Source organism: Lissotriton vulgaris, chromosome 8 (genome assembly GCF_964263255.1).
Source record: "Lissotriton vulgaris chromosome 8, aLisVul1.2, whole genome shotgun sequence".
NCBI lineage: Eukaryota > Metazoa > Chordata > Amphibia > Caudata > Salamandridae > Lissotriton > Lissotriton vulgaris.
Genome location: NC_141696.1, coordinates 881,741,996 through 881,814,084, shown reverse-complemented (window position 1 = coordinate 881,814,084; position 72,089 = coordinate 881,741,996).

Sequence of the window (72,089 nt, the reverse complement as noted above, 5' to 3'; positions counted from 1 at the left end):
TGCCACTCCACGCCATTACCCCTGCAGTGTGGGGTGCCACAGGGCCCCTCCCTTAGCCCCACACTTTTTAATGTGTACATGTCCCCTTTAGCTAAGATAGTGGCCCCCTACGGAATTGAATTGGTTAGCTACGCTGACGACACTCAGCTCGTGGTCTCCCTCAATCAGGCAGAATTATCCCACACGAGTCTGAGTGACTGTCTGGAGGAGGTATCAAAGTGGATGGGCTTGTCCCAGCTAAAACTCAATAACCAAAAGACCGAATTGATGTTATTAGGCAGGAATGCATCATTCAACTCCCCCACGCTATGGCCATCTTCTATGGGCGCTAGCCCAACTCCCAAAAGCGTGATTAAGAGTCTGGGTTTTTGGCTAGAGAACAATCTTACTCTCAAAGTACAAGCCAGAAAAACTGCGGCCACCTGCTTCTGCTTGCTCAAATCCATCCGTAAAATCCTCCCTCAACTGCCCGACAGAGCCAAAAAAATCCTGGTCCAAGCCATGATCTTGTCGAGGCTGGTCTACGGAACGCGCTCTACCTGGGAGCCCCAGTCTCTGTAGTCCAGAAACTACAGGTGGTACAAAACTCCGCCGCTAGATTGCTGACGAGCACTAACTCCTCAGCCAAACCATCGTTGAAATCACTCCACTGGTTACCCATACAGGAACAGGTACATTTCAAGGCCCTCTGTATAGCCCATAAAAATCTTCAGGGTAAAGGTCCCGCCAATTTTGCCAATCTGATTAAACCACACAGAACTCCCAGAAATCTCCGTTCCAACGAGCTTAACCTGGCACAAGTCAGCAAAATCAATAAGGCTCGTACGGGTGGTCGCCTCTTTTCCTACAACACCTCAAGGTTGTGGAACTCCATGCCCCTCCCGCTTCGACAGGAGCTCAACCATCTTTCCTTCCGTAAGAAATTAAAAACTTGGCTCTTCCCTACAAAATAATGATACCTGACCTTGTCCTTCTTTAACCTCTTCTTTCGTAGCTGCAAGCGCTGGGATGCCTCCGGGTAGCCATGCGCTATACAAAAATCCTTTCAATTCAATTTCAATTCAATTTCATGTAAATCCATTCAGCCGTTTTTGTGCTGCATCAAATACAATAGTCTATGGAAAATGCATTGGTGGAAAAACTTATTTTGGGACCCTCTTTTATCTTTCCCTCCACCTTCTTAACGATTCACCAGATGGAAACTTATTAGGGAGCTAACATACGAGGAATTCCTATCTTCAGGAATACTACAGAGTGACAATCAGATTTAACGTGATTTCTTTCTTTTTATCTATTGTATTTGTTATGTATTTTTTGATTGGTTTACATAATCATTGGGACATAAATGTGTTTTTTTAGTTGTTCATGAAGTAACTCTGAAATTTTACACATGCAGTCTAGTTTATTTTGGGCTTTCATGCTACTTTTGGTAGGATTGTGCCACACATGAAGCCCAAAGTGAATAAAAGCCAATCATTGTTGATATAAAATGTAGATTCTTTTTTTTCCTAATGACAAACAATTATTTCCTCCAAATAGTAGCTTGTGTGGCACACTGCTAGGGCAATTTTTCATTTTGTTGCAAAAAGGGTGTATAAAAAAGATGTTTTTGGTTTGGCTTGTTGGGACAGTTTTATTCCATGGGCCAGAGAGCATGCAAGGAAAATGTATGTATTATCATGTATTCTATTTCTTATGTATTTGTCTATAGGTTTTTATTAGCATGCAACTGTAAATGGGGTTTTCAGTTGTTTATGTAGTAAATCTGAAACTTTACAGATGCAGTCTAGTATATTTTTGGGCCATCCTTTCTACTTATGATAGGATTGTGCTACATTTGAAGGCCAAAGTGAATAGAGGCAACAATTCGCCACGTGGCCAACAACGTGGCCCTCAACAGAACGCGAGCAATTGGGACGGAGGTCGTGGACAACCCCAGAAACAAGTACACTTCCAAACGGAACAGCATGGCAAGAGGGTAACCCACAACAAAACATACCGGTGGTAAATACAACAGAGGCCCTTAGTCCGGTTGTTAACCTATCTCAACACAATCTGTTTAACGCTGAACTCAAAGTATTGGTTATCTTACGTTCCAACCAACAAACCGGATAATTTTACTGTTCGAACCGAACTCTTCAAATTCTTCCTGAAAATCCGGCTCAGATATTTTTTTCGTAATTCAGGACCTCAACCAAATCCAACAGGTCTGAGAATACCTTCTACTTTTGTCCCACATGCCAACACAATGTCTCACAAAATCTTAGCTTATGAGGCTGTGGTCTGGAGAGATCTGCAACAACTTTTATGTGACAAATCATACACCAGGTACAACATAAGTAAAACGGAAAAGGCGGCACTGCAATCACTTGCCCGGAACAATCAAGTTGTGATTAAGCCTGCGGACAAAGGCGGTGCCATTGTTGTCCAAGATGTATTTACCTATGAATTGGAAATTATTCGCCAATTGAATGACGGTGTTAGTTACCAACAACTGCGATCTGATCGTTCCAAAGCCATTGCCCTTGAAATTCTAGAGTTGAAACAAGCTGGCCTTGACCAGGGTTTCCGATCTGAGAACGAGTTCCATTTCCTCAATCAAAAACATCCTCGACTGGCCACTATTTACACCATACCCAAAATTCACAAAAGCATGGTAGACCCACCGGGACGTCCTATAGTTTCAGGGTGTGGCTCCATTCTCGAGCCTCTTGGCAAATACATTGACTTTTTCCTTAAACCCCAGGCTGAGTCAACTCAATCCTACCTACGTGATACTATGCACACAATAAACATCATTGAGAATTCATCCTTTGACCCTCAACACCAAATATTAGCTACATGCGATGTGGTATCACTATACACTTGCATCCCGCAGCAAGAAGCCCTGGCGGTGATAACACGATGCCTGCAACGACAACCCGCTCCAGTACAAGTTCCATCAGAGTTCATTGTGGCCTTGTTGAAAATAGCCATGACCAAAAACTTTTTTCTATTCAAAAACAAATTCTATCTTCAGACATCTGGAGTAGCTATGGGGGCTCCCTTTGCTCCTGATGTGGCGATCCTCTATATGGCGGCCTTTGAGGAAGATACTGTCCTAAATGAAGCGAATCCATTCAGGGACCAGCTCGGTCTCTGGATGAGATACATTGATGATATTCTTGTAATTTGGAATGGTGACATGGAGGGATTGTCCTCTTTCTTCACATGGCTTAATCATCAATCTGCATATCTTAAGTTCACGATCCACTCAGACAATCAGACCATACATTTTCTGGACATTACCATTTATGAGCAATCAGGAAAATTACTCACTACACTACCGCAAACCGGCTGAAAGAAACTTGTTGTTACAATACAACAGCCACCATCCACGAGCTCTCCGCGACAATCTGCCTTTTGGGCAATTACTACGAATCCGGAGGAATTGCTCCAATAAAGACCATTACTTTACAGAATCTGAGGATCTTGCCAATCGACTACAACAACGAGGATATCCTAGACGCCTGGTCAAGAAATCAAGAAAACGTGCCTGGTTCTATCCACGAGAGGAATTACTCTCGCCCAAGGATAAGGCAGACCAACAAGAAAATAGAATTGTCTGCGTAACTACATTTACCACCAAAAGTAACAAGATCAAACGCATTATCAATCAACATTGGCAATTAATATCGGATGATGTCAACCAGTTTGAGACACCATTACACGCTTTTAAGAAAGCTAAGAGCGTCAAAAACTATGTGGTACGGTCACTCCTACCAACTCCTGATGACCCCACTATTACCTCGCTATTGGATCTGCCCCCTGTGGTTGGCCATTTCAAATGCGGCCACTGTAAGGCTTGTGACACTGCAATCCAAACAAAGGAATTTCAACTTCGCAAACATAAAATCCGGCTAAAGACACACAGCAATTGTAATACGTCTAACATAATATGCCCTTGTCAAATGATCTACATTGGCCAAACACAACAAAAAGCCAACGCAATAATTCTCCAGCACATGAGCAGGATCAGATGTGAGGTCCAGGGGGCACCTCTAGTAGACCATTTCAAGTTGGCTGCACACCCCCCAGAGAGTCTTCGTTGGGTGGTGATAGAAAAAGCAGTCTTGGGACCCCTGGTGGTAACATCACAAGTATCCTGAATACACGCAAATTGAAGTGGATGTTCTTCTTTGATTCTATTGTGACAGGCCTTAACGAGCAAGACAGCTCTTTTTCTCAACTAGCAACCTTGCCCTGAGTCCCCTTCAATATGAACATACAGCATACACTGTTTCTGAATTGGCCTATACCCTCTTGTGAGAGGTACGCCATAATACCAATTTTACATCTACAATTAAGTGATAATGTCCGTACGACCATCAACTGAATTGGCTTATACCCTCTTGTTAGAGGTACGCCATAAATACAGTCTAATATTTATGTATGTGTTTACATTCATCATCATATAATATAATCATCGTAATTACTGACAATGTTCATTATGGCCTTACCATCATGTGATAGGTACGCCATATTCATGTTCTAACCACCCCCAAAGGTAATTGGTCTTGCTGATTGACACGATAACAAATGGTTTCATTATCCGTTGCTTAACACTATTTGATATCAATTTTTACTATCGATGCAATCAGTATAACTATGAGAATTAGCATTGATTACGTACTCTAGATGCCAAGTTAATTTTTATAGTTGACACACCAACCATAATCTTAACAATTTGTTAATGTCACGTTTTAACAAATAGATACAAATGATATTATCTACATTGATAATAACCGAGAGCTTCGGTATTCAAGGAATAGCGCGGGGTCTGTCTTCCATGTCTACATCTCAGTCCCGAATCACGTGGTGCGGTTACCATAGTAATAGGATAACCAGGAAGCTTAGTTCGCCATAGCGAACACGAGCAGCGTTCTTTGCTGGATACAATCGGCTGGTGGTGAGTGTACCTTTGCTACCCACCCAACCTTTGGCTGCTCGCGTCACCGGGCGGTACTAATGATCCCCTTTCATATTATCCTTCAGATACCACGGAGTGATTCATTATACCCGCGGACCTGATTTCCGATAAACCTCCACTTTGGGTAAGCCTTCTGACACAGTTAACATTGTCCTGAAAGACTTGCCTATTCGCTATAATATATGAGGGTGACTGGCTCTCTGTGTTCGTTCACAGATACTACTAAACGACCATCTCTGAATAACACTGTTGAACTCGTGCCATTACTATCTATCATTTGGGTAAGCCCGTTCTAAATCTTTGGTTTTCAATCTGTCGCTACATTTAATGAGACCCATTTACATGTATGACCTGCTCTACGTGTTCTTTTACAGACACCGTGGAGTGATCCCTTGTGCTAAGTACAATCTCAGACCTTGTGCAAATCTACCTGCCAACTAAGGTAAACTGTGCAAAATGTCAGCGACGCATGTTGTTTTAATTCCCCTTTGGTTGATACTGAAAGGATCATTATCCTGTTTTAGATTCTGCCATAATCACCGCCCCCGGGCCGGCTTATAGCTCCAACTGCTCAATATAACTACTCTAGTGCACGTGGATTATTTATTTATTCATTTTTTCTGGTACTAGGACGCCTTTGGTAATTGAACAACACACTGGTTGGTTCGCCTTCCCCGGGACCCTTAGTCCCTACCAATCTCAGAGATTTCTCTTTCCTCATATGAATTACCATATGGAGACGCTAGTCCTGTCAAGTATTTGAAACACGAGCAATAACCTTAACGGTATACTCTCGTCTGTAGTTTTGTGTGCTCCAATTGTGCCTGACTAAACAATAAGAGGCATATCCCATGATCAATTCATACTAATCTCATTTATTTTATATACATCAATCAGGTTGCCTGCCCCGCACCTTGTCCTGATGAAGACCCCACAGCAAGGGCACCACTAATCCCTGCAAACTTTCGAGGGTCAAAACGTCGACAATAACCTGTTTGGTTGTCAACTTCACGCCAATATTTTTCCATTTACTGTATTCTGCTGAGTATGATATGTTTTTATTTACGCATCGAACCAACGGTCTTATGTCTTGTATATAGGAATTAAATCATCAATGCAGTTTTGTTAATTGGCTGATTTTACTGTCACTAATTCCCTTCCATCACACCATCCTCACCAGATCACTTCCTCCTCCCACCCTGGGGCACTGTACAACCGATTATGATATTGAATAATTAATGAGTATATTCAATACACCTAGTCCCATTGTGAATAAAACAATGTGGATGCATTCATTGTCTGTGTAAATATTTTTTGAACTGCTTATATTATATCACTCTCACGCTGGGACCCCTCCCTCTCAGTACTTATTTAACCCAGGTCCCAGTGACTATGTTTGGGTAAACCCCCCTATATATACACCAATGTGAATAAAAGGCAATCATTCTTATTGTTATGAAAATTGAGATTATTACGTTTTTTTTCTAGTGGCCAGTTATCATATTCTCCAAATAGCATTTAGTGATGCTCACTGCTAAGGCAATTTTTAATTTTGTTTCACCGGGTGCATATAAAAGAGGTTTTTTGTTTGGCTTGTTGAGCCTGTTTTGATTTTTTGTGGGAGAGATCATGCAAATAAAACGTATGCAGATTAAGATGTATTCTAGTTTTTATGTATTGCTTTATATAACTGAAACTGCATTTACCACAATGCCAGGGGCGAACCTTGCTGGGAGGTGAAGCGGTGTGCTCCCATCCTTGTTCCTGTTTAATAGCACTCCCGTGAGTCATTGAGCTGACGAGCTCGTGGATGAAGCACCCGCATGCCTGTGAGAGGTACCTGACCTGAGAAAGATGTTGGCAGCCTACTCAGCAAACCCCAAATTTGAAAGACTGTCATCTCTACTGATGACGGTTAAAGAACCAGAAACAAGTGTCTAGAGATCAGCACTATCTGCGCCAACTGTGGCGAAACACTCGAACACTCTTGAAGCAAGCAAGTAACTGAAACTGCATTTACCACAATGCCAGGGGCGAACCTTGCTGGGAGGTGAAGTGGTGTGCTCCCACCCCTTTTCCTACACACATTATGGGTTTGGTGGCAGTGCTTAGATCCAGGTTGAGTGCAGTTTGTGTTGTTTAGGGGTTTTCGTCATTTTACTGGCTGAGCATTTGTGAAGATGGCTGCCAGCGACATGGTTGGATTGTATGCAGCCCAATGAATTTCTCATGTGATTTAGATAAATTGAGCACCACGAGCAACGCAGATGGAAATAACTATATATTTATATCAGCATTTCACAGGATTATGACTGTGTGAGAAGCGGCAAAAGTAATATTTGCTATATTTACCCATTGGGGTAGAATTGACAGAGAGCTTAAATTGTCTAATTATATTCTGCGTATCATGTGACCGATTACACTCACCTTATGGATTCGTTCATCGTGGCCTAACCAAGTGCCACATTGCAGTTGCCTACGGGGTTGGTAACTTCAGTAGTGACTATAGGGTCCCGTTATGCATCTCACTACAGAGGACTTTATTTGTGAAACTATCTTGACTTTGAACCCCAATTCCCAGTGGACATACATTTGAGTGCACAAATGGGTTTTGCTCTATTTATTTATTTATTTATTTGAGAAATTTATAGAGCGCACAGCGGCCCCAACGGGGCGTCCCGGCGCTGAAACAATGAAAAACAAAGGGAGGTCATAGGGGCAGATATCCAAATTTATGAGGAGAACAGATGTGTTTTCAGGGATTTACGGAAAACTAATTCAGTCTGACAGGTGCGTAAGGCTAATGGAAGTTTGTTCCAGCACTGAGAGGTACAGACCTCAAAGGTTTTGCCACCGGCCCGAGATCGTTTAAATCGGGGGGTTTCCAGGAAATGGAGGGTATTGGACCGTAGAGTCCTGGAGTTGGCATAAGGTCGAAGAATGTTTTTGAGGTGTGCCGATCCCTTGCCTTTTGAAGCTCGAAAGGCCAGAGTCATGGCCTTGAATACACATCTTTTTGCTATGGGCAGCCAATGTAACTTACGGAGATGAGGAGTAATATGGTGTCTGGCCGGGATTCTCTCAACCAGCCGTGCGGCGGCGTTTTGGACCGTCTGGAGCTTGTGGCAGAGGCCCGCTGTGATACCAAGGTAGAGAGCATTAGCATAATCAAGATGGGATATGATCAGGGCCTGGATCACAGTCTTACGGCAGTCTGCCGGCAGATAGTTGATGAGGCGTTTTATGATTCTAATCTTGGCGAAACAGGAGGTTGCTACTGTTTGCGCCTGATTTTTGAAGCTAAGTTGAGTGTCCCAGCGGACTCCGAGATTTCTCACCGAGTCTTTGGGGATGGGAGCTAGGCTTAAGTCTTCTGGCCACCATATACTGGAATCCAAGGGGGATGATGTGTTGAAAAAAAGGATCTCTGTTTTTCCGGCGTTGAGCCGGAGGGAATTGGTATCCATCCAGCTCGAGATGTCCCTGAGACAGGATTTCAAAGGATCAAAAGCAGAGGCAGAGTGAGAATCGAAAGTGAAAAGAAGCTGGATGTCATCAGCGTAGGAGGTAGATTTGATCCCCGTCTGTGCAATCAGCTTGGCCAGAGGGGTGAAATACACGTTAAAAAGGAGCGGGCTCAGGGAAGAGCCCTGTGGGACTCCCCGTTTGAGTGGTCTGGCCAGAGAAGAAAAAGGGGGTGTGAAAACCTGCTGTGTGCGGTCCGAAAGGTAGGATGAAAACCATTTCAGGACAGCTCCACCCAGCCCAAGGTCCTCCAGTCTTTCCAGCAGGATTTTGTGAGAGACAGTGTCGAATGCTGCCGATAAATCCAGCAGCACCAACACCGCCCTCGATCCTTGGTCAAGCGTCCACCTCACCGAGTCGGCCATTTCGATAAGGGCCGACTCGGTGCTGTGGCCCGACCTAAAGCCGTGCTGGGAGTCGTGGAGAAGACCATGGGTTTCAATGTATTTCGACAGCTGTGAATGTGCCAGTCTTTCCAAGATCTTAGCTGGGGCAGGCAGGAGAGAAATAGGCCTGTAATTACTGGGATTGTCTGGATCTAGGTTAGGTTTCTTTAGGATGGGAACTAAGGAGGCATGTTTCCATTTGGCAGGGAAACAGCCCGTTCTGAATGAATCATTCCAGATGAGATTGAGGTAGGGGTTGAGAAGGGGTGCATGTTTTTTATAGAGCTTGGCAGGCCAGGGGTCTTTGGGTGAGCCTGATTTGCATTTGGTTAGTTCGGCCAGAGAGTCTACTTCTGATATGGTGTCAAATTCGAATAGGGTAGGTAGCTGGGGCGGGGGGGGGTAGAAAGTTTCTTTTTTTGCCCTGCGGTTTTGGGGAGGGGGAAAGAGGAGTAGATGTCCTCAATCTTATCCTCAAAGAATTTAGAGAGTTTGTCGCAAAGCGACTGGGAGGCAGGCTGAGTACGAGTCAGCGCAATGGGGTTTGTGAAGGATCTCACTATGTTGAAAATTTCCCTAGGGCCATTACTGGCAAGTTGGATTCGGGATGCCAGAAAATCACGTTTGTGTCTTTCAATCATTCTCCGATATTCTTTAAGGGCTGATTTGTAGGTAATTTTGCTGTCAAGGGAGAAGTTGAGTCTCCAAAGGCGTTCGAGGGATTTACAAGAGGCCTTTTTCTGCCGCAGCTCATCAGAGTACCATGGTGCGGAGGGTGTCGCCCTGTAGGTTTTTATGGGTTTGCTGGGAGCTAAGGCATCCAAGGCCTGAGTAATCCATGAGTCCAGATCATCGATCAATATGTCCGGATCGGACGACAGACAAGGAGGAAAGTTTTTGAGGTGTCCCAGGAGTGATTCAGGAGTGATGCAACTCCAGTTTCTACCTGATGATTTAGGGGTGATGGCAGGTCTAGCGTGGCAGGTGATGTCAATCTCGAAAGGGATGAGGAAGTGATCCGACCATATAACCGGGATGGGAGATGTGACTCGGATAGATGGTAGATTGGAACAGATCAGATCCAAAGTATGACCGGCTTTATGGGTAGGTAGGGTAACTGTTTGGACAAGCTTACAAGCGGCTAGCGTCGAAATGAAATTACTGCTGTGGGGGCAGGAATCGTTATCGACGTGGAGATAAAAGTCTCCTAGAGCGGTGAAATTGGCGTATCGTGTGCTAAGCTGAGTAAGATAGTCCGCCAGAGCCAGTAAGTGAGAGACATTGGAATGCGGGGGGCGGTAAATAAGAATTCCAGAACAAGAAGAGGATGGGGAGATTTGGACGTTGAAGGGGAGACCTTCAATGCTGTCAATTTGGTCAAATGGGGGAAGGGAGACCGCCCATTTGGATTTATGAATTAATGCAACACCACCCCCGGATTTACCGTTGGGTCTGTTTGCACAGATGATGTTATAGCCCTCCGGAAGTGCGAGGGTAATGGCGGGATTCGTGGTGTCATTTAGCCATGTTTCGGTCAAAAAAAGCAGATCTCTATGAACTGGAGTCAATTTCTGTATGTCCATCATTTATGTTTTTCTTAATTTCTACCATTTGTGTTGAGCACCGGCCAAAATCCTATTGATAATTTGTATATAATATGGGTTTTTATTATCTTGAATTGTTATGTGATTGTCCGTATATGAATGCTAAACATATTTGATACTTCTTTAGCATTTGCTGTATGTTCACACAAGCTTTTGTATTTATTTTGAATGTAGATGGGGCTTGTCACCTTGATAAAGATTTTTTAGTCGAAACACAGAACTGACATCCCTCTGCTCAATAAGAGAACTGGTATTTAATGCCATCCTGGAGTGCCCGTTTCTTTTATCCCCAGTGTCCAAAGTGTTATGGCCATTACCAGCTGGGAATCTCGATTTCTACAGAGCACCCGTACTTCAGGTGGACACACCATGATTCGCGGATGACTTTAAGTTATATATATATATATATATATATATATATATATATATATATATATATATTCAACAATAGGATATCCACACTCGTAAGAAAGGAAATCATCCGGCACTCGAAGAAGGGTATTATTATTTCAGGCTTCTTTTTTCAGAGTTACATCAACGCGTTTCATCATATATACATATATATACACATAATTTCTGTTTCTCTGAAGTAAAATGTGATTGAATGCACTACAATTCCCATAATGCCTCATTAAGGGCTAATATGGGTAATGTATAAAAAGTGGAACTGTGGGAAAAACCTCCAATTGTGAGCAAGGCCTTTGGCCGAAACGCCACGGTTTGGTGTACAGAAGAGATTCCTTTGTCAAAATAAATAATTATATTTTCTTTTGAACCCTGAGTGCAGCGCATTCTTGTTTGAAAATTGACTCAGGCCATGGACCCGGCCTTGCGCTTGCACCCGTTGTTGTGCGCTCTTGCTGCGGGTCCAATTGGTGAAAAAGGATTATAGTTGGAGGCGCTTAGTTTAACTTACCATCAAGCTCCGAACAGAAAGCAAGAAACACTCCACGCATCGGGTTGAACGTGGAGCTAGAGAACGCCACCAGGACTGAAATCGTTTGTCCGGAGATGAGTGGAGTGGCAGTAACGAGCACAAGGGAGAGTTGCTTCTAAAGCGGCTGGCGCTGACAGCGTTCAAAAAAGCGGTGAGAGTTTATTATTTATTTATTTAAAACACTTGTCGAGCGTCTAAATAAACATGCAAATAAAATGCTACTACATTCCAATTGGGGCCCGAGAAAAAACCAATACGCAAAGTTTGGGCCAAATAGATAAGACACAAGAGCAGTCCCTGAAACAATGGTTCCTAGAACTAGAAAGCCAGCACAAGAGGAAAATAAGCAAAAGCTGGTGAAGTAATAGTGCTTCAAAAATATCTGGATAATGATAAAGTGCCAAGAGGTCTTAGGATCTTCATGATGCCCACCCATCCGGAAACATGTCCTGAAATGTTGGAGGAGTGGGAGGCTAAATATATGATATGCTCAAAAAATATGATGAGGATCCTAATAAAATACGCAAATTTGGACTTGGATGAGATGCATGAAATGATCAGAGAAATGGAGGATAAAATCTTGCATGGAAATAAAGATGATGTGGCCAAATACATGGAAGACATGGAAATAAGACTTGAAAAATATGAGGATGAAATTCAACAGAGAAAGCACAGGAAATATGCGAGGAATGAAATTGATTATCAGGAGGGAAGAATCCTCACAATCGCTAAAAGGTTTGACATGCTGAAATTAAATATTGGTAAAAAAACAAAACTGACGACAGTGGAATCAACCAGTGAATCGGATGTCAGTGAGGTTCAGGTTCTAATCCCCCAAGGTGATTTCTTCTTTTTTAGAAGAGATGTAGCTAATGCATCTAGATCAAACAATAGCCAGAGGATGAGGGAGAGAAAGAGGCAGAGGGTGTGGAAGGGCCGATTCAAAATCTTCAGGAGCACAAGAAAAACCCAACGCTCCCGGGGAAAGAAAACCATATTCCCTACGTAACTTGAAGTCTCGCAAATAGAAGATACAAATCTCAACGTCAATTTGTCAAACCATATACTGACGGAAGAAGAATAAAAACTTCTAAATGAAGGCTTGACATTTTGTCCAGATAAACATTTTGATTATACCAACACAAACATTGATTTGTACAAATATGTACGCAAATTAAAATTAACGAAGTCACATATACATTCTTCTCAATTACTGCAGTCTATAGCAACAGCTCCTTCTGAGGAAGTCACCCCAAATGCATTGTCAATTGAGCAAATTCCAGATTTGATTAATTTATTTGATCTCATGTACAGTCCAGAAGAGAATACATCAACGGAGACTCAAGTACTCAGTGAATTGGGTATTGAAACAACGAGAAGGACCCCAAGTGGATTGAGAAATAAATCAGAATATTGCCCCCAATTGTCTCCAGGCAATAAAATAGATATTTTTTCTGATGCAGTCATGCAAGATCTAGCAAGTTTACAGAGAATTTGTAACAAAGGGAAAAAAGAAAACGTATCCATGAAAGAACGTGAGGCTCTGAAAGAAATAATGAACAATGATAAAATCATCATTAAGCCCACCAATAAAGGCGGCAACATAGTGATTTGAAATCAGCTTGATTATGTGAAGGAAGCTCTAAGGCAGGTGACGGACACTACAAAGTATACTAGGTTACAGGACAACCTAATAAACAAAATGATATTAGAACTGGAAAAGAGTCTTGTGAATGGAGGGAAGAGGGGTTGATTACTGATATAGAATTCCAATACATATGGAAGGAATATCCACAAATACCAACTTTATACTTCCTTCCAAAAATGCACAAAACATTGGTTGACCCTCCAGGTTGTCCAATTTTGTCTGCCTGTGACTCTTTATATGAGAATGTGTCCATTTATACCTCTGTGTGCTTCCTTGCGTTGTGGAAAGTCATTGTGGTTTTGAAGGTGGTGAGTTGGTGGCTGACCTTGTTGCTTCAGAGATTGACGAGTCGGTGGGGGCCCCTGAGTGGATCGACTTCATCAGAGTGGTGGTTGTTGGTGTGCTGAGTTGTTCCCAAGAGGTGTTGGCATGGTTGGCACCTTTTGAGGAGGGGTTGCTGAGGATGTCACAGGGTGGGGGTTTGAAGTTTGAGTAGATGTTTGCAATCTTGTGGAAGTGGTCAGCGAGGGAGTAGCAGAGTTCCGGGTAGAGTGGGATTACATTTTCTGTTGCTGAGGGGAAGGAGTATTCTTTGACAATGACGAATAGTTCCCTGGTTTGGTTGGTGCTAGTTTCGATGCGTTGTGCCAGGGCTTTCTTTTTTGCAGCTTTGAGTTGGCAGTGGTTGTTGTTGAGGGTGGCTTTTTATGTGGTTTAAAAAATGTTGTTCTTGCTGACCCACCATCTTTTTTCTTATTGTTTGTATTCATGTTTTGCTGCGTTGAGTTACGGTGTATACCAGCTGGCTCGTTTGGTGTGTCTTGTGTGGTTTGCACGGGGAGACTTGGTTGGCAGCATTGATGATCCAGACATTGAAGTTCTCTGTTTGGTCCAGGTTTGCCGTAATGTTGCGCTGGGTGGTGCTGAGAGTGTCAGTCCATTGTTTCTGGGTTACTGTAGTCCAGCTGCAGTAGGGGACGCTGTATTGGATGGGATGGTGTGCGGTGGTCCAGCGATGTGCGTGGTGTATGATGGCGTGGTCGTCAAGGTGAGTTCTGATGTGTGGTTGTTTCTGATTCTGTCACTGGAAGTGAAGATGGGATCCGGCCTGTGTCCTGCTCAGTACGTGTGGTCAGTGACAACCTGTGGTGCTGTTGTGGTCTAGTCTTTCCAGGCGGTCAATGTTGTCTGTCGGATCATCTGCGTGAAAGTTGAGATCCCCCAAGACAATGTAGTGTTTGAATTAGATGGTTAAGGGATGATGAGTTTGGCAATGGTGTGGATGATGCTGGTTTGTAGTACCGGTGGTCAGTATGCATGGGTGCCTCGGATGGTGGTTCTGGTGCCTGCTACGTGTGAGAATTTCATGTGTTCCATGTTGGGCATATGGTCATTGTTGGTGATGGAGCAGGATCACATTTTCTGTTGCTGAGGGACAGTGGTGAATAGTTACCTTGTTTGGTTGGTGCTGGATTTGATGTGTTGTGCCAGGACTTCTTTTTTTGCGGCTTTGAGTTGGTAATGGTAGTTGCTGAGGGGAGCTCTATATGTGGTTCAGCCAATGTCATTCTTGCTGATCCACCATCTTCTTTCTTATTGTTTGCATTTATGTTTTGCTGTGTTGAGTTCTGGTGTGTACCAGCTGGCTCATTTGGTGGGACTTCGATTTGGACGGGGCAACTTGGTTGGCAGCATTGGTGATCCAGGCATTAAAATTCTCTACTGTTTGGTCAAGTTTTGCTGTAATTTTGGGCTGGATGGTACTGAGAATGTCAGTTCATTGTTGCTGGGTAACTGTGGTCAAGCTGCATTGGGGGGCGCTGTCTCGGAAAGGGGTGGTGTGTTGTGGTCCAGTGAGGGCAGGTGTACGATGACACGGTCTTCCAGTCGAGTTTGATGTGTGGGTGTTTCTGATTCTGTCACTGGAAGTGAAGATGGGGACCAAGTTGTGTCCTGCTCTGTGCCTGGGGTCAGTGATGACCTATTTATGGCTGTGGTTGTCTAGTCTTTCCAGGACGTCAGTGGTATCTGTGTCAGTGGGGTTGTCTACATGTAAGTTGAAATCCCCAAGGAGAAGGAAGTGTTTGTATTAAATGACGAAGGGGGTGATGACTTTGGCGATGGTGTGGCTGATGCTGGTTTGTGGTCCTGGTGGTCAGGATGCAACGTTGCTTCTTACGGTGGTTCTGGCACCTGCTTATTGCGAGCATTTCATGTGTTCCATGATGGACATGTGGTCATTGTTGGTAATGGAGCTGGTGATGGATTCCTCGAGTACGATTGCGATGTCTCTTCTATGTTTGTTGGTGCAGTCTCAGTGTTTCATTTTGTACCTGGAGGGGGATGCTGAGCCACTTTTAGGTGATGAAAGTGCCTTCTGGGGCGAGGGTGGAGAAGGTGTCCCATACCTTGGTGGCATGTTTGCAGAGTGATTTGGCGTCGATCAGGAGGCAGGTGAGTAGGACCAGGGGAGGGGTTGTCATCTTTAGTGGGTGTGGTGTGGTTTGCCTGGGTGCTGATTGTGCAGAAGCGGCAGTGGATGCACGTGAACTGTGCTGTGTGCTGAGACGATGCAGCCGTTGTTGCATGAAGGGTCTAGGGCGTAAAGCTCTCCTGTGGAGTACCTGTAAGATATCAGAGAACCAGGGTTTGTGGCACTGGGTGCAGACGGGCTTGCCTTTGGTGCACTTCGGCACCAGCAGCGTATCTGCACTGTGGCCTCCATTAAGTTGCCCTGGGAGGTCAGATGCACTCAACTCACTCAGGGCGATGCAGGGGCTTGAACCGGGGCTGTGCAGGGTAGGCTGGGACGCCACCTCCAGGCTAAATCAGGATCAGGGGTAGAGGGCTGCTCTGTTACTTATCCAACATTGTTTCAGACAGATAAGGAGCCCACAACATTGTTCCCTTTTCATGAATTCTTTGGTTTCCCCATTGAACTTCTCACTTCCAAAACCCGCAAAGACAATGCACCCTATCACCTTCCTTCCTCACCACTTGCTGCACCTGAGAAAACTTCATGTGGCCTTTTATAGCTGTTTCACACCTACACAAATACACATACAAACACACACAGGTGTAGGCCTGCGTAGATGTTATATAGCTACAATGCGATGAGATTAAATAGCCTCAATTGTCTTTCCTTGCAGCCTGTGTTGATTTACAACAGACCCCCCCACATGTTTCTCGAAGAGTCTGGATGGACCCATTATGACACGCAGAAAGGATAGTTTGCTTCTACTCTTGCAAAGCTAGGTAGGTGCATATTTAAGATGGAATTGACAACATTGCTACCATTTTTCATCTCACCCCTATTCATGCTCCTTCCTGATGTATCAAGCACTGTGTATAGATCTGTCACCTCTGTCTCCATAAATTGTAAAACATGACTACTACTGACTCTGCAGTTTTGTGTGATTTATAGTTTATTTATGTTAGTCATCTTTTCCTCTTGAGGAGTTTTATATTTACCCAAGTACTTTTCACTAGAAAGGCTGGTCTTATATTTACTATGGCAAAGCCAGGTAGGTACATAAAAGTAATTGCAACGCTGTATTCTCTGGTTCACCTTTAGTTATTGTCCTGCTGCTGAAAATCCACTCCCCTTCTTAGTGTGTCATATTTTTCTATGGTCTTGTCAGCCTTGTAAGTGTAATCGTATCAGATTCCACCAATTTCAAATTATATAATGCAGATGCCCACTATTGTGCCCACAATCTTGGCTGACATTTTGTTCATTGTTCTCACTTATAGGTTGTTACAGCACATTTGGAGCTACGATCTGACCACCATGCTTCATTATTCAGTAAGGGATGCTTTTCAGTTCCAGTAGAAAATCCATGTGTTCTGCAAGTGGTAATCAGTGTAAATCAACATTTCCAGCATGACAAGAGTGTGTCCTCATACCAACCCCAAGAAGGTGATGATGGCTGCACCGATTTCTCCCCTCCATTGCCTCTACGACTTGCACACTCTGCATGTTTCTCTTCGTTTGGACCTCTTCAGAATCCTGACTCCACATCTGTTTTGACCAATGCATAAAACCCTGTTGTTTCCAAATGTAATACTGAAACAAAAGATACATCAACATACCACTCCCATCATTTGACTACTTCATCTGGCAGTTCTCATGTGACCCTGCCTGATTCCCAAGAACAAGTTTTGCCATCTGCAGGACCACCTGGGATTGTGGTCACTCTTCAGTTGCAAAAATCTCACCACCATACCCTGCTATTGAGCTTGTAAACTCACCATAAATGCACATGTGGTGGTCCATTGACAGAGCTGTACCATGGGAAGAAGGCATCTTCCATCAACAGGAATCAGTGTGGCAAGACCAAGTCTTAAAGAGGTTCTGTGTGCATTTAACCTATAGCATAGAAGAACAAGGTGACTTTGGTCATGATGAAACTATCACAGTAACACATGGAAGATATCATGGTAGCCTGCAACCACTGATAATGCATTCTGCTGTAACTATTGAAACATATACTGCTTGCAAACAAATCCACCACTGCAAGTTTTAGTCCATGAAACATCTGTATCATCATGCCCTGTTGCAGGAACGGATTCCTTGCAAGTCCTGTTGGGTTGAGGGCGGGTGAACAATTGGATAATGGGACAAGCAGCCTGTTAGATTTAACTGGTTGAGAAAAGGGCCAGAATACAGGAGGACACTATACAGGTTGTTCATTGGGCAGAGCAGTAGGCTTGCCCTGAACACCAGAAGCAATCTTGAATAGTATTGTCCAGCTTTGCTTTGGACTTAAACATTCACCTTTCTGCTGTTGCCATAAGACGGAAGTAGATGAGAAGGTGCCACAGGCAAATGAGAGCCACAGACACTTCCATGGCTTGGTACCTTGGTCAGTTGTGATCCAGCATTCAGGAACTGACAAATGTTATCATCTGGACCAAATTCAATACCTACTTCCTTTCATGGTGGGGGAGTTTAACCAAAACTTACCAATTGGTTCATCATTGTTTATCCTTTTTTCTGGCGATGAAATATTTAAACGTTAATCAGGGTTTGGCAAAATATTATCAGAATCTCTAAAATATCACCATTGAAAAATCTCTTTGTACAAAGAAATCAATAACACTACTAATGACGAACTCATTTGGGAGTTAAAATGCTTTATATAAATAAATGTGAATAGCTCATCAAGTACAATACAGCTCAAATCATAGATTATCACACAGGAGGTTCATTAGCAAATAAACACAGATTGTACATCTCAAATATCAGTGCAACAAGTGAGTGAATAGGCGTAGAGACAAAAGGATAAAGAGATTTGCAAATGTATTTATGCTAATTCAGAAAATCATACTAAGTAATCTTACAAGGTCTATAAATCTAAAAGCTACCCTCTGGCGGTGGGAGTAAACTGGCCACTTCAAGAAGAGTTGAGGAGCAAAGTCAAAGAGTCAGAATCAGCAGAACACGCCAGCCCATAGAATTTAGGAAACAGCAACACAGCTCTCTCCTCTCGCAAAGGAAGAAAACCATACTCTCTAAATTCCTCCACCTTACTACTGCTAACTATACCCTGAATTTGCTAAAGGTCCAACTCTTATTGTGTCATGTCACATGAATTTGTACATTGTGAATGGTCCAAATAAAAGGGGGTGTTCAATTACACCACTCTCGATGTGCCTAACTTCATAATGCCCCTTTGTTCTAACTTTGCACACTGTAATCACTTCCAACATTGGAAACTCTAGTATCTGGCTTCCGTGTTTTGTTCATATCTCCATCTCACTCATGTATCATTTTGAAATTCAAATGTCCTCATGCTCCGCTCAGCAAGGAAGCTCCATTTCTTTTTATCTCTTCCTCACTGCGCAACCTTGGCCATCATCAGGAGCTTGCGAATGACAGATCTCATTTTCTTTCCCCCTTCTACATTTCTAATATGGCATGTTAATTCTAAAAGACTCTCAAGCCTTTTCTGCAGGGCAGTAAGTACACTTCATTTTTTTTTAACAAACTTTATTGAAAGATTGCACAGATTCCGCAGAGCTCTGCACACCAGAGGTATCTGCAGGACAAATGTACCACATCAAATGAAATGCAAGCAACTTTTCCTTTTCATTGATAAACAAGCGTAAACAAAGCAATACTAAGCACCCCCCCTATCCTCCCCTCCAACTCCCCCCTCCCGGATCACACCCACCGAGTCGCACCAAGTCCGTCACGCGTCTCCTTCACATCAAACATCAAAATGGTTACATGCATGTCACCTCTACCATGGCCCCTTCATGCCACTCCTGGAAGATCTTCCCGGTCCACCGGCGGCTCAAGCCACAGGCCCCTAAAGTGGGCCCAACGGTTCCAAATTTTATAGTGTTTTCTTGGGCATCCCCAGGCTACAAAAATCGGCTGCTCCATCCCCTTACAGAAGTCCAGCTCTCTCTTCCACCCCACCACTGAAGGAGCTCGCGGATCCTTCCACGCTCTAGCCACGTCTCTTTTGGCCAGAGTGAGGCCCAGCAGCAGTAGGTGTCTCTTGTAGACATTCCCGCTCACCCCATCCATCATGTGCAATAAGCCCAGCTGCGGTGTACGGGGGAGCTCCCACCCCAGAACCTCAGACAAGCAATACAGCACCTCCTTCCAGAACCGATCTAGTGAGCCGCATCCCCAGACTGTGTGTATAAACGTCCTCACTTCCTGGCCACATTTGAGACAGTCCGCAGATGCAACTAGCCCCCCCGCCATAACCGCTCCCTAGTGAAATACACTCTGTGTAAATACTTGAATTGGATGCTCCGTAGGCGCATCGCTATGGCGGCACCCCTGGGGGCTGCAAGTGCCTCCCTCCAATCCTCCTCCTCCCATTCTCCCACATCCCTTTCCCAGGTCTCCCAGAGCTGCTGCAATGTAGGGGCAGAATGTGTGACTAGTGACTGGTATATGCGAGATATCTTTTTCGTCTCCAGGTCTCCCATAAACACCTTTGCTTCCAGAGGACTAAACTCGGGGAGGGACTCCAAGCCCTCGAGGCTCGGGGTGAGGGCATGGCGGAACTGAAGATACTTAAGAAACTGAGACCGAGGCATACTAAATTCCCTACTTAGATCCTGAAAGGACTTAATCATTGTACCAGATAACACATCTCCCAGTGTTGAGATTCCGATGTTGTCCCATCCCCGGAATCCCTGCAGTTTCGCGAACCCAGGGCGCCGCCCGTTGTTTCCCAGGGGAGTTTTTACCTGTCAGGGTGTTTCACTATCCTGTGCTACACAGAGCCTGCCTCCAAATCTGGAATACAACCTGCCTGACCGGCGGTAGTGTCTTCCGTATACGCTCCACATAGAGAATAGTGTGTAGCGTATGAGACCCCATAAGGCTGCGCTCCAAGGCATATACCGGGTCCCCCCGGTTGCCATACCACCACTCGTTTAACACTAGGAGGTGGGAGGCTTGGTAGTAAGAAAGAATATCTGATGACGCCAATCCCCCACAATAAGTAGATAAAAAACAGGTGCGCAACGCTACCCGTATAGTGCCCCCCACCCAGAGGAACTGCCCCAGCACAGAGTTTACCTGTCGGAACCATTGGGGCGGAATGGGGTAAGGGTGATTCTGCAGTTGGTATAGTAGTCTGGGGAGGGCCACCATCTTAAAGATGGCCGACCTACCATATATGGTCGATGGCATGGGGGACCACGTCTTAATATCCGCCCGGACCCGTTCCCCGACCGGCACCACATTTCGCTCCCAGGAGACTGCGGGCACCTCAGAGATAAACACCCCTAAGTACTTAATGCCTCCCATCGCTACCTGAAGCGTGGATGCCCAGTCCCCCACTCCTGAGCACTTCCCCAACACCTATAGAGTCGACTTGCAGGGGTTCATATATAGCCCAGATGATTCTCTAAAGATTTGCATGATTTCTAGAAGGCGCGGCCCGACCTATTAAGGTCTGTGAGGAAAAAGAGGGCATCATCCGCGTAAAGCGCAATTCTGTCAGACAAACCCCGCTGCCACTCAAACCCTCGCATTTGCGCGTCAATGCCAACCCATGCCGCCAACGGCTCCATGGCTAGGGCAAATAGGTACGGTGAAAGAGGGCAGCCCTGCCGGGTACCACGCCCGATGAACAATCTGGAGGATATGGCTCCCGCCACTCGAACCGAGGCTGTCAGATCTGTATATAGAAGTCGCAAATATGAAAAAAAGCTGGACCCCAAGTTGAGCCGAGGCAGGAGCTTAAACAGAGACACCCAACTTAGCGAATCAAAATGCCCTGTCCATATCCGCTAATAAAAGTGCCGCCTGCTCCCCTGTGCGCTGAACCGCTGCTACCGCGACATGCGCTCTCCGAATATTGTGTCTGGTCGCCCGCCCGCTGTGATATGGGGCAAGAGCCGGTTAGCTAATGCTTTGGCCAACATTTTTACCTCCACATTCAGCAAAGAGATTGGGCGGTAGGATTCGTGATGCTCCGGGGGCCGGACCGGCTTATGGAACACCACCACTTCAGCGTGTCTCCAGTCTGGGGGAAGGCTAACCCATTCTCTGCCTCTTCCAGGGCCGCCCTATAACGTCCACCCAGCTGCAGGTAATACTTCTTGAAGAATTCACTAGGAAACCCATTGAGTCCGGGGGTCTTTCCTGTGTCAAGTTCACCTAGGGCCATGCCTAACTCTTAGACTGTCAGCGGAAGCTCCAGACGCTCTCGCACCTTATCCGATACCGCACGAGGCGGCAAATCGGCAATAAACTTATCCACCACCTCTTCACTGAGACATTCATGCGGGGCCTACAGATCTGCGTAATATACATCGAAGCACTCCGCTATCTCTTTCGGATCCGTGATCAAGGCCCCCACTCCGACCAGTATCCCTGGCAGGGCCAGCGCCTGGAATGTGCCCTGACACAACCGGTGTAGCATCGTTCCCGAGTTGTCCCCCCCACTGATAAATCCTGCTGCGCGTCGCAAGCCATATCTGCTGCGCCTCATCTATCAGCAGAGAGGCATAGGACTGCTGTGCCAGGAGTAATTGCCCCACCACATGACCCTCACCCTCAGCACTGCCCCGACGCTTTAACGCCTCAATCCCCGCTTCAGCCCATACCAACTCCGCCCACCAAGCAATGTCCACCCCACACAGCGTGGGTTTCAGGGCCTCCCCCACAGTCCCGGCACTGGTAACGGATCCCACGTTCTCAACAAAGTATGCAGCTGTGGCCCATATGTTTCTGATAGTCGTTGTGTTGCAGATGCCACACGGATAGGCGCCATCTAAACGGCTGCTGCCCCCTATCCAGGCAAATGCCGACTGTAATGGGGGAATGATGAGAGAGCCCACGCGGTAGTGAATCTGCCGAATCCACCCTACCAACTACTGCCCTGGGAACAAAGATGTAATCCAGTCTGGAAAAGGATTTGGGAACAGCTGAAAGATATGTGTACTCCCTCCTGTTGCCATGTAGGTGCCTCCATGTGTCCACCCTATGCCTATCTTTGAGTCCATCCATGATGTCATTCCAATCCCCTCCTACTACCGCTAACGCATCAGGGATATCAGCCCACAGCGCAAACAGCTTCTCAACAATCGACAATTGCAGAGGGGGCGGGGCATACACACATCCCAGCACCAGAGGCTCCTCCCCAATCATACCCTTAACAAATACATAGCGTCCCTGTGTGTCAAGGCATTGAGCAGAGTGGACATAAGGAATTCTGCGATGTACTAAGATGACCACTCCCCTGGACCCCCTAGTAAAGCCTGCATGAAAAACCTTCTGGTAACCATAGCGCTGTAAGCACAGTGTCTTAGTACCCAAGAGATGGTTTTCTTGTAGCATTAACACATCAGCCCCCGCCCTCTTCGCCTGCCCTAACACTGCCCCCCTCTTGATCTTGTCAAGGGCTCCCCTCACATTCCAGCTAAGGACCCGAAAAGAGCCCCTGGGCCCCGGCGCCCTTCCTATAGGATTCGTCATCAGGAAGCATTCGGTGTAGAAGCCCGGACGCCCCCACCCACCAACTCATAACCCTAAGCCACCTCCAACAAGCCCTAAGCTAAAATGGGGAAGACAGGTCCGCCTACAAAACTGCTCCCGCCACCCAAATGTACTCACAGCCTTGCGGATAACCACACACCAGCTCTCTCCCGTCTGCAGGCAGCAACCCCAACAGTGTACATCAATGCATAGCTATGCAACAGTATAATGTATTCCAAGTCCCTCATGCCCGCCAGCGCAAAAAAGTCAAGGGTCTACTGTGACGTTCAGGGGCTTCCCTCCCCTTATCCAAGGCACCGTCGGATGCTGACCGCCGCCTTGACCTGGAACTCCAGTTTCCTTTCCTCCTCGACCCCCGAGAGGTCTGCGACTGCGCCGCACTCAGGGATGAATCCAACTCCAGAACCGGCGGTGTGTGTACTCTCACCTTCACCGTTTCATCAGTCCATTTAAACACCTCCTCGGGGGTATCAAAGAAATGGGCGCAGGACTGGAACACCACCCGCAAACGGGCCGGAAAAAGCAAGGTGGATGGGAGTTTAAGATCTCGGAGTCGAGCCTTGGCGGCCATAAATGATTGCCACTGTTGTTGCACCAAGCGTGTGTAGTCCGGAAATATCCGGATACGTTGGTTCTCATCAAGGAGGGGTTCCTTGGCCCTGGCCTGCTGCAGGATAGTGTCACAGTCATGATAGTTCAGCAGTTTGGCTATTACAGGCCGCGGAAGCGCCCCCACCAGCGGCTTCTGCATGAGAGCCCTGTGCGCCCGCTCTATCACAAAACATCTTGAAAGGGAATCTGGGGGGAGCCAACTTTCCAGCCACTGCGTCAAGAAGCCCTCCATGTTGCCTTTCTCGCAGCCTTCCGGGAGTCTGACGAAACGCAGATTGTTCCGCCGGGCCCATTCTTCTGCATCTTCAGCCCTTAGCGCTAGTCCCTTCTGGATGCCCTCCATACTGGCCACCTTACGCTTCAGGGCCGCAACATCGTCCTCCACCCCCGAAATTCGGGTTTCCGCCTCCATGATGCGGGATACAGAATTTCGCAGGTCCAGGAGCAATAGCATGACATCCGACCCAACTGCGCCAATTTTCGCGTCTAGTATATCCCTGGACTGGGTTATGGCGGCCATCAAAGCTGCGTTGCCCGGGTCAGAGTCCTGTTGACCGCCCGCAGCTCCTGCACTCCCACCAGATCTCGTGAACTTGTCGATGGCCCATGCTTCGTGGTCCCGCCTCCACCTTGTCCCTCGTCATGGCCGCCCGTTGGAAGAGTCTGTCCAGGGGAGGCCCAGTCAGCGCAACCACAAGCAATCCTACACAGATACCACCAAGGTTGCAGATGCACTCCCAGACTACTCCCAACCGGATCAAGGGCACACTCGGGCCGGGGCCTGCCGTTTAGTCTTGTGCCACCTGTTCGTTGCGCCAAGCTCTTGGATGAAGGAGAGTCTGCCCCCACACTAGGCCACAGGACACTGTCCAGTCTAGTGCCACAACGCCAACTAGTACACTCCCGGACCTCCCCTGGCCGGGTCAGGGGCACCCTCGGTCCAGGGCCTGCCGTCCAGCCTTGTGTCCCCCGTTGTTCCACTAGGCCCCAGGATAGCAGAAAGCCAGCTCCCACACCAAACCACCAGACACTGCTCAGGTCTCCTCGCCGCTTCCACCATCACCGCGGCCCGGTAAATGGTGTTAGGAGCTGGCTTGGTGACTAGGATTAGGCACTAGGGCCACAGAGGCAGACGGGGGGGGGGGGGCACCGACCACGACCAGGCCACACACCCCGGCGGTACTTTCCACCAAGCCCCAATGTCACAGTATGTCAGTGTGCAGCAGCAGGCCCCGTCCTCGGGAGCACCCCTCTGGACCGAACTTCAGGGTCCCCCCCCTCCTGCCGTTGGCCTCCGGGACCCCAGCTACACCTCCAGTCTACAAATCCCACACCTCCTGCGACCCGATACCACAGCCGAAACTCCAACCGGCCCAGATTCAAAGGAGGGGTGACAGTGCTCATGGGCTCCAGCTGGCCCCCAAATCCAATGAAGCACTGGATGTCACCGGGGACCCCAAGCGTCCCAGGGATCCAGTGAGACCGCCACCCGGAACAATGTATGACCCCAAGCCGTCAGTCCACAAATCCTCGCTCCTCCTACGGCCTGCCACCACCTCTGCACCCCCAGCAGGCCCTGACTCAAGGGGGGGAGGAAGCGTAAGAAGGCCGGCAGATGCCTGACAGGATCTTAATATTGCACACTGGGCCCCAGTCAGCCCTCAAGTCAGTGAGGCCCCCGGGTTTGCAGCGGGCCCCACACATCCCCTGGAATCCATTGGGGCCACTTCCTAAACCCAGCTTTGGCCCCAAGATGGCAGTCGGCCAGCCACGCCGCACCCCCAGCCACTCCTCACCTCCGTTACCCGATCTGGTTACCGAGCCGCTCCGCCATGCAGCCGGGCCCCGCCACAACAGGGGCTACCAACACCTCTAGGACAGACCCCACTCCACTGGCACCTGTCCGACCTGCGTAGAAGCCGAGGCGCCGCTCGCCACCTCCGCAGCCGCAGTGGTAGCACCTCGGCACAGACAAGAAAGAGATCACGCGACTCCCCTGCTTCTCACAAGGGCAGTGCTCCCGTAGGCTGAGTCTTCCTCTTGGCGCTGCAAAATCATCTGCGAACCTCTTGCAGAGTGGAAACCGGCCCAGGAGCACGGTGCCGCAATCGGAACACGGTGGGGCCGCTCAGGGACAGATGCAGTGATGAGGAAACAAGATAAATTAAGAGGATATTATAGGGCTGGACGGAGCGTGATCAACCCACGGCCGCCATGCTTGCTTGCTAAGCCACGCCCCAGTAAGTACACTTCTAAGGAAAACAAATACAGGTGTTATTTATCATTTTATAAAACTTCACAATTAAAACGCTCTTTGAATGCTTTCAATTGCTTTCTTTTCTTACGCACTGCACATTATTGTCTAACTTTTAGTGAAAAATAAACTCGACTTTTGACTTATTTTCTACATTAGTCGTGTGCATTTGTGGTCTACTCTAACACTCCCAGCAGGCGCTTCTGCAGTTTTCATCTTTCTCCTTTAGTCTTGTACTGTTGGTTTTTCACGTCTTTTAGTTAGTTATTTACACACTAAGGCAAAGCCGGACTGGCTACCGGGCATTTTGGTGCTAGGGGCTGATTTTGCTTTGTTTATTTAGAAGCACATGCAGGTCCCCATCAACTAAATCAGCCCCCACCGCAATGAAATCAGCCCCCAGCTTGGCAGCCCACAAAACGCCCGGTAGCGAGTCCGGCCCTGCACTGAGGAGTTCAATCCGATCAGGTTTTATTTTGTGAAAACCCTGCTCCATCAGTTGGTGTCACCTGATGCCACAAACATTTCAGAGTGATTAAGGTGATCCTCATCTTATATGTGCTTTTGGATTGTTGTAGTGGCGGTCTTAGCCAACCACGTCTTCTCTGTACAAGATCCTAGAGGGGCTTGCATAATAAGTGTATTATCTTGGTGGGTGCCACGGAATTATACTACCCTTTCTCCTCTTCCTCAATTGTTCCGGTTGTCTCTACCTGGGACAGCTGTCTCCTTTGACTAACTGATGGCGCTTACCCTGTGTTTCTGATGCGTGCTATGAAAGAGAATTAAACTGTTACAGTTGCTGTAGCGCACTTTTCTTGCACCCTCATTAACTAGTCTCAATATTCTACTGCAGGCGCATGCTTCAGACCAATTCAGCACACATAACCTTTAAAGTCCTATTGACAATCCCTGTCAACATTCTGTGGAAGAATTTGTCCGAGTCACTGTTGAATCACACTTCTTTGACATAACTGCATGGCATATATTTTGCTTCATGTTCGGCGCATCAGTCAGTCAATCCTCATGCATATGTATTTTGGCAAATATAATAGTTTATATCTAAGTAAACATGTTGATTTACAATGGGCACTACATTATAACATCCCAGCAGTGAGGGGTTATATGACACCTCATTGGTGGGATGTCATAAACTATATGATATAGTACATGCAAATCAATAAACCGGTGTGACCCGTGCAGTACACACAAATAGACATTCAAAATGTTTAATAAATAAGTGATTGTAGTTGCTAAATGAAGCACTATGATTGAGCAAAACGAATATATGTTACATATCAGGTAATCAAATGTTGGCTTGTTTGGAACCTTATATGTTTTTGTTGATCCAGTTGGACCCCAGAGGCTGACTTTCTCCTCAACACACTGCAGTTTGCTAGTTGCTCAAAAGGTGGTCTAAGTATGTTAGGGAAAATAGGCACATAGAAAGCTAGTCACTATCTTTAATAGAAATAAATTGTGGAGGGAGCAACAGCAGTATCAAGATTTCATTCAGGCCAACAACTCTAACATGATTCAGAAAAGGGGGTGGTGATGAACAGAGTGTCTGAATTAAGCAGACCACTCCTACCCAGTCCAAAGATCAGGGCTTGATCCATCACAGTTATTTATCTCACTGCACCATCCCAGCTCAGAACCTGGCTATATGCAAATCAGTCTGTCCCTGGCCCAGTGCATCATGGGAACAGGGCAGACTAAACTACCAAGCCAATTCTTCACCAGAAAGGAGACAAGCTACCGGGGACCGTTTTTTGGCATTTCAGCCGTCTTCGGCCCGGCTTGCTTGAATCCTGATGGTGCAGTGAGAAAGGGACTCATGTCTGAGTATACCCTGCCACACATATAGTGGCCAAAAACGATTCAGATTTTTGAAGTAGGGCTGTACTTGGTGCTGTGGTGGTAGTCTGGCAGTATTTAGGCAATATTCGAACTTGTTGGCACCTTTAGCTTCGTATATACACTGTCCACTCATCTCACTCAACCCCTTCAAATGTCTTTTCTTGATCCTAGCTGTGACTGTGGCTGTGGCTGAATCACAAGTTCCAGCAGTCAACACCATCTCTCCCTTTGTGGGGACCTGCTGTCAACTCTTTTTTCCACTGCTTGCTCTCCCATCCCCAGAGAAATAGGATATTATGAAGATCTGCAGCTGGTCCTGTTAGTGTGTACACTCAAAAGGAATGTCACAAGTGCAACCAACTGCTTTTAAGACAAGAGAGAGGAGCGAGGGCAACATCTATCAGCATCTCACTACTTTAATTTGTCTCTGCCTAGAGGTGTCTATAGACTACAACCCAATTTTACTAGCCAAAAAAACTTTCCAAAGGATTTGGGAAAGAGCCATAATCTTTTCAGCCGTCTAAAAATGGAAGTCATGTAATCGTCCTGTACATCGGGACCATTTAGAGCGATCTCCAGTAGGAAGAATTTAAAAGAGAGCATCATTTTTCAAATAAATTAGCTAAAAATAGGTAGGTTTTAGAGACAATTCTAGGTGTTGACTTGTGAAACATTGCAATATAGTATGGTCTGTCTGCATAGCACCCAGGACCTAACTCCGCAAATCAGGTGTGTACCTATCAAGCCATTGTGTGCTACTGTCAATGGAAACTTGAATGCCTTTACAGAAAATAAGATACCATCGGAATTGCTGTTATTAAACGTCAGGGTGGTATCACAGTTGTTAGACCTGTTATCATTGGCGTGAGTCTCCCTTCCATTTTTTCTGATTGCCTCCTCTGTTTTTGATCTGTTTTGCTGGTTAGATGCTTTGGGCACTGTGCCACTGCTATTCAGTGCCACAGTGCAAGTGCTCCCTATGTTAAATTGATGTATTGATTAGTGACTCCATGATTGGGTTATTTGATTTACTTGTCAGATCCTAGTACAGTGCACCATGTGAGCCCAGGGCTTGTAAGTCAAATGCTGCTGGTGGGCTTGTAGCACTGGTTGTGCCACCCTCAGAAGCAGCTTGTAAAGTGTGTCTCAGGCATGCCATTGCAGGGCCTGTGTGCAGTCTGTGACTGCCATGTTGACTTGGCAAGTGCACCCTCTTGCGTCCCCAAACCTTCCCTTTTCTTCATATCAGACAGCCATACGGTAGGCCCAAGGGCAGGGTATACTGTAAGGATAAGGTAGGTGTGTGGCATGCCCTAATAGTGAATTACAGCCATTTTCGGTTTTCACTATTGCAAGGCTACCTGCTACTCATAGGCTAGAATAGGCAGTTTGATTATTAAATCTTATAATCCTAACTGACTCCGGGAACATGGTAGAAATTCGAATTTAGTATCCCTGAACTCAGAATGATAAAATACATCTTTTAGTGAAGTTAGTTTTAACATTCTGTGTTTGAAAATACGACTTTTAGAAAGTAGGTATTTTCTTGCCTAACTATCCAAGCCTGTCTCTGCTAGTTTGTGTATTCCTTGTCTGGAGTTTGAGTTACAGGGGCTGGGGGATTCCAGGAGAGAGGGTGAGTCAGCACAGTGCTGAATAGAGAGATATGCATCTAGGTGGGTGGGAGGAGTTGCACCTGGGATCTGAATAGGGCTGTGCCTTCCCTCCACAATGCTGGCTCCACCTCCTGTGTTGTGTCTGATGTCCCTGGCCTACACTCTGAAAGGAAAGAAGGAGTCTTGTCAACAAAATGCTCCAGGACTGACCAGAACTGGTTTGGACTAGGCAAAGGCCTCTCTCCCTTTAGAGGACAAAGGATTTTGCAGTATAAATATGTGGAGCCAGACCCCAAGACTTTAGATCACTCCTGGGAACAAGACAAACCTTTTACCACGGAGAAGAACCAAGGAAGCTGCAGGAGTTTGGACTGCCCCTCTGCCAGTGTGCTGTTTGCTGGGTAGGCCTGCAGTGGTTTCTTTATTGCCAAGGAAAGGAGAAGGAACTTTTACAGAACTTTCATCATCTTGGAGAATACTACTCCAAGGGCTTGAACTTGTGCTTGCCTCCTGCTGAAGGCTCAGGGACAAAAGACTTCACCACCAGCTCCTTGCTGGGAATTCTGTCTGCAGAAGCCTGCGTGTCGCTGGGAGCTGGAAGCGCGACGCATCGAGAGAAGTTTGTCACAGTCGCAGCTGTTACCGTCGCATCACCTGAGAAGCGTGTCGCCGCGGCAGAGGTCATCGCCGCATCACCAGAGAAGCGTGCCTTTGTCAAAGCTGTTACCCAACGCATCACCGGAGAAGCGTGTCGCCGCCACAAGGTCGCCATCGCATCGCTGGAGAAGCGTGTCGCAGGGCCTGTCGCGGCTCCAAAGCTACAGAGTTCGCCGCACGGCTGCGGGGCATGCATGCATCTTCTTCACGTCATCGCATTAAGGGCGCCATCTTATCGCATCACACCGGATTGTCGCATTGCATCGATGCGCCATCTTGCCGCATCGCAACCGGGCGGCAGTGCGAGAATCTATGCATCACCTCCTCTCCGGTAAGGATCAAGATGCATCCCCTACTCTGCGCAAGCATTGAGGCGCGACGCATCATCTCCCCTGAAGCAAGAAACCAATGCATCTCCCACTGTGCGAGCCTTTTGTTTGTTTTGCGTTACGCATCCAGGTAATTTTATGAGAGCTCTGTCGCATTTATCATCAACTTGAACTAAGTGGCTTCTACCATCTTTAAGTCTATTTTAAGTACAGTATAGTGAATTTTTGTCGTTAGTGGTCTTGTGTTAAGTCTTTATAAAGAATACTTATTTTTATAAAACCTGTGTGGTGTCCATCTCTAGTGTTTTCACTGTATTACTGTGTGTATTCACAAATGCTTAACACACTGCCTCTGAGATAAGCCTGTCTGCTAGTGCCAAGCTCCAAGCTACCAAGGGGGTGAGCAGGGGTTATCCAGTAGTGTAATCCCCTTTCCCTGACTTCGAGGCAAGGGTCCCTGTTTGGTAAAAGGAGTGTAGGAAGGGGGAGACTCTAGTTGGCGCAGTGCAAGCACTAGCGACAAGCAGGGACTCTCTCTTCCTCGTCAGGGCTGAGGGTTACCTTCCAGACAACCTCTGCTTACCCTCTAGGTAGTGTGGCTTAAGCAGTCTTAGGCTAATCTTTGGGGCACATAGGGTTAAACACTTGCAACAGTACACCTTCACAACCAACCCACCACACAACGAGACCAGACTGTATTCTTGTAAAAATATATCTCTTTATATAAACTTTACGCAGGCTTGTGAATACAGTCAGTAACTTTACGGATACGGTTGCAGGATATTAGCTTTAGGTTACCACAGTTCTTATCGTAGTTCTTGTGAGGCCCGTAGGCCGGTGTTAAACAAAGTTCTTTGTGGAGCCAGCGGCTTCCAGGGGATCTGTCCCACGTCGCGTTGCCTTCCCGGTGTCGCTGATCGTTGCGGCTCTTCGGCCGAGCAGGTCACTGGTCGTCCGGGGCAGCGGTGCTCTGTGGCGGCACGGTCCTCTCCTCGTCGTCTGCTCCGACCTTGGAGTCGGCGGCTGTGTGGCGGTGACAAGTGGCAGTACGGTCCCCAAGTGCAGGACGTACCCAGCCAAATGCCGGTGCAGCTGTGGGCTCACAGCTGGGCTGTCGGGCAGGCTACCGACCTTGTGGATTCTCGTAGGGCAATAGTCTGTCCTTGCAGGTGAGGGACGGCTCGCTATGCAGTCGCCTCGATAGCTTGGACCGGACGGGTCCTCCTTCGCTTTGCTCTCGGGCTCCCAGCGCAGGTGTGGTCACGATGCTCGGGCCAGCGGCGGCTGGTCCTCACTGTGCTTCCGCTGTAGCTTTGGGCCCCGGTCACGGTGGTCGGGAGGGAGTGGATGCCTTAGAGGAGCTTCCTCTTTGTCGGTACTGCGGCGATGGTCAGCACCCGCAGTCGCTTTCTTCCAAGGGGGGTTTAGCGTCCACTGGTCCTGGGACGCTGGTCAGGGGGCAAGTTCAGTTCCAAGCCCTTGGAGATCTCTCGGCAGAGTTTGGCACAAGTAGCACAAAAGTCTTTTCGTAGTCTTTTTGTCTTCCTCTCCTTCAGCAGCAAGGCACCAGACACAGGCAAGAGTCGGCACCCTTCCTTGTCTTCTCGCGGTCCTTCTGGTAGGGCAGAGTCGTTCTGTGGCCCAAACTGGATCTAACTTTCAAGGAGCAGGGCTCCATCTTTTATAGGCCAATTCTTTTGTTCTCGCAGGCCAGGGGGGCCTTTGCATAGCCACTCTCAGTTCTGGAGTACCCCGGCGGGTGTACTCCGGCTTCTGCTTTCAGTGTGAGGGGCAGGCGCATCAGACGCCCCACAGGAGGGGGAGCCAGCATTGTCCGGACAGGAGTGGCCAGAGTACCTTGTTGATGGGGGCTTCGCCCTTCCTGGGCCAGGTGCCGGCAGAGTCATCCGCCGCTCCCCAGGAGGGTGGAGCCAGCATTGTGGTGGCCGAGCACAGTGACAGTTCGAGTCAAGAGGCACTCCTACCTCCCACTAAGGTGTAATCTGCGCATTCACCACCTGTCATCCCTCCAGCCCTGTCACTCACACATCCCAGACAGTCGGATACACATACTGGCAGAGGCAACTGAAATGGTTAGGCAAGCAAATGCTGACTTTCTAAAAGTAGCATTTGCAAACCCAGGATAATAAAATAAACTTGACTACAAGAAATATCTCATCATCCTGAGTCCAGGCATACTAAACATGACTCACTACCATGCTCCTTGAGCCTGCGGGGATTATAGGGTATAATAATCCTCGCAGCTCAGTCTGGCCTAATGGAGCAGGTAGCCTTCAGTAGTGAAATACGGTCTTCGTTGTAGGTCACTACCAGGACAGGCCACGCACATCAGGGCTTGTCCTACCTCGCACCTACAATGCACCCTGCCCGCAGGCCTACCATAGGGGTGTCTAATATGTAGTCAAGGGAAGGGTCGGGGCTGGCAAGTGGGGACACTTGCCCAGCTAGCGTGACAGTACGCGACCGCACGCGGGTTCTGCGGTCGCAGTTCCCAGACACAAGTTTACGGCTGCTCGGGTGGGTGGCGCAACCAGCGCTGCAAGCCCACCAGCAGTATTGGTATCTACACGCCCCGGCACTCTCTCGTGCGCGTTACTAGGGACTAACAGTAAATCCAATGCACCAATCATGGATACCAATCGTATGTACAGTTTAGAGTAGGGAGCACTTGCACTGCGGCACGGATCAGCCGTGGCGCAGTGCCCTGAGTATCGGAAAACCAGCAAAACATCGGAGGCACATCAGCAAAAAGTGGAAGGGAGACTCACGCCAAGGTGCCAGGTCTAACATGTGTCCCCTCCAGCTGAAATGTGGGGGGAACTACCCTTCCCCAGGGAGTTCCACATCACTAAGGCGGAAAAATCTGGACAGACCGTCAGCGTTGGCGTGATCGGTGCCAGGGCGGTGTTCCACCGTAAAGTCCATACTCTGTAGAGAAATGGACCACCTCAACAGTTTCGGGTTCTCACCCCTCATTTGCATCAACCATCTGAGGGGCCTGTGGTCCGTCTGAACTCGGAAGTGAGACCCAAACAAGTAGGGTCTTAGCTTCTTCAGCGCCCAGACCACAGCAAATGCTTCACGCTCTATTGCACTCCACCTACTTTCCCGTGGAAGTAACCTCCGACTTATGAAGGCTACGGGTTGGTCAAAGCCCTCCTCAGTCATCTGTGAAAGAACAGCCCCTACACCATGCTCTGAAGCGTCTGTTTGCACAATGAACTCTTTGGAGAAATCAGGGGCCAGGAGCACGGGCGCCGTGCACATGGCAGTCTTCAGGGTGTCGAAAGCTTTCTGACAGGTGTCAGTCCAAATCACATTCCTGGGCTGCTTCTTCGAAGTCAGCTCTGTCAAGGGGGTCACGATCGTGCCATAGCCCTTGACAAACCTCCTGTAATACCCAGTGAGCCCCAGGAAGGCTCTCACTGCAGTCTGGGTTTTGGGGGGTTCCCAAGCCAGGATGGTTTCGATTTTGGGCTGCAAGGGGGCTACCTTGCCACTCCCAACTTGGTGTCCCAAGTACACCACGGAACCCTGCCCAATCTGGCACTTGCTTGCCTTGATTGTGAGGCCTGCCCTGCGCAGGGCCATCAACACTTCCCAGAGGTGTCGCAGGTGTTCGGGCCAGGTGCCGCTGAACACCGCGATGTCATCCAGGTAGGCGGCACTGAACTCGTCCAGCCCAGCCAACACCTGGTTGACCAATCTCTGAAAGGTGGCAGGGGCATTCTTCATTCCAAATGGCATGACCCGGAACTGGAAATGCCCATCTGGTGTAGAGAATGCTGACCTCTCCTTTGCCCCATCGGTCAAGGCGATCTGCCAGTACCCAGACGTCAGATCAAACGTGCTGAGAAACCGGGCAGCCCCTAGCCGATCGATGAGCTCGTCAGCTCTGGGGATGGGGTGCGCGTCAGTCTTCGTGACTGAATTGAGTCCTCTGTAGTCCACACAGAACCGGAGTTCGGGTGTGGCTCCCGGCGCAGCAGCCTTCGGAACCAAGACCACGGGGCTGGACCAAGGACTGCTGGAAGACTCAACCACCCCGAGGGCAAGCATCTTGGAGACCTCCTCCTTGATGCAGGCCCGTACCCTGTCAGTCACCCGGTAAGCCTTATGCTTCACCGGCAAGCTGTCTCCAGTGTCCACATCATGGACGCACCAATCTGTGACACTCGGAACCAGGGAAAACAGGTCTGGAAACTGCCCCAGCAACTGGCGGCAATCCTCCTGTTGTTCGGCGGTCAGGGAGGGTGAGAGGTTAACTCCATCCACTGACCCATCCTTCTCACAGGCCACCAAGAGGTCCGGTAGGGGCTCTGACTCCTCCTCCATTCCGTCATCGGTTGCCAACAACATGCCCACTTCGGACCTTCGCAAGTGGGGCTTGAGGCGGTTGACATGTAGGACCCGCAAAGGGTTCCTGGCCGTCTTCATGTCCACCAAGTATGTCACGGGGCTCTTCCGTTCCACAACCTCGAATGGTCCTGTCCACTTATCTTGAAGGGCACAGGGCTCCACTGGGGCTAAGACATACACCTCTTGTCCAGGCTGAAGCTCGACCAGAGTGGCATTCTGATCGTACCACCGCTTCATCTCTTCCTGGCTCGCTTCCAGATTTGCCTCGGCAAGTTGTCTGAAGCGCCTGGTCTGGTTTCTGAAGGCCAGCATGTAGCTATATACACTCTGGGGAGGTTTCCTGGGAGATTGCTCCCAGCCTTCCTTTACCAAACTCAGCGGTCCTCTCACGGGGTGACCGTACAGCAGTTCAAAGGGACTGAACCCTAGGGACTTCTGCGGCACCTCGCGATATGCAAACAGTAGGCAGGGTAAGAGGACGTCCCACTTACGCCTCATCGGACCTTCCAGGCCCATGATCATGCCTTTGAGGGTTCGGTTGAATCTTTCAACCAACCCGTTACCTTGGGGGTGGTAGGGCGTGGTGAACTTGTACGTTACGCCACACTCCTGCCAAAGGGATTTCATATACTTCGATATGAAATTGGTCCCCCTGTCGCTCACTACCTCTAGAGGGAATCCTACTCGTGAGAAAATTCCCATCAGTGCACGCCCCACCACGGGAGCCGTCACTGTCCTCAGAGGTATGGCTTCAGGGTACCGGGTGGCATGGTCCACCAAGACCAGGATGAACCTGTTGCCCATGGCTGTCTTGGGGTCCAGAGGCCCGACGATGTCAATACCCACTCGCTGGAATGGCGTACCGACGACAGGGAAGGGTTGGAGGGGAGCCTTGTTCTTCCCTCCCGTCTTCCCACTTGCCTGGCAAGTCGGACAGGTTCTGCAATAAGTATCGGAACTCTTATGCATTTGGGGCCAGTAAAAGTGGGTGACAAGCCTGTCGTAGGTCTTGTCCATCCCTAGATGTCCTGCTAAAGGCACATCATGAGCCAGACCCAGTAGGAAGGCTCTGAACTTCTGGGGTACCACCAGCACACGGGCTGACCCAGGTTCAGCAGCCTTAGGCTCCGAATACAGGAGGTCATTCTCCCAGTACACGTAATGTGTTTTGGCCTGAACACCATTGGCCTGGTCTGCAGCCTGCTGCCGCATACCCATGAGAGAAGGGCATTCGTTCTGCTCCCTGCAGAATTCCTCCCTGGAGGGTCCTCCTTCTTGCTGCCAATGGGTCAGCTCAGGCAGGTCCCCCAGTTCGGCGATCTGTTCCCCTGTAGGCTCCAGGGCATCCCCCTCAAGGTCTGCCTCCTCCTGGACCGTAGGAACCTCAGGGGCCGGTTTCCCGCGCCCCCTGCGCCTTCTCCCTAAGACCGGTTCCTGGGCCTCTCCATCAGGCCCCAGGATCTCTCGATCACCCTTACTGGCTGCCATCGACCGGGTGGTCACGCACGCCCAGTCAGGCAGACCCACCATCCGCAGGTGAGTCGTTTTCTCCACCTTTTCCCAAGGGGAGTGCTCCAAGTCGTTCCCTAGCAAACAGTCAACAGGCATGGTTTTCCTCACACAGACCTGCAGAGTACCAGAGACCCCCCCCCACTCGAAGGGAACTTGAGCCATCGGACACTGGCTCTCGGAATTATCAGCATTGATAACCCTACAGTAGGCATGGGGTACAACCTGCTCTTGAGACACCAGGTGCTGCCTCACTGCAGTCACACTGGCTCCTGTGTCTCTAAGAGCCTCGGCTTCCTTACCATTGATGATCACCACCTGCCCATATTTTTTAGTGTTAGAGGGCAGGTAGTTCGTAGGGATCATCTCGCTGTCTCCTAACGAGACCAGGGTCATGTGAACGGGATCTCCACCCCCCGGGACCATCATTTCTTCTCCCAGGTGAACGCTAGTCACTTGTCGGGGCGGAGCACCAGTGGGTGCGGGTTTTCCAAATAGGCGACACTTGGGGTCACTCGATATGTGCCCAGGCTCGCCACATTTGAAACAATTGAAGGGCCCCTTTGGAACAGGTTTACCTGTCGGGGCCCCATTCTGCTTCGGGGGTGGGGGAGGCTGAGAACCCTGCTGCGGATTCCCTTGGGAACTACTTTGGGGGCCTTTTTGGAACCCTTTCTGTTTTCCCCCTTTGTCCCCCCCACTCTTCTGCTGGGGACCCTGCCCACTCTTGGCGGAATCTCCCACGGGACCCTTGTGGACCCTGGTGCTGAGCCAGCGGTCCGCCTCCTCAGCAAGCTTCCTCGGGTTGGACAGCTTGCTATCGATCAGATGTTGGCGTAACTCAGGAAAACAGTGATCAGACAAGTGCTCCCATGCAATTAAATCAAAGAGACCTTGAAAATCATTCACTTTGTTACCTTTCACCCAACCATCCAGTGCTCTGCAAAAGTAAGTCACATATTCCACATACGTATTCCCAGGCCGCTTAGTACACCCCCTAAACTTCTGTCTATACATTTCAGGGGTAAGCCCGTACCTGCTCAACAAAGCTTCTTTCATGTGGGTATAGGACCTCTGATTCTCGACGGGCAAATCTAGCAAGGTATCTCTCCCTTCGCTAAGGAACCTTCCCCACAACCCCGCTCCCCAATCCTTCTCAGGGACCCGGTGGGAGGACATGGCTACCTCATATGCCCTAAACCATTGTCCTATGTCATCCCCCTTGAAGAACTCCTTGACTACGTCCTTCGGGATATGCACTCTTGACTCTACCTGCACTGGCGATGTGCTGCCACCAGAGGGAGGACGATCCAAGCCCCTTTCCTTGAGACTTATCTCCCTCATTTTCACCTCATAATCCATCTGGTGCTTTCGCTCTTCCAGCGCCATTCTTTTCGTTTCAAGCTCCAGCTGGATTTTCAATTCTGCCAACTTTCTTTCGTGATTCCGGGTTTCCTTCCTGTCCGCCAGCTCCTCTGGCGACAGGCCTTTTCCAAAGCTGTGTTCGCTGTCCTGCCGCTCGAGATCGATCAGATCCCCAAGCGCATTCTGCTCCTCCGTTGCGTTCTGCTCGGCGAGGACGTCTTGCTCTTCCGGGGTCTTTCGGGACTCTATCCAGGCTTTCAGGGCCTTGGAGAGCTGCGTTTTGTTTTTGCAGCCAGCGTGCGGAACTTTGAGTTTCTTGCAAAAGAATTTCAGTTCGTCCTTGGAATATTTATCCACTTTGGTGGGGTCCCACTCTACCTCCAAAACCTCGGAGGTCGTGGACTCCGCTCCATCCAGGCTCTTTGTGCCCGGCATGGTTTCTGCACTCGGAATCCTCTTTCAAAAAGCAAAGTCTGTGGTTTAGTAACTGTACCGTAATCCTTGTGTAGCGGTCAGAAGCTCAGGTATAACTATCGCAAGTGTAAATTCGAAAAATCCTCACCGCTGCGTCCAATGTAGGAAGGGGGAGACTCTAGTTGGCGCAGTGCAAGCACTAGCGACAAGCAGGGACTCTCTCTTCCTCGTCAGGGCTGAGGGTTACCTTCCAGACAACCTCTGCTTACCCTCTAGGTAGTGTGGCTTAAGCAGTCTTAGGCTAATCTTTGGGGCACATAGGGTTAAACACTTGCAACAGTACACCTTCACAACCAACCCACCACACAACGAGACCAGACTGTATTCTTGTAAAAATATATCTCTTTATATAAACTTTACGCAGGCTTGTGAATACAGTCAATAACTTTACGGATACGGTTGCAGGATATTAGCTTTAGGTTACCACAGTTCTTATCGTAGTTCTTGTGAGGCCCGTAGGCCGGTGTTAAACAAAGTTCTTTGTGGAGCCAGCGGCTTCCAGGGGATCTGTCCCACGTCGCGTTGCCTTCCCGGTGTCGCTGATCGTTGCGGCTCTTCGGCCGAGCAGGTCACTGGTCGTCCGGGGCAGCGGTGCTCTGTGGCGGCACGGTCCTCTCCTCGTCGTCTGCTCCGACCTTGGAGTCGGCGGCTGTGTGGCGGTGACAAGTGGCAGTACGGTCCCCAAGTGCAGGACGTACCCAGCCAAATGCCGGTGCAGCTGTGGGCTCACAGCTGGGCTGTCGGGCAGGCTACCGACCTTGTGGATTCTCGTAGGGCAATAGTCTGTCCTTGCAGGTGAGGGACGGCTCGCTATGCAGTCGCCTCGATAGCTCGGACCGGACGGGTCCTCCTTCGCTTTGCTCTCGGGCTCCCAGCGCAGGTGTGGTCACGATGCTCGGGCCAGCGGCGGCTGGTCCTCACTGTGCTTCCGCTGTAGCTTTGGGCCCCGGTCACGGTGGTCGGGAGGGAGTGGATGCCTTAGAGGAGCTTCCTCTTTGTCGGTACTGCGGCGATGGTCAGCACCCGCAGTCGCTTTCTTCCAAGGGGGGTTTAGCGTCCACTGGTCCTGGGACGCTGGTCAGGGGGCAAGTTCAGTTCCAAGCCCTTGGAGATCTCTCGGCAGAGTTTGGCACAAGTAGCACAAAAGTCTTTTCGTAGTCTTTTTGTCTTCCTCTCCTTCAGCAGCAAGGCACCAGACACAGGCAAGAGTCGGCACCCTTCCTTGTCTTCTCGCGGTCCTTCTCGTAGGGCAGAGTCGTTCTGTGGCCCAAACTGGATCTAACTTTCAAGGAGCAGGGCTCCATCTTTTATAGGCCAATTCTTTTGTTCTCGCAGGCCAGGGGGGCCTTTGCATAGCCACTCTCAGTTCTGGAGTACCCCGGCGGGTGTACTCCGGCTTCTGCTTTCAGTGTGAGGGGCAGGCGCATCAGACGCCCCACAGGAGGGGGAGCCAGCATTGTCCGGACAGGAGTGGCCAGAGTACCTTGTTGATGGGGGCTTCGCCCTTCCTGGGCCAGGTGCCGGCAGAGTCATCCGCCGCTCCCCAGGAGGGTGGAGCCAGCATTGTGGTGGCCGAGCACAGTGACAGTTCGAGTCAAGAGGCACTCCTACCTCCCACTAAGGTGTAATCTGCGCATTCACCACCTGTCATCCCTCCAGCCCTGTCACTCACACATCCCAGACAGTCGGATACACATACTGGCAGAGGCAACTGAAATGGTTAGGCAAGCAAATGCTGACTTTCTAAAAGTAGCATTTGCAAACCCAGGATAATAAAATAAACTTGACTACAAGAAATATCTCATCATCCTGAGTCCAGGCATACTAAACATGACTCACTACCATGCTCCTTGAGCCTGCGGGGATTATAGGGTATAATAATCCTCGCAGCTCAGTCTGGCCTAATGGAGCAGGTAGCCTTCAGTAGTGAAATACGGTCTTCGTTGTAGGTCACTACCAGGACAGGCCACGCACATCAGGGCTTGTCCTACCTCGCACCTACAATGCACCCTGCCCGCAGGCCTACCATAGGGGTGTCTAATATGTAGTCAAGGGAAGGGTCGGGGCTGGCAAGTGGGGACACTTGCCCAGCTAGCGTGACAGTACGCGACCGCACGCGGGTTCTGCGGTCGCAGTTCCCAGACACAAGTTTACGGCTGCTCGGGTGGGTGGCGCAACCAGCGCTGCAAGCCCACCAGCAGTATTGGTATCTACACGCCCCGGCACTCTCTCGTGCGCGTTACTAGGGACTAACAGTAAATCCAATGCACCAATCATGGATACCAATCGTATGTACAGTTTAGAGTAGGGAGCACTTGCACTGCGGCACGGATCAGCCGTGGCGCAGTGCCCTGAGTATCGGAAAACCAGCAAAACATCGGAGGCACATCAGCAAAAAGTGGAAGGGAGACTCACGCCAAGGTGCCAGGTCTAACAAGGAGTATACCATTGCCAACTAGAGACCCCCATTTCTAACAACAGTTACCTTGTTTTAATATTCAAAGATCTTGGCATCAATATTAGGGTGCTTTTTAAATGTTTAACAGTACTGTTAATGATATGCATAAAGTCCCATCCCTTCAGGGGTGGGACTTATGTAGGCGATATTGCTGGTTAAGTATGCATTTGTTCGACTTAAACCACAATACAGCTCTAATGTGCCTCGCTTTGGATGAATATGCCAGGCGTTCAGATATGCTGCTCACACAGGCAAGTACCAGTCAATATTTGAATGATGCTACATATGGCGAGCTGCTTAGTGCAGAACAGCTTGCCCTCTGCGCACTGTTGCAATTCCAAAGAGTGGAATAAATGAAATTATTCTATTTTGTTTAAATACTAGATACTTTAAATCCAAAAACACTGTACAAGTTGTGCGTGTTTAATTATACTCTTTACTGACATGTCTCTCAAATCAACTCATGGCATTGTTTAAGTATACAAGATTATCATAGAAGCACAAAAATAATATATTACAAATGACACATTTACAAATAAATCGACGATGGGATACTTTTCATGTGTTCCCTGCCCAATGCATTTCGGGCCTCGCAGCCCTTCGTCAGGGGCAATGCCTAAAAAAAAAAAACAAACAAAAATTGCCTTTACTTTTGTGCTGTCGGTTCTTTAAATATGCAAAGTACACCGCAAGTCACTGTATGCATTTCATTAAATCTACTAATATACAAGTTAATTACTGATCCTATACACCTGTCAACAGTTTTTTCTAATCATACTCACATAAAGATTTCAAGGTGTAGTTTGGAAAGAAGACAGAGAAATGTGGGTGTTTCGAGTGAACGCTTCCCTCCAATTCTAAAATGTAAAAACGGCGCTTTTTAGCAACATGTTACAGCTTTGGTTGGAAAGTACCCCGCCACTACATGGAAAGATCCTATTCACTTACTCAAAAATGCACAAAAGGGTGGTCCCGGTTTCAACGTGACAAACGACCACTGATCCCACAAGATTTGAGTTCTCACACTGGACCCGGAAGATCTGCTCTAGACAACTGGAAGAAACATAGAGAAACGTGCCATTAACCTCCGTGACTCTACCCACAACGAAGGGCATGCTGCATGATATAAAGGATTTCAATGTAACCCTTACGACATTAACCGTGCCTGAATAAACACACCTCTTTTCTATGCCGCTGCTAGCTTAAACATAACACCCGGTCCCTCGCTAGTGACTTCAGGCTATCATGCCGTCCGCTGAAATAAAAGAACACTGGTTCAAACGCGGGCATAACACCAAACAGTACCTCAACCCGCTGGCCTCATGATTAGAAATAACTACCTGTGTTCTCCTAGTTAACGCTTCAAACTTCTCCCGTCTCAGTTGATCTCCCGCGGTAATCCCGGCACTCAGACAAACAACAAACCTACTCCGCATCTCTTAAACGCCTACTGCCATGACGTGGTCATCACGCGCTTGGGTGGAAACTAAAAACGGACTGGAAAGACTAAGTGGTCCTAAATGAAACCCGCCACGGGCGCCATCTTAGCATGTGAAATCAATATTGAATGTGATTACGAGTGTGAGTGATACTGTCGGATGTGTGTATGGGATTACAAGAAATATAGACAACTAAACAATACAGATGAATAACATATAACAATCAGCCTCTTGGCGAACTGTTCTGTGCAGTATCACAAAAAGCAGCTAAAGTCCACTCGATCATTGATCCCTTTGGGATCTTGTGTCTGCAGCCTCTTAATCCAGTAAATTTCTCTTTGTAACAGAGTTCTTGTTAGACTTTTCCCGGGCGTGGGGGTCACCATTTCTAGAATCTGGAATTTTAGTTGGGCAATGGTATGTCTATTCAGATCCCAATGCGCTGCAAGGCTACTTTTTGCATTCTTATTGCGAATAGTGCTCTTGTGCTCAGAAATTCTTATTTTTGCTTTTCTCTCTGTCTTCCCTACGTACAAAAGACCGCAGGGACATTTGATGGCATATATAATGTTCATGGAATTGCAATCCGCATTTACCCTGAGGGGAATAGTTTCACCCGTGTGTGGGTGTTTTACTGAATCTGTGACCATCACATTGTTGCAATGAATACAGTTCTGACACTTTCTCATCCCTTTGTAAATAGTCGAAGTCCTTTTGGTGTTTGATTTTAGTAATTGCTTAATGTTGCAAGACCTTTTATAAGCAAAAATGGGTTTGTGTGTAAATAATCCCTTGAAATCAGTCTCATTACTTAGTAGATCCCAATGAGAATTTATGCTTTTCTTGATTTCATGCGAACAAGTTGAGTATTTTGACACAAAAACCTGGCGCAATGGTTGTTCTTTTGTTTTCTTAGTTAATAGATCTTCCCTTGGTAATTTATCAACCTTGTCCTTCGCAGTCTGTAAAACACTTGCAGGGTACTTTTTGGATATGTATTTGCTACAAATAGTGTCAAGGTTTGTATGTAGAGTCTCATCCAGGGAACAAATCCTTTTTGCCCTTAGCATCAGGGAAAACGGTAAATTGTTAATGAGGTTCTTAGAATGAAAACTGTTATATGCAAAGCCGTGTTTTTATCAGTGGCCTTGTGGTAAACCTCTGTCTCCAAAGTGCCTTCCCCCAATTTCACCAGTACATCAAGATAAGGGATTGCCTTGTCGTCAATGGTATGTGTGAATTGTATATTCTCATCACACTTGTTTAGCTCCGCTATTTTCCGTTCAAGCAACCTTGTTGAATTCTGCCAAATCAAAAAAATGTCATCTATGTAGCGACAATAGAGGACGACATTGTCGGTCCAATCTTTGTCATTCATTAGAAATTGAGCTTCAAATCTTGCCATGTAGGTATTCGCATAGGCAGGGGCCCCAGAAAAGCCCATCGAGGTTCCTTTGTTTTGTAAGTAGAATGTGTTGTTCCACAAAAAATAGCTGTGGTGAAGGCTAAAGTGAAGAAGTTCTAACAAGAATACTTGACTCACTGGTAGATTCTCTTGTTGCAACAAAGCCCATTCCACCGCCTCTATTCCCTTGGAGTGTGGGATAGAGGTGTAAAGGGCCTTGACATCCAAAGTACATAAGCACATTCCTGGTTTGATTACAGATTTAAGATAGTTTTTGCAGAAAATGAGTGGTATCTTTGGTATATGAATACCATGCCTGTACAAAAGGTTGAAGGAATCGATCAATAAACTGTCCCAGAGGTTCGAAAATGGTGCCACACCCAGTGACAATAGGACGAAATGGTGGGTTCAAAAGATTTTTATGGACTTTAGGTAGCATGTAAAGTCCTGGTTGTTTTGGAAAAGGAACTGTGAGAAACTGTCTGGTTTTTGTGTTGATCCATTTCATTTCCTCTGCTGTTTCCAATATTTTATCTAGTGTCACTTTCAATTCTCTTATAGGATCTTTATCCAACATCAAGTAGGTGTTCACATCAGATACATGTTCCTGAACTTTGGCATCATAGAATGTTTTATCCATTACTACTATGGCGCCGCCTTTGTCGGCTTGCTGGATATGAATTTTGGAGTTCTCTGACAATTCCTTAAGAGTGGTCCTTTCATGTTTTGATAGATTCCAATGACACTTTTTATTTGTTTGAATGTTCTTCAAGTCTTTCAGGACCAAGTTTTCAAAAGCATCCAAAATTTTATGTGATATCGGTGCTTGAAACGTGGATTTGGGTCTGAATTCCAAAAATTCAGGTGGTTCTGACACAATCTCTTGACTGGGAAGGTTCGCAAAAAAATTTCTCAAACGCAAGTTTCTCATAAACCTGAAAAAATCAATTTCAATTTCCAAAGGATTGGTCTGATAGGTTGGAACAAAATTAAGTCCTTTGTTGAGAACTTTAGTCTGTTGTGCTGATAAGTCATATGTGGAAATGTTAATTACTAAGTTGGTCGATTGCTCCTCAGATTGGGTTTTGTTACCTCCTTTGCCTCTCCTGGTTTTCCTTTGGTTTTTCCCGGTGGTTGGGTTGTTTCTGCGTCCTGGGAGGAAAAAGACGTTTTGGAAGGACCTGCTCCCTGATTTTCTAAGGCAGCTGGTGTACTTGTTGTTGTTGTTACAATCGTGGGAGGTGCCCTATTTATGTTGGTATCTCCTTCTGTAGCTACACTTTCTTGAGATGAGGTATTCGGTGTGCGTTTCACAAATGTTCTCCTCTGTGCGTACACCTCCGCCCAAGTGTACACCTCATTTAACTTATAATCGAGTGTGTCTCTCTTATATTTCCTAAGCTTGCCTTCCTGAATCTCTTTGGAGTGCTTATCCATTCTTGTATTCATTTCCTCAAGGAATTTGGACCAATCTTGCTCATCCATTCTAGTTTTCAGGTCTGATTCAATTATTTCAATTTCATCTGTGATTTCCTTGATTACTACAGCGAGTTCTTCCAGCAATAATAGTATCAAATCCAAGGAACACTTATTTAACACAGCATACCAGCGGTCCATAAAATCTTTTTTCATGTGAAAGCGAAAAAGCATGGGTTTAATAGACATTCTGAGGCCTCTCGGTATCCTTTTAGCACGATGATACTGCACAAGAGTGGACGCGTGGAGGCGTTGATTTAGTTGTCTCTTTGTTAAAAATTCCAATTGTTTCAATTGCTGTGACAAGCTACTCCCTTGCACATTAAAGGACCTGACGTCATGAATCAATGAATATATTTCCGAAGCTTGTTCATTGGTATATGCCAAAATATTAGCACGGTTATCCGTCAAACTGGTTATGGCATCAAACGACATTCTTAAATTATGATGGGTGCTCAATCCCTGTGGACAGGGTACAAAACAAGAATTAATAATGGGAAAGGCACTCCTTGATTCGTTCACTTTACTCACAATGATTTTTCACAAAATTATCTATGCGTGCGGCAGAAGGAGATGGATAGTCCAAACTCCATCAGGTAATTACAAAGAAAAAAGACATCAAGCAGAACAGCTTGCCCTCTGCGCACTGTTGCAATTCCAAAGAGTGGAATAAATGAAATTATTCTATTTTGTTTAAATACTAGATACTTTAAATCCAAAAACACTGTACAAGTTGTGCGTGTTTAATTATACTCTTTACTGACATGTCTCTCAAATCAACTCATGGCATTGTTTAAGTATACAAGATTATCATAGAAGCACAAAAATAATATATTACAAATGACACATTTACAAATAAATCGACGATGGGATACTTTTCATGTGTTCCCTGCCCAATGCATTTCGGGCCTCGCAGCCCTTCGTCAGGGGCAATGCCTAAAAAAACAAAACAAACAAAAATTGCCTTTACTTTTGTGCTGTCGGTTCTTTAAATATGCAAAGTACACCGCAAGTCACTGTATGCATTTCATTAAATCTACTAATATACAAGTTAATTACTGATCCTATACACCTGTCAACAGTTTTTTCTAATCATACTCACATAAAGATTTCAAGGTGTAGTTTGGAAAGAAGACAGAGAAATGTGGGTGTTTCGAGTGAACGCTTCCCTCCAATTCTAAAATGTAAAAACGGCGCTTTTTAGCAACATGTTACAGCTTTGGTTGGAAAGTACCCCGCCACTACATGGAAAGATCCTATTCACTTACTCAAAAATGCACAAAAGGGTGGTCCCGGTTTCAACGTGACAAACGACCACTGATCCCACAAGATTTGAGTTCTCACACTGGACCCGGAAGATCTGCTCTAGACAACTGGAAGAAACATAGAGAAACGTGCCATTAACCTCCGTGACTCTACCCACAACGAAGGGCATGCTGCATGATATAAAGGATTTCAATGTAACCCTTACGACATTAACCGTGCCTGAATAAACACACCTCTTTTCTATGCCGCTGCTAGCTTAAACATAACACCCGGTCCCTCGCTAGTGACTTCAGGCTATCATGCCGTCCGCTGAAATAAAAGAACACTGGTTCAAACGCGGGCATAACACCAAACAGTACCTCAACCCGCTGGCCTCATGATTAGAAATAACTACCTGTGTTCTCCTAGTTAACGCTTCGAACTTCTCCCGTCTCAGTTGATCTCCCGCGGTAATCCCGGCACTCAGACAAACAACAAACCTACTCCGCATCTCTTAAACGCCTACTGCCATGACGTGGTCATCACGCGCTTGGGTGGAAACTAAAAACGGACTGGAAAGACTAAGTGGTCCTAAATGAAACCCGCCACGGGCGCCATCTTAGCATGTGAAATCAATATTGAATGTGATTACGAGTGTGAGTGATACTGTCGGATGTGTGTATGGGATTACAAGAAATATAGACAACTAAACAATACAGATGAATAACATATAACAATCAGCCTCTTGGCGAACTGTTCTGTGCAGTATCACAAAAAGCAGCTAAAGTCCACTCGATCATTGATCCCTTTGGGATCTTGTGTCTGCAGCCTCTTAATCCAGTAAATTTCTCTTTGTAACAGAGTTCTTGTTAGACTTTTCCCGGGCGTGGGGGTCACCATTTCTAGAATCTGGAATTTTAGTTGGGCAATGGTATGTCTATTCAGATCCCAATGCGCTGCAAGGCTACTTTTTGCATTCTTATTGCGAATAGTGCTCTTGTGCTCAGAAATTCTTATTTTTGCTTTTCTCTCTGTCTTCCCTACGTACAAAAGACCGCAGGGACATTTGATGGCATATATAATGTTCATGGAATTGCAATCCGCATTTACCCTGAGGGGAATAGTTTCACCCGTGTGTGGGTGTTTTACTGAATCTGTGACCATCACATTGTTGCAATGAATACAGTTCTGACACTTTCTCATCCCTTTGTAAATAGTCGAAGTCCTTTTGGTGTTTGATTTTAGTAATTGCTTAATGTTGCAAGACCTTTTATAAGCAAAAATGGGTTTGTGTGTAAATAATCCCTTGAAATCAGTCTCATTACTTAGTAGATCCCAATGAGAATTTATGCTTTTCTTGATTTCATGCGAACAAGTTGAGTATTTTGACACAAAAACCTGGCGCAATGGTTGTTCTTTTGTTTTCTTAGTTAATAGATCTTCCCTTGGTAATTTATCAACCTTGTCCTTCGCAGTCTGTAAAACACTTGCAGGGTACTTTTTGGATATGTATTTGCTACAAATAGTGTCAAGGTTTGTATGTAGAGTCTCATCCAGGGAACAAATCCTTTTTGCCCTTAGCATCAGGGAAAACGGTAAATTGTTAATGAGGTTCTTAGAATGAAAACTGTTATATGCTAAAGCCGTGTTTTTATCAGTGGCCTTGTGGTAAACCTCTGTCTCCAAAGTGCCTTCCCCCAATTTCACCAGTACATCAAGATAAGGGATTGCCTTGTTGTCAATGGTATGTGTGAATTGTATATTCTCATCACACTTGTTTAGCTCCGCTATTTTCACTTTAGCCTTCACCACAGCTATTTTTTGTGGAACAACACATTCTACTTACAAAACAAAGGAACCTCGATGGGCTTTTCTGGGGCCCCTGCCTATGCGAATACCTACATGGCAAGATTTGAAGCTCAATTTCTAATGAATGACAAAGATTGGACCGACAATGTCGTCCTCTATTGTCGCTACATAGATGACATTTTTTTGATTTGGCAGAATTCAACAAGGTTGCTTGAACGGAAAATAGCGGAGCTAAACAAGTGTGATGAGAATATACAATTCACACATACCATTGACGACAAGGCAATCCCTTATCTTGATGTACTGGTGAAATTGGGGGAAGGCACTTTGGAGACAGAGGTTTACCACAAGGCCACTGATAAAAACACGGCTTTAGCATATAACAGTTTTCATTCTAAGAACCTCATTAACAATTTACCGTTTTCCCTGATGCTAAGGGCAAAAAGGATTTGTTCCCTGGATGAGACTCTACATACAAACCTTGACACTATTTGTAGCAAATACATATCCAAAAAGTACCCTGCAAGTGTTTTACAGACTGCGAAGGACAAGGTTGATAAATTACCAAGGGAAGATCTATTAACTAAGAAAACAAAAGAACAACCATTGCGCCAGGTTTTTGTGTCAAAATACTCAACTTGTTCGCATGAAAACAAGAAAAGCATAAATTCTCATTGGGATCTACTAAGTAATGAGACTGATTTCAAGGGATTATTTACACACAAACCCATTTTTGCTTATAAAAGGTCTTGCAACATTAAGCAATTACTAAAATCAAACACCAAAAGGACTTCGACTATTTACAAAGGGATGAGAAAGTGTCAGAACTGTATTCATTGCAACAATGTGATGGTCACAGATTCAGTAAAACACCCACACACGGGTGAAACTATTCCCCTCAGGGTAAATGCGGATTGCAATTCCATGAACATTATATATGCCATCAAATGTCCCTGCGGTCTTTTGTACGTAGGGAAGACAGAGAGAAAAGCAAAAATAAGAATTTCTGAGCACAAGAGCACTATTCGCAATAAGAATGCAAAAAGTAGCCTTGCAGCGCATTGGGATCTGAATAGACATACCATTGCCCAACTAAAATTCCAGATTCTAGAAATGGTGACCCCCACGCCCGGGAAAAGTCTAACAAGAACTCTGTTACAAAGAGAAATTTACTGGATTAAGAGGCTGCAGACACAAGATCCCAAAGGGATCAATGATCGAGTGGACTTTAGCTGCTTTTTGTGATACTGCACAGAACAGTTCGCCAAGAGGCTGATTGTTATATGTTATTCATCTGTATTGTTTAGTTGTCTATATTTCTTGTAATCCCATACACACATCCGACAGTATCACTCACACTCGTAATCACATTCAATATTGATTTCACATGCTAAGATGGCGCCCGTGGCGGGTTTCATTTAGGACCACTTAGTCTTTCCAGTCCGTTTTTAGTTTCCACCCAAGCGCGTGATGACCACGTCATGGCAGTAGGCGTTTAAGAGATGCGGAGTAGGTTTGTTGTTTGTCTGAGTGCCGGGATTACCGCGGGAGATCAACTGAGACGGGAGAAGTTCGAAGCGTTAACTAGGAGAACACAGGTAGTTATTTCTAATCATGAGGCCAGCGGGTTGAGGTACTGTTTGGTGTTATGCCCGCGTTTGAACCAGTGTTCTTTTATTTCAGCGGACGGCATGATAGCCTGAAGTCACTAGCGAGGGACCGGGTGTTATGTTTAAGCTAGCAGCGGCATAGAAAAGAGGTGTGTTTATTCAGGCACGGTTAATGTCGTAAGGGTTACATTGAAATCCTTTATATCATGCAGCATGCCCTTCGTTGTGGGTAGAGTCACGGAGGTTAATGGCACGTTTCTCTATGTTTCTTCCAGTTGTCTAGAGCAGATCTTCCGGGTCCAGTGTGAGAACTCAAATCTTGTGGGATCAGTGGTCGTTTGTCACGTTGAAACCGGGACCACCCTTTTGTGCATTTTTGAGTAAGTGAATAGGATCTTTCCATGTAGTGGCGGGGTACTTTCCAACCAAAGCTGTAACATGTTGCTAAAAAGCGCAGTTTTTACATTTTAGAATTGGAGGGAAGCGTTCACTCGAAACACCCACATTTCTCTGTCTTCTTTCCAAACTACACCTTGAAATCTTTATGTGAGTATGATTAGAAAAAACTGTTGACAGGTGTATAGGATCAGTAATTAACTTGTATATTAGTAGATTTAATGAAATGCATACAGTGACTTGCGGTGTACTTTGCATATTTAAAGAACCGACAGCACAAAAGTAAAGGCAATTTTTGTTTGTTTTGTTTTTTTAGGCATTGCCCCTGACGAAGGGCTGCGAGGCCCGAAATGCATTGGGCAGGGAACACATGAAAAGTATCCCATCGTCGATTTATTTGTAAATGTGTCATTTGTAATATATTATTTTTGTGCTTCTATGATAATCTTGTATACTTAAACAATGCCATGAGTTGATTTGAGAGACATGTCAGTAAAGAGTATAATTAAACACGCACAACTTGTACAGTGTTTTTGGATTTAAAGTATCTAGTATTTAAACAAAATAGAATAATTTCATTTATTCCACTCTTTGGAATTGCAACAGTGCGCAGAGGGCAAGCTGTTCTGCTTGATGTCTTTTTTCTTTGTAATTACCTGATGGAGTTTGGACTATCCATCTCCTTCTGCCGCACGCATAGATAATTTTGTGAAAAATCATTGTGAGTAAAGTGAACGAATCAAGGAGTGCCTTTCCCATTATTAATTCTTGTTTTGTACCCTGTCCACAGGGATTGAGCACCCATCATAATTTAAGAATGTCGTTTGATGCCATAACCAGTTTGACGGATAACCGTGCTAATATTTTGGCATATACCAATGAACAAGCTTCGGAAATATATTCATTGATTCATGACGTCAGGTCCTTTAATGTGCAAGGGAGTAGCTTGTCACAGCAATTGAAACAATTGGAATTTTTAACAAAGAGACAACTAAATCAACGCCTCCACGCGTCCACTCTTGTGCAGTATCATCGTGCTAAAAGGATACCGAGAGGCCTCAGAATGTCTATTAAACCCATGCTTTTTCGCTTTCACATGAAAAAAGATTTTATGGACCGCTGGTATGCTGTGTTAAATAAGTGTTCCTTGGATTTGATACTATTATTGCTGGAAGAACTCGCTGTAGTAATCAAGGAAATCACAGATGAAACTGAAATAATTGAATCAGACCTGAAAACTAGAATGGATGAGCAAGATTGGTCCAAATTCCTTGAGGAAATGAATACAAGAATGGATAAGCACTCCAAAGAGATTCAGGAAGGCAAGCTTAGGAAATATAAGAGAGACACACTCGATTATAAGTTAAATGAGGTGTACACTTGGGCGGAGGTGTACGCACAGAGGAGAACATTTGTGAAACGCACACCGAATACCTCATCTCAAGAAAGTGTAGCTACAGAAGGAGATACCAACATAAATAGGGCACCTCCCACGATTGTAACAACAACAACAAGTACACCAGCTGCCTTAGAAAATCAGGGAGCAGGTCCTTCCAAAACGTCTTTTTCCTCCCAGGACGCAGAAACAACCCAACCACCGGGAAAAACCAAAGGAAAACCAGGAGAGGCAAAGGAGGTAACAAAACCCAATCTGAGGAGCAATCGACCAACTTAGTAATTAACATTTCCACATATGACTTATCAGCACAACAGACTAAAGTTCTCAACAAAGGACTTAATTTTGTTCCAACCTATCAGACCAATCCTTTGGAAATTGAAATTGATTTTTTCAGGTTTATGAGAAACTTGCGTTTGAGAAATTTTTTTGCGAACCTTCCCAGTCAAGAGATTGTGTCAGAACCACCTGAATTTTTGGAATTCAGACCCAAATCCACGTTTCAAGCACCGATATCACATAAAATTTTGGATGCTTTTGAAAACTTGGTCCTGAAAGACTTGAAGAACATTCAAACAAATAAAAAGTGTCATTGGAATCTATCAAAACATGAAAGGACCACTCTTAAGGAATTGTCAGAGAACTCCAAAATTCATATCCAGCAAGCCGACAAAGGCGGCGCCATAGTAGTAATGGATAAAACATTCTATGATGCCAAAGTTCAGGAACATGTATCTGATGTGAACACCTACTTGATGTTGGATAAAGATCCTATAAGAGAATTGAAAGTGACACTAGATAAAATATTGGAAACAGCAGAGGAAATGAAATGGATCAACACAAAAACCAGACAGTTTCTCACAGTTCCTTTTCCAAAACAACCAGGACTTTACATGCTACCTAAAGTCCATAAAAATCTTTTGAACCCACCATTTCGTCCTATTGTCACTGGGTGTGGCACCATTTTCGAACCTCTGGGACAGTTTATTGATCGATTCCTTCAACCTTTTGTACAGGCATGGTATTCATATACCAAAGATACCACTCATTTTCTGCAAAAACTATCTAAAACTGTAATCAAACCAGGAATGTGCTTATGTACTTTGGATGTCAAGGCCCTTTACACCTCTATCCCACACTCCAAGGGAATAGAGGCGGTGGAATGGGCTTTGTTGCAACAAGAGAATCTACCAGTGAGTCAAGTATTCTTGTTAGAACTTCTTCACTTTAGCCTTCACCACAGCTATTTTTTGTGGAACAACACATTCTACTTACAAAACAAAGGAACCTCGATGGGCTTTTCTGGGGCCCCTGCCTATGCGAATACCTACATGGCAAGATTTGAAGCTCAATTTCTAATGAATGACAAAGATTGGACCGACAATGTCGTCCTCTATTGTCGCTACATAGATGACATTTTTTTGATTTGGCAGAATTCAACAAGGTTGCTTGAACGGAAAATAGCGGAGCTAAACAAGTGTGATGAGAATATACAATTCACACATACCATTGACGACAAGGCAATCCCTTATCTTGATGTACTGGTGAAATTGGGGGAAGGCACTTTGGAGACAGAGGTTTACCACAAGGCCACTGATAAAAACACGGCTTTAGCATATAACAGTTTTCATTCTAAGAACCTCATTAACAATTTACCGTTTTCCCTGATGCTAAGGGCAAAAAGGATTTGTTCCCTGGATGAGACTCTACATACAAACCTTGACACTATTTGTAGCAAATACATATCCAAAAAGTACCCTGCAAGTGTTTTACAGACTGCGAAGGACAAGGTTGATAAATTACCAAGGGAAGATCTATTAACTAAGAAAACAAAAGAACAACCATTGCGCCAGGTTTTTGTGTCAAAATACTCAACTTGTTCGCATGAAATCAAGAAAAGCATAAATTCTCATTGGGATCTACTAAGTAATGAGACTGATTTCAAGGGATTATTTACACACAAACCCATTTTTGCTTATAAAAGGTCTTGCAACATTAAGCAATTACTAAAATCAAACACCAAAAGGACTTCGACTATTTACAAAGGGATGAGAAAGTGTCAGAACTGTATTCATTGCAACAATGTGATGGTCACAGATTCAGTAAAACACCCACACACGGGTGAAACTATTCCCCTCAGGGTAAATGCGGATTGCAATTCCATGAACATTATATATGCCATCAAATGTCCCTGCGGTCTTTTGTACGTAGGGAAGACAGAGAGAAAAGCAAAAATAAGAATTTCTGAGCACAAGAGCACTATTCGCAATAAGAATGCAAAAAGTAGCCTTGCAGCGCATTGGGATCTGAATAGACATACCATTGCCCAACTAAAATTCCAGATTCTAGAAATGGTGACCCCCACGCCCGGGAAAAGTCTAACAAGAACTCTGTTACAAAGAGAAATTTACTGGATTAAGAGGCTGCAGACACAAGATCCCAAAGGGATCAATGATCGAGTGGACTTTAGCTGCTTTTTGTGATACTGCACAGAACAGTTCGCCAAGAGGCTGATTGTTATATGTTATTCATCTGTATTGTTTAGTTGTCTATATTTCTTGTAATCCCATACACACATCCGACAGTATCACTCACACTCGTAATCACATTCAATATTGATTTCACATGCTAAGATGGCGCCCGTGGCGGGTTTCATTTAGGACCACTTAGTCTTTCCAGTCCGTTTTTAGTTTCCACCCAAGCGCGTGATGACCACGTCATGGCAGTAGGCGTTTAAGAGATGCGGAGTAGGTTTGTTGTTTGTCTGAGTGCCGGGATTACCGCGGGAGATCAACTGAGACGGGAGAAGTTCGAAGCGTTAACTAGGAGAACACAGGTAGTTATTTCTAATCATGAGGCCAGCGGGTTGAGGTACTGTTTGGTGTTATGCCCGCGTTTGAACCAGTGTTCTTTTATTTCAGCGGACGGCATGATAGCCTGAAGTCACTAGCGAGGGACCGGGTGTTATGTTTAAGCTAGCAGCGGCATAGAAAAGAGGTGTGTTTATTCAGGCACGGTTAATGTCGTAAGGGTTACATTGAAATCCTTTATATCATGCAGCATGCCCTTCGTTGTGGGTAGAGTCACGGAGGTTAATGGCACGTTTCTCTATGTTTCTTCCAGTTGTCTAGAGCAGATCTTCCGGGTCCAGTGTGAGAACTCAAATCTTGTGGGATCAGTGGTCGTTTGTCACGTTGAAACCGGGACCACCCTTTTGTGCATTTTTGAGTAAGTGAATAGGATCTTTCCATGTAGTGGCGGGGTACTTTCCAACCAAAGCTGTAACATGTTGCTAAAAAGCGCCGTTTTTACATTTTAGAATTGGAGGGAAGCGTTCACTCGAAACACCCACATTTCTCTGTCTTCTTTCCAAACTACACCTTGAAATCTTTATGTGAGTATGATTAGAAAAAACTGTTGACAGGTGTATAGGATCAGTAATTAACTTGTATATTAGTAGATTTAATGAAATGCATACAGTGACTTGCGGTGTACTTTGCATATTTAAAGAACCGACAGCACAAAAGTAAAGGCAATTTTTGTTTGTTTTGTTTTTTTAGGCATTGCCCCTGACGAAGGGCTGCGAGGCCCGAAATGCATTGGGCAGGGAACACATGAAAAGTATCCCATCGTCGATTTATTTGTAAATGTGTCATTTGTAATATATTATTTTTGTGCTTCTATGATAATCTTGTATACTTAAACAATGCCATGAGTTGATTTGAGAGACATGTCAGTAAAGAGTATAATTAAACACGCACAACTTGTACAGTGTTTTTGGATTTAAAGTATCTAGTATTTAAACAAAATAGAATAATTTCATTTATTCCACTCTTTGGAATTGCAACAGTGCGCAGAGGGCAAGCTGTTCTGCTTGATGTCTTTTTTCTTTGTAATTACCTGATGGAGTTTGGACTATCCATCTCCTTCTGCCGCACGCATAGATAATTTTGTGAAAAATCATTGTGAGTAAAGTGAACGAATCAAGGAGTGCCTTTCCCATTATTAATTCTTGAGCTGCTTAGTGCGCCAGTATTGTTGCTGGATGTTCCAGGTTGCGTAAAAGAGCAGTGCCTCTTTTAAAATGGACCTGGGTTGCTTATTGTGCCATTAAAAAGTGTCAGAAATGGTGCAAATTATCCTCAGGTTAAATGTGTTACTGCTTTAGTATACAAAGCTCTCAACTGGGTTACAGACAGTGTCGCATTGCCAGTTCATATAATGCTACAATGGGACACTCACTGCTGTACCAGTTCTAGCATTGCCACTGTGTAACAAATAGAAGAGGTATGGCGCATCAGCCAGGGTGCCTGACTCCGGACCACGGGGTTCACGGTTTGATCCCCGGCAGCAGGTTAGCCCATCACCATGTGACTCTGGGCAATATCTCGCTTAATCTTCCCGACGGCCCCAAGCACCGGGACAACTCTCTGCAGGTAGCTGTGAGCTTTACAAATGCTGCCAATCTTTTTTTCTGTTTTATTCGGTGGTCAGGTAGGTACTTCTGCCCTATGATAGGCATTGCTGTCATATGTAAGAAAGTTTAATATGTTCAAGCAAGCACTCTCAAACTGCACATTGCTTTCATTTGCCCAGATCAGTACTGAATCATACACAGATAAGATTTGCACATTGATCAGTTTCTCCCCCGCACTTAGACAGCTCCTCATACATAAACATGAACAGATAGTTCACTTTTGTCTACCACATACTGTATGAGCCCTCACCCTTCAAAAGCCCCCCACATAAGCAGGGGCCTGCGCATAGACAGCACCTGTAAACCCATACATAAGACATACACGTACAAGCATGCACATACAGACACACACTGAGCACATAGGCACAAAACAAGCTCACAGCATATATTCACACTTTCCATCTCATTCACAAATTCAAGGTGACAGAATCCTTCTAGTGGCGGCTCATTTGTTCCCCCTCCTTGTTTAGGCCTTAGTGGGGAATGCAGATCTTCATGGTGCATTAGCCTGGAGCTGATGGCATGACAAATGCAAGCCCTTCTCTGCTTACCCCAAGCTGGTTGCTTCTAGTTATCTGTTAGTCTGGTAATTTGAACTCGGATATTGGTGACTGTTTATGTATATTTGATTCAAATGAAGTTTAGAAAATGGCTGCCATTCAATGCTTCTTACATGAATGGCTATCAGCTATGACAAACCCATTTGGAGAATCAGATGCATGCTACTGTATTCACCGACATTGGTTAAGAACAGTGTTCAAGTGCCTAATCCTATCCTGAACACAGAATCGTACCTTACACATCGGTGTCTTACCCATCCCAAGTGATTTGTTTACCATGACTACAGAAACCATCAGCTCAGAAAGCATTAGTAAATGTGGTGGCTGCATGATTTATAAATCAGAAAGTTTCTGGCTAGTAACATGTCAGTTGCCTATTTTACAAAGGTTCTGACTTCCCTATTCTTAAGTTTCCAATCACAACTCAACTTAATATTTTTTAGGCCATCTTAAATCCTAGATTGATAACCAGTTCTGCCTTAAACAACAGGGGCTTGCCAGATGTCGAGCCATGTGATTGTCTGGGTATATTTAGACTCTCTGTGTTCAGCTTCAGCCACTTCGCAAATATGTATTCTTTGGAATGACTTTGTCGGTGTTACATGTAATGCTTTTGCCCTTGTGAACCTTACATTGAAATCCACTGATTTAACCAATAAAACGGGCTCCTCTTGGAATTCAGTGAGTGGAACCTTTCTCGATGAAGCTCTCAAGATCTCATGCCTACTTATCAATTGCTACTCAGCAGTGGAACATGCCGCTGACATTGCCAATCTTATCCTGAACCAAGACATTGATGTGTCTATTCTAACGGAATCGTGGCTATCTGAATCATCCTCCCCATACCTAGACCTGCTTGTGCCACCAACCTACAATATTATCAGACTAGACAGGCTAAATAAAACTGGTGGAGGTGTGGCCTGTATCCACAGATCAGACATCACCATCTCTAAAGTTTTCTCAGACTATCAACTCGTGTGAATATCTTGGGCTCTCAGTACGATTCGCAGATAACAAACTGTACAAATTACACGCATTCTACCACCCCTCAGGCTAACACTTAATTTTAATAGACCAGCTAATGGAAATTATTACAGCAAACTCAGAACCTCACTCAAATTATTTTTTCCTAGGGGACTTCAATCTTCATTGGAACAACATCAAGAATAATCAGGTCAATAGTCTTAAAGAATTCCTAGCCGAGCACTCACTAATGCAAGCTTGTGCTCTGCCAACCCATTCTAAAGGTGCTACATTAGATTGGATCACCTCCAAAGAAAACGTAGTCCAATCAATTTCAAACGTTCCTTGTGACTGGTCTGATCACCATATCATCACTTTCCAAATACTATTAAAAAAAAAGAAAGAATCTCACAACCAGTCAAACCCAAGAATAGGATTAGAGACACTAAAGGTCTGAACTCAGAGAGTATAACAGTACATGGCGGGAGTGAACTTCAGCGAGCTTACGGATCATTACAATCGAACAATGCCTAAAATAAATTACAATATAGCCCCGCATAAACTTAATAGCATGCAGGTCAAAGATAAAAACCCATTGGTCAACAGTTTACTTAATGAAGAAAGTTAGAAACTCAGACTAACAGAACGAAAATGGAGACAAATTCCATCATTCCCCCACCTAAAACAATTAAGAAAGACCAATAAAACCTACAATAAAAGCGTACCTAAATAAAAAAAAAGATTTAAAAAAAAATGAGTTTGATAACGCAAAGAACAGACCGAGAAAACTCTTTGATCTGCTAAAAGAACAATCGAACAAGATGGCCATATCCTCCCTATTAACTTCTAAATCGGATTTGAGCTGTGAATATTTTTCAACATTCTTTACCGATAAAGCCAGCTCACTGGAGAGAGCTCAAGAATACTGCTGACAAAGCCTTGAATCTAAAGAGTAAACACGTGGAGAATCCAGCCCAACCTGCACAAGCAATACCCCAAAATAATACTCATTGGTCAACCCGATACCCAAAAATAATTCTCATTGGTCGACCTTCAAACTATATGACCAGCATGATATTGCCAAAATCTAACTAACTTTGAAACCAAATAACCATTACAATGACCCTCTTCCTGCAAAATGTTGACACACATTCAACCACATGGTCATCCCCTATGGGACTAAGATAAGTAATGAATCGCTAGCCCAAGGATCTTTTCCTGACTGTTTAAAAACTGGCCAGGTCATCCCTCTCTCAAAAAAACGAACTGAGAACCCCTAGGACCCAAACAACTTTCGGCCAGTATCAACCACTCCCTTACTAGCCAAAGTACTTGAAAAATGTGCTCAACAACAACTGAGTCAACACATTACCGAATTTAAGCTACTAAATAACTGCCAATCAGGGTTCAGATCAGATCACAGTACAGAAACAGAAATTCTGCACATAGTATATGACGCTTTGCTTGCTCTCAACCTCAACAAAACCTGTCACCTGTTCCTTCTTGACCTATCATCTGCATTTGACACTGTAAACCATCCCAAATTATTAGACCGCCTGGAGAATAGGATGGGATCATCAGGAATAGTCCTGAAATGGTTTTATTCCTTCCTAGAGAACAGATCGCAAAGATTCCTGGTGAACAACAAGCTATCCCCACCATCTCTGATTAAAATTAAGGTTCCACAAGGAATAACTCTGTCCCTTTCACTATTCAATCTGTACATTGCGCAATTAACAGAAGTATTAAAACAGGCTAACATTTCCTTCCACATTTATGCAGATGACACTCAGCTGTATATGAAGATTTCATCACCAGAAGAGATCAACATAATGAACCAAGCACTACAGAGAACCATTGAATGGCTAGCTGGCAGTCATCTTAAGCTTAACTCACAGAAAACCAAGGGCCATATTATCAAGAAAGGGTGATACATTATTGCCGCTTTTATTGGCAGGAAACTGCTGCTAAAGTGGCGATTATGGGCTTGACAATATGCCCTTGTAAATTCCCATAGAAGCTCAGGTTAACCCCAGAACCTGGGCTTCTACTTATTAGCGATTCCTACATGCATAGCCAATAGCGAATCCTTAATTGCAATTCCTTGAAAATCGCAATTAAGGATTCGCTATTTGCTATTTTGATGCATGTGCACCTATGTCCTTTCTGTTGGGTAAATTTCTTCCATAACAAACAACAGGGAATACTTTGACTTTTCTGAGAACTGCAGACAACCCGTCAATCCTCTACATTCAGCTGTTCAAGGAGGCTATTGTAAGCAGGATTAAAGTTGTGCTATTTGCAGAACAAAGATATTGGTCATTGCACATACCTGTTTCCTTGCATTGATTGGGCTCGACTGGCTATATTCAGCTAGGTTAGATACATTTAGTCTCTTCGACAACATGGATTTTGTCTATGGACAGGTACCTCGATCAATCCACATGTATCCTTCGAATCTGGCATATTCCCGGTTGACTGAAAGCTGTGCAGAATTCAAACCTCTCCTCAAGAAGCCCACGGCCGACCCGACAGACCTGAAAAATTACCGGCCCATCTCTCTCCTCCCTTTCACTGCCAAAAGTCACTGAGAGACTTGTTAACACTCAGCTGACAGCCTTCATCAATGAAAACTCCATCCTAGAAGCCGTCCAGTCCGGTTTCCGCAGCAACCACAGCCATTTCCATCTGTATTTATCCATATTTATTTTGTGGGCATTTTTTCTGTATTTATCCACATTTATTTTTGCCACAAACAAAAGATGAAGGTACAGCTAGTATTTTCCCACATTTTTTTAAATTGACAATGCCCACATGCGCTCACTTAAACTAGCGATTTGTTGTGGCTTTAGCAGTGCTTTAAATGGTCCGGTACTGAGTAACTTGAAAAGGAAAGGAGAGCATCTTCATATAGAGACTAGAACAAGACACTGTGCAAGATAAAGGTCCCACGTTCAATCTTTGTGCGGTCTCGGTTTTTAACCCTTCCAAAGCTCGGCACATTATCTCATTTGCAGTGCTATGAATCGGTAAAAATCTGGCAGCAAGCACTACACAGAAAACTGTAGTTTGTGGTTTTAACTTCCTTTTATTGTTCCAATGTCCAGGTCGAAGGAGTTAGCTAAAAATCGGTTTGGTTCCTGAGTAGCGGTATAGGGTATATGGGTGGAATCCATGCGCTATGTAAATATTTATTATTTGCACCATTGTTGCCCTTAATCAGATCTTCAGCAGAGGTGTGTGTGAGTGTGTGTGCGTCGCCACCAGTCTGCGCTTGTCCTGAAAAGCTGGTGATTTCTGTTGCCTTTCACACTCTAAATCCAAGACTAGAAAGCTGAGTAAAAACCCGGTTAGAGTGTTGCGTTTTCCTTTTTTTATTAAATAAAATGATTTTAACCGGGACCTTCTGTTGATAAAGAGTTCGTATGAAGAACAGGTCACAAATCCTTGTTATAAAATGTTCAGCCAGAGGCGCAACTAGAGCCAAATTTCGGGGGGTGGGAAGGGTAAGAAAAAAATTCGGAGAGGGGGGACTGAATCTTTAAGCAATTGTCAGAGTGGAGCTGCAGGGGCTCTTAGAAGGGGTGAAACAACAACAAAGCCTCATTACCATGCAAATGGTCTTTTAAAGACCTGTGAAGTGCTTAGTGCAGCTGTGTGTGTGCCTGAAAAGCTGTCTCATCTCAGGCTGCCACACACGACTGGGGGAGGGGGAGCGAGATAGCTCTGGACTCGAGCACGGTAGCGACGCAATTTTCTAGTATTTGCCATTTTTACATATAAATACAGACAAAGAAAAAATTGTTTTCCGTCTGTATATGTAAAAATCTGTTTAAACGGAAAACCGGGAGCCCTACTTATAATTTAGAAAACAAACACTGTACGTGTGCAACTGAAGATTTTGAAGGGAGGCACATGAAAGGTTATCACATTTATTTTACTAGTTTCTTCAGGTACAAAATAAAATGGTAAACATATTATTTTAGTGAGTATGTTTTCTTAGCTATAAATATTTTGCATTTACTATTCTATTCCATTTTTTTCAGTTTCTAAACAACATTAACAAGATTAGTTGTGCAGTCACATCCCTGCGCAGTAAAACCATCCACGACTTCATATGCCTGCTTATATGAAAAACTCTTCCCTTCTATTTATAGGAGAAGGACATTTAGGTAAGACGTTGAAACCCTGTAAGACCCAACTGTTTCTGGCTAGCTGTGATGCATAGAGGCAGACAGAATCAGCCCTCCTAGATAGGATGAATACAATACACTTGCTTGATAACCTTTGCTCACCCTTGCGAAGCTTGGCACAGAGCAGTCAGGCTTATACTCAGGGCAAAGTGTAAAGTGGCACAATACCACCCTCGTAACACACAAAAGAATCTACACATTATTTATAAAACTCTGGTCTTTGTATTAGACACATTGAAATCAAAACGGCATACACATTGGATTTATATTTTACAATTATATGCAATTGTCGTACGCTCCCATTAGCAGCAGAACGCTTAAACATAAATATATAGCCCTTCCAGGGCTCAATTGTGGAAGAAAGCGAAACAAATTCTGCTATTTAAGTTTAAATGAATTTCTTTATATTATTTGAAGTAAAAATATATACCTATATGATGAATGAACATGTTCCATCATGGCGCCCGTGTAAAATAAATGCTACGGCAACGTCTGTTTTTTATGTTAATGACTGAGCCGGAAACACTCTGGAGATCTTAGATAAAATGGTGTTGATTAAGTATGCACTTTAATACATCAGGAAGAAGGCGCAAGCGCCGAAACGCGTCCTGTGTGATTTCTTTAGGTTGAATAAATAACTTCAATACAAAAGCGATCCTAGGAGTGCGGCCATTCTTTCCTTTGACCGGGGAGAAAGTTTGGAGCAGAAGATGCATGCAGAGCGCTCTGTGAGACTGTTACACCAGCGCCCATGTAGATGAAGTAAAGGACTTCGAAACGCGTCGGCCATGATACCTAAGACAGAGGATACATTTGCTTGTTGCCAGGAATTAATAAACCGGATGATTCAGAACAGCGTGACGAGTGTGTCTTAAAATTGCTTGGGGTGTTTTGGTGAATATCTATATGCGTGGCAGCCCTGTCGCGCTGGATCGCACCATCTCAAAGAATTAAAGAGAGGCTGTGGTGGGAACTACTCTGCACCAGTACAGCGCAGCTGTTTAGGCAAAAAACGAACCGGCAAATAACCTTGGAACCCTACGAAGGGAAGAAACAAAGTAAGCTGCATTTAACATTCCACAGAACCCACTAAGGGAGACAAAGGCTCGCTAATGGACTAGTGTATCCAGCATGGATCAGAATGGAGGTTGTACGAAGCAACGCCCACTGAGGGCAGATAAGCATGCAAAGCGCTTTGTGAGACTGTTACACCAGCGGCTCATGAAGAAGAAGTAAAAGACTTCAAACGCGCCGGCCATGATATTTAAGACCGAGGATACATTTGCTGGTTGCCAGGAATTAATAAGCCAGATGGTTCAGAACAGCGTGACGAGTTCGTCCTAAAATTGCTTGGGGTGTTTTGGTGAATATATATATATATATATATATATATATATATATATATATATATATATATATATACATACATATATATAATATGTGATCAAGGGCTCCAGGGCCCGAAACGCATCATGGCGGAAATGAGGGTGCACGGAATAAACTAAGCGCTTAATTCAATCTGAATGGGTCCGTTTAGTTTTTTGGCTTCCAGTCTTCTTGGGGCGAATGGCGAAGTAGTTCCAGTCATATATATATATATATATATATTAGGTTATGACTCCACGGCCCTGAGGGAAGCAATGTCTAAGGCCAATGAGCTCAATCGAGCTGACTATCTAAAAACAACCACAGCTGTCAGAACTAGACAGGAAGGATCATCTGAGGTCCCTGATAGATTGGGATTGATTACCACCTTCAATAATGAGGAGAAAAAATTGAGAGGCATTCTCAGAAAGCATTGGCCACTATTAAAAACTGACATCACGATAGCACCCTTGTTACCTGAAGAGCCAGCTTTAACTTTCAGGAGGGCACCCTCGATGCGGGATGCCTTGGTAAGATCTAGCCCAGAGGTTATCCCCAAAAAGGAGGGTCTATTTGATAAGTCAGGTTTCTATCGGTGTATTTCATGTAGGGCCTGCAAGTTTGGAGTTTCCACTAAGGAATACAAAACTGCTTTTGATGCTTCCTCTATTTCCATTAAGGGGCATTATACATGCCGGTCTGAGTTTGTAGTTTATGTGCTCCAATGTACTTGTGGGCTCAGGTACGTTGGGAGCACTAAACTACAGGCCTTCAATAGAATACTCCAGCATCTCAGGGCCATAGTAAACGCAGATGAAAAATACCCTGTGGCTCGCCACTTTGGCCTAGCGCATCAGAAAAATGTAAGTCACCTAAGCTATTACATAATTGATGGAGTCCCTAAGAGCATCAGAGGGGGCAACAGGGAAAAATCCCTCAGACAATTGGAAAGCAAGTACATTTTACTTTTGGACACAAGGATCCCAAATGGCCTAAATACGGGGGAGGACCTTCATTGCTTTTTATAACATCACGGCATAAGAAACAGCTATGCTGATAATATTAGGCGCAATATTCAGTCCCTCCGTATGTCCATTTACAAGCGGCTTCTAATTCTGGGAAGGCCGGCTAAGTTATATTGTACTTGTAAGTAATGTGGGCAGTACATGGGGCATCATCGGACCTGCACACAAGATAAGAATTCCATCTTTGTACTGCATTGGTGTCTGAGGTTCTTATCCCCTATTGCCAAATTAGTTCCCCTCGCATTTGTGTATATATCTTCCATCAAGCACGTAATTGATTACAATTTGGACACATTTGACCGATTCCATCTCAAATTCTGTGTGTACCAGCTGAAGAGTAATGTCCAAACTGTTATGTTGTGATACCCTTAAGGCACTATGTCTTAATGTTTTCTCTAATGATTGAGATTGAGTATATACTACGGTGTTTATTTGTATGGGGTATCCATTTTGCAAAGTACTTCAGTCACGTTTAATTTAGTGTTGGGGAGCAGGGTGAGTAGTTGTATTAACTCTTGCACATGTAAACCTCCTAATTGGTATAACATGGTATAGCATGAGTATCTCCCAATTTTTATAATTTTGACCAGTGTGTTAATTTTTGATAAACTAGTCACATACTAAATCATATATTTTGATCTTTTTTCTGAATTTCAGGTTAGTTCAGATTACACCTTGATTTAGGGGTTTTTCTTTCCCCCCCTTTTTTTTTTGCACACTAGGTGGTCACGTTAGGGGTCTTACGCGCCAATCGACTGGGGTTTGTGAACGGGTAAAATTTATATTGAATAAGAAATATAATTGCGCATCATCATCGGATCTTGCAGACATACGAATCGTAGAACGGTTTAGGATTTGTAAATTTCTGAAACAGCAATCTCGATGGATTCACATGTACATATTGTATAGTAATAATGGCATAATGATATTATGAATTGATCGATTGTACATAGATTGTACATATGAACATTGTAATTAGTTTATAGATTGTAAATAATCTGTCACATTTATATCCATTTATGTGTCTGTTTTCTACTCCAGGATGATGTGCATATAGTGATTTTTTCAGTTTCTATCATTTCTCCCGCCCCTCTTGTTGATTGGTAACCCTTTATATACATTTTCATTGGTTTTGTTCGTCATGTGATCAAGGTCACCGTGGAGTGACCGAAACGCGTCATGCTGGCGAAATCGTGTGAATAAACTCTGTTAATATTTCACCCTTGCGCTGTGGAGTGGTCTGTACCTGTGGTATCCGGTGTGGCAGATTGGATCTGGTCCTGATTTGAGGCAGCGGAACAGGACTGTGAATTGCATATATATATATATATATATATATATATATATATATATATATATATATATATATATATATATACACATATATATATATATACACATATATATATATATACACTAGTCATAGGTATTCACTCACTCCATTATCGCCTCAGCCTCGTAAGCAACGTATACCAATGTGCATTCTTCCACGAGGTGTTAATGATCCTAGCAATCCCTCCCACATCAAAAGCAGCAGAAACATATATTCAGGCTGTTCAAAGGTATTCCACTTTCCCGCTAACACATTAGCACAAAACACATTTCCCAATATCAAATACACCATACAGTTGTAATGTTCAAGAAATCACAGGTTTTCACTACACCTTGTGACCAAGCTCCTCAGCCACTCAAACTACATCAGCCAACGATACACGTTGCAACCGCTGGTGATGCTCTGATTTGATTGCCGGGACCACCTAAAGCGGAAGGAAACAGTTACTGGGTTTCGTCCCTCCAGGTTAGGCCTTCAGGCACCCAGCGGCACCTTCACGAGTGTGGGATCACTATTACCCCATAGGCAAAAGACTGTGAAACTGGAAGCAGGCACACTTCTAAATTGGAGAAATATTCCCCCTCATGCAAAGGTGCAAATTGTAGTTCTAGGTTGCCAGCCGTGGGTGCACACAAGACACCACAAGATCCATCGGATCTAGTCTCAACAACAGAGTATGTTGGGGCGTGGGTCTGGGGAGAGGAAGCTGTTGACCTCGAATGGAGGCCCCAATGTCACAGACTATCATCCTCACGATCTGGATGTTGGAGACAGTCTAGGCTACCGGCTCGGGTCCCGTGAACTTAGAAAACGCCCCACAACACCCCTCAGACACCACATGCTACGGAGTGCGAACAATCACCGGTTTCCGGTTGCAATCAAAGGTCCTTCGAACTCTGCAAACTTCCCCAGTACTCCCCGAACTATTCACGTTTAGGCACCCCAGGTGGGCTACTGAACTTTACGAGCAGACCCCTCTGCACAGTGTGATTAAGGCGTAGTTCAGGGCTGGCCATGTCCTAATTGATGATCACTTCTACCATTTTATGCCGCAAACTACACGGTCCTTACGATCTCCTGAAAATAGAGACATCCTTCCTGTCCCGTGGATCTAAGGACACAAGGCCAGCCAACTGGCCTTTGGTAGAGTGCTAAGTGGCCCAGGCCACAACAGTTGGCAATTAGCTGCAGACCAGCAACATCCAGGTAAAACCCACCAAATGATAGTCCCATTCCTGGAGGACGGCAAACCCCGCTGCCACCACTAGTCTGCAAATAATCCAGTTGCATTCTCTCCAGCCACAGTGGTTTCTCTTGTCGTGTCCCAGCATCAAAGCAGCATAGTATTGTTCCAATCCCAAAAGCATCTCTAAGTCTTGAGAGCAGAGCCCCAGTAGTTATACCCACAATGGCCTTTGAAGATTAGATCGGTTCAAAGGCCATCTTTGAAATGCACAGGCCCTCTCTAAATTTTGTCCTGGATACCATCCTACCCTGGGAGGCTTGATCAATATCTATATTGGGGGCAAGACCCTGCCCCTTGAAATCCGGGTGCCAATTCCACCCCCTTTTTTCCGTTGCAGGAAGGCCCTTCAGAGTCTGAGGTCTGCAGCTTCCCTGGAGCCCCTAATTTACGGCCCTCAATCAGGAATGCACAGCAAGTAGATTTTTAAATGCCAAGCCGAGTAACAGTAACCTGCACACACAGACCCCGCCAGGGCAAACCTGTGGCATGTTTTAAGAGCGAACTCCGTGGGTGAATCAACCAGTATTGCAGGCCCACGGAGGAGCATTTAAGTTACATGCCCTAGGTATTGGTCTTTCCTATAGACAGGGAATTCAAAGCAAACAGCCAATCATTTATACACCATTCACCAGTATGTGTATGACAGGCACAGTGCTTTGGCCCTGAATGGCATGGTAATAAGTGCTCAAAGTCCTAGGGCTACATGTCACCTCTCATACAGCTGAAAGAGTTGACCAGCCTCCTTTCTGTGCATAATTCAATCAACCAGGAAGTATTTGTAGAGCGCTATTTATCACCTGTGAGGTTATCCAGGTGGTGGCTGCATATTTCAGTCAAAGAACCAGGTGATGAACCCCTTCCTGAATTTGGTCAGCGAGTGTGCAGTGTGGAGGTTGAGGGGGGAGTGTGTTCCAGTCTTTAGCAGCAATATGGGAGAAGGAGTGTCCTCCTGCGTGGCAGCGGCGTGTGCGAGGGATCTGTGCGAGGTGAGCAGAGTGGAGATTCCTGGGGGGGCTGGTAGAAATGAAGACAGTGGTACATGTATGCGGGTCCTTGATCTGGGAGGGCTCTGTAGGCACGGTTCAGTAGCTTGAAATGGCATCTCTTCTGAACCAGGAGCCAGTGGAGGTCTGTGAGGTGTTGGGTGATGGGGGCTCTCTTGGGAAGGTTGAGGATATTTCTGTCTGTTGCGTTCTGGATTGTCATTAGTCTTTGCATGAGTTGGGTGGTGGCGCCTGCAAAGAGTGCTTTGCTATAGTCCAGTCAGCTAGTGATGATGTGGAGCCCCTTGAAAATGTTGTGGAGCGTGTGGAAGCAGGCTGAGAAGATAGCATTGGCTTGGCATTTCATGGCGAGTTCACTGGCAAGGATGATGGCGAGGTTGAAGGCATGGTTTTTTGGTGCATGGGTGGGTCTGAGTTCTGATGGCCACCAGGGTTCATTCCAGAGGACGGTGTGTTTGCTGAAGATCGGTATTTCAGTCTTGTTGGTGTTGAGCTACAGGCGGTTGTCCTTCATCCAGCCTGAGACGTTCTTCATACAGTTGTGGAAGTTGTTCTCAGTTGAGGTATGGCTGGATGATAGCGAAAGGGCATGCAGGTTGTCGTCATTGTAGGAAATGATGTTCTGCGATCTGCTGATGTTTGCAAGAGGGGTCATGTGGAGGTTGAAAAAGTTTGATCCTAGGGATGAACCTTGAGGGATGCCACAGATGATGTGTTTTTGGGGTGTATATATACACATTGACTATTATGACCTTCGCCTTACCATTCTGACAGAGAATTTTTGTCCTGATTGCATTTATTGCTGGCAACTTAAAATGTAGTGGTTTGAAAGTGCTTATTGCTGATGTGTAAATTGGCAGGTCGCCTTTGGAATGGCCATGTTGAGCTCCTTTACAAGCTAGCACAGAGTAATTTGTGAAACCCTGTAAGTGGACAGGGTCTTTGCGTCATGTCTTCTGAAGGAGGATGATGTCAAATGTTTGTAGATAAGATAACAGGAGTATGTCCGTTGTTTTATTTGCTAAGCCATTTATGTTCCAGGAACAGAGGCGCAAGGAGCCTGACCTTCCCTTATAATGTGTATAGTACATTGGGCTTTGTCACAGATTCCCTAGTTGCACAGTTTATTGTACGAGTTGTGCTTTATTGCTGAACGCAAGTGAAGTTTGTTTTTTGAGTGAATCTTGGTCATTTCATTTCTTGACATTTCATGGTGAGATTCTATATTTCTTGGGCACTGCCATAATTCTTCTGTCAGTACCCTAGCCTCCTCTGTGGAGTGATCCTAAACCTTGGATCAATGTTTTTTATGAGGATTGAGGAGACGTGGCACCTGTAATTACTATAAGTATTCCATTAGGGTAAGTACAGTCTGCAAGTCAAGAAAGACTTTCACCCCAGTAGACCCGGTCTCATCACCTTGCTCTGAGAAGCCTATCTCTTCTTGCTGGTGTTTCACCTATTGGCGAGAACAGCCTTTAATTCAGTACCATAGGCTACTGGCAGTAATATAACCTCAGATGTTTCAATGCAATATCCTGTTGTAGATTGATCAATAAAGTTTTGAAAGAAGATATTGCGTGGGTTTTAAAGTCCCATAGTAATGTTCTCAGTAAATCTTCAGCTTCATGAAAGAAGGTATCTGGGATAAAGAACATATTTTGCAAATATTTGAAATGTATATAAAAAAACTTGATAATGAGATCATTTAAGTAAAGCTGCTCAACCAAGTGTTGACAGTCAAAGTTTTCCCCACTGTGCTGCCTCATCTCTGAAACTTTCCAATAGTGTGGTGAGGATATGTTCACAAAGACTGGCTTGATATCTAGCAATCCTAACATCTCCTTGCATGGTGTAAAACCTGCATGTACAAGAAAAGTTATGGTGGGTTAAGGGTGTCGTCCTGTAGTATCTTCCCTGTTTCAGCCTCTTAGGTCCTGGAAATGCCTAGACTAAGCAACCTGCTTCTTAATCTTCCTCTCAAACTATCCAATTTCCGAAGACTTCTATCCTTCCTTCTGCAATATTACCTTTAAATCTACTTGCAGAAGCACCTAATCACCGCTACAATAATTCCAGTTTAAGTAGTTGTCTGAGGCAAACAGCTCCAAACTATGCAAATGTAGTAACTTTTCAATAGTAATTGGTTGTGTTGGATTAGAACTGATATTTTCAGCAGTAACAACCCTTTTGTAGAAACCCTTCTATATGGCTGTGTGAACTTTTGATCTGCCTAACAGTTTACCTTCTCAAATAATCTTTAAGAGTGAACAGTCACTGTGTTACTCTGTTCATATAATGAAAAAATTAGACTTCTTGAAATTTTAGAGACCTAGTCTGAGAGCATCAACTTTTTTTGGTTCTGGTCAACCTAAGGGTAGAGGTACCAGTGCTGTTACACTTTCAGTTCTATCTGCAGCATTCTTAACCATCAAACATGTATTGTGGGTTTCTATGGTCGAATCAAAGACAGCTGGAGAGCTATTGCCTTTTGAGTAGTCTCCTAACAAGTCACAAGGGGTGTGCATCAAGGCTTGATTATTTCATTCCTGCTTTTGCATTGCTATTTTCATGTTTACTCCCTTTATAAAAAGGCCAGCTTAATGTGTCCCCTTATTGTGTACCTACTGCAAACCCACCTGTGTCTTCTACTTTAACCCATATATTTAGAAACCTGGTATGTGACTGGGCTCTGAAATTATGTTGAATCCACATTTTTGCAGTTTTTCAAGCGTGTAGTGCTTTTTTATCTTCTTTCCCATAATTAATTCTCTGCACTATATAACTATTTTTGTGAAGCACTTTAGCAAAAACATATTAAACACCTTTGCATAGTGCACAATGTATTTTACCTAAATACTCTTTACCTTTTGACAAGGACATTTCATTATTTTCTCCCTTTTCTATCTTTCATAGACTAAATTTTTTCATTGCTGACCCACAAATGCTCTAGACCTGGAGGTGAAGCTTTCAGAGTCCTGACAGCTTACTTTGGAATTTGTGCATTAGAATACTTAGAAAACTAATCAAATCATATCAAAGACTTATTTTTTCACTTTTTGACAAGACTAGTTGTAGCATTTCTCCAATATCTGTTTTCTTCAGAGAGAGGAGCATGGCTGCTTCCTGTAGTCTACGGCACCGCCATCTAGTTCTTCTCTAGGGTAGATGAGCATGCACCCCCTCATAAGGAGATACTTTAATTTGAATACTCATAATAAGCTTGAAGATGCAGCAGTTTTGTCAGTACCAAACTGAATGTCTGAATTTTAACCAGAATAATTAGCTAGAGGACAGAGGAATGGGTCATGTTGATCTGTTAATATAGTCTCCTTAGTTCACAAACTAAGGGATCTAGATCAACAATGACTCCTGCAGCAAACATACAGCCTAATTGAGAAAATGGCAGTTAATGAAAATCTGCCATTCAGTTTTTTGGTTTACCATCCTACACCATGCAGGCAGATTTGAAAAGAGAAACCCCTCTGGTTCAGCTGTTCACCTCTCAACATGTTCAAGAAACTCCTCCAGATATCGTAGCGATTCAATTGCCCAATCTCGAGTGCATGATACAGTAGAGTGTACTGCCCCCACTGTAACACATGTGTCATATTGCATGACTGTAATTATACCACTATATATAATCAATCAAGGTACTTGTTCCTATGTGAAAAAGGGAGGACAAATGGTTTGTAGTAGACAGCTTATTTGCAAGTGTTGCCCTCAGACGCCCATGTATGTGTCATGATTCATCATCAGCCTTTTTACTCCTCGGGCTCTTTAGCAGAGATCTATTAGTATCAACCTTGATGGTGTATGCGGGTGTTAGGAGCTAAATGAAATCAAACAAAATTTTATTCAAGGTTCCTTTGGTAGGATTACTAACTAAGTCAAGATAGTGCGTACAATGGGGCCGATTCACAGAACTAATCTGAGATAAAATCCTAAACGTATTACTTTTTGTATTCACAGAAGGCATTTAGTAGTAGTAAAGTTAGGAGCCCTAACTTTACTACTACTAAATGCCTTCTGTGAATACCAAAAGTAGTAAGTTTAGGATTGTATCTCAGATTAGTTGTGTGAATCGGCCCAAAAGTTAGGAAGTGCCACAATCTGGTGTCTAAAATGTAATGAACCGCTGAAGTGTCATAAATCAGGTCAACATGTTTCACACCCTATTGGTCCACAATGGATCCACAGCGTTTCTTCAGTACCAAAATGTATGCAAGTGAATGCCCTGCTCTAGTTTTGGGTGGGTGTTTAGAGTATAGTTCTATGTATCCACGGTGGTGACGCATTAAATCAATAGTGTCTATAATATGCTCACCCTAGTAGGCATCCATAAACCAACCTGGAGAGAAGAAGGTGCAGATAAGAAGATAAAAAACAAATGACAATGCAAAACAAGTTGTTCTGTTTAAAATAAACTGCTGTAGACATTGCAGCCAATGCAGACCTGGTCTTTGCATATTGTCATATCATGTAGTACCATGCTGTGTTGTCAGAGCTCAACGTTATGCTCTGCTGTCGGCGAGTGCCACCTTTGCCAAAGTCTCCTGTGATAGAGCGGCGGTGCTCAGTTTGTTAT